This window comes from Thalassophryne amazonica, unplaced genomic scaffold (genome assembly GCF_902500255.1).
Source record: "Thalassophryne amazonica unplaced genomic scaffold, fThaAma1.1, whole genome shotgun sequence".
Taxonomy (NCBI): Eukaryota; Metazoa; Chordata; class Actinopteri; order Batrachoidiformes; family Batrachoididae; genus Thalassophryne; species Thalassophryne amazonica.
In genome coordinates, this window is record NW_022986351.1 from 3408 (window position 1) to 75496 (window position 72089).

General features: G+C 41.5%; 2 non-coding genes across 2 annotated transcripts; one reads left to right on the top strand and one right to left on the bottom strand.

Moving 5' to 3' along the window:
* Positions 1-34328: 34328 nt before the first annotated feature.
* Positions 34329-34545, bottom strand: LOC117506108. Its single transcript, XR_004559379.1, has one exon. It is a non-coding gene; the product is annotated as a small nucleolar RNA U3 (small nucleolar RNA).
* A 28660-nt stretch (positions 34546-63205) lies between these two features.
* On the top strand, positions 63206-63422 carry LOC117506107. Its single transcript, XR_004559378.1, has one exon. It is a non-coding gene; the product is annotated as a small nucleolar RNA U3 (small nucleolar RNA).
* The last annotated feature ends 8667 nt before the right edge of the window (positions 63423-72089 follow it).

Below are 72089 nucleotides of genomic sequence, written 5' to 3' on the forward strand. Positions count from 1 at the left end.
TGTAATTTAGTTAGCAATATTTCATGATTGACAGTGTCAAACGCTTTCTGTAAATAAAAAAAAATACCTACTGTATATTGCTTGTTATCGACTGCAGTCGCTATATTTTCCACGAAATCCATCAATGCATGTGAAGTAGTCCTAGATTTTCTAAATCCATATTGTTCTTCACAGAGTATCTCATGCTTTAGTAAGTAATTATCCAGTCTTTTTACAAAAAATTTTTCTAGTATTTTAGAAAATTGGGGTAAAAGTGAGATAGGTCTGTAATTTGAAAAAGTGTGTTTGTCACCAGTTTTAAACAAAGGTATTACTTTGGCTATCTTCATCTGTGAAGGAAATTTACCAAAACTTAATGATATATTACAAATATAAGTGAAAGGTTTTACTATACAATCAATGATTTTTTTCAACAAAGCCATATCCAAATTATTGAAGTCCTTTGATTTCTTACTTTTAGAATTCTGCACCAGATCAATTATTTCTTTTTCATTTGTTCCACCAACAAACATTGACACAGATTTATTAAATGTTATCTTATTTTCAAAAGATTTAACGCTCAATGAATCAATATTACTGGCAAGATTTTTACCTACATTGACAAAATATTCATTAAAATGGTCAGCAATGGTCTCATTATCTTCTATCACAGTATTATTGGAAAGAAAAAAAGAAGGATAATCTCTACCATTTTTGTTCTTTTTTATTACTTCATTTAAAATATTCCATGTATTTTTTATATTATTCTTATTTTTAATAAGTAAGTCACTATAATATCTTTTCTTACTAAATCTCATAATATGAATTAATTTATTCTTATACATTTTATATTTACTTTCAGCTTCCTTTGATCTCGATTTTATAAATTGTTTATACAGTAAGTTCTTCTTTTTACATGCCCTCTGAAGACCCTTGGTTATCCATGGTTTATTGCTGTATCGGTTAGTATATATCTTGTTAACAAGAGGACAGTGTTTATCGTATAACTTAGAAATGATAGAAATAAAACCATCATAAGATTCATCAACATCATCAACATAAACATCATTCCAATTCTGGCATAATGAATCCACCCTTAAATTATCAACAGTTATTGGTGTGACATTTCTACTCAATCTATTACAATCCTTTTGAAACACTCGATCATGTGATGCAAAAACAGTAAATACTGGCAGGTGATCACTAATATCATTTACCAGCAATCCCGCACTGACATTACCAGATATGACATTAGTTAAAATATTGTCAATAAGGGTTGTTGAATTCACAGTTATTCTACTTGGATGAATGATGGTCGGAAATACTCCCAAACAATATAAAGAATTTATAAATGAAGTGGTTTGTGGATGATTGTGAGGATTTAGAAAATCGATATTAAAATCACCACAGATAAATAAATGTGAATTCTTATTTATTTTGTTGTACATTCCCATAATTACTTCTTCAAAAGTATCAATATTTGCTCCGGGAGCTCTGTATAAACAACTAACAACCGTATTTTTTGAATTTATGGATGTAATTTTAACCGTAACACATTCCATGATATTATCAACTGTGAATGACATATTGTGAACTAATTTACAGTTGTAATCAGACCTTACATATAATGCCACACCCCCGCCTCTTCTCTTCTGTCGATTTACCTGAAACAATTGATAACCTTCCAACTGTACAAGATCTTGATTGACATCAGTTAACCATGTTTCTGATATAGCGATCACTGAAAAACTTTTTCTAGATGTATCTAAACAATCATTTATCCTTGAAAAATTCCGAGAAAGTCTTCTACTATTAAAATGTATTATTGAAAAATCTCCATCTTTAATTTTATAATCATTAAATTGTTCTTCTGTAAAATAATTACATTGTCGCTCGATATTGTCACTAAAAAAAGAATCTGGATCTAATTCAAGTTCAAAATGGCGAGAGGCAGGATGACTATAATTAAATGTTTCCAAACAGAGCTCCTTGGCAGAAATAAACTGATTATTAACCGTGTTCATTATATTATATACAGATTTTCCTCCATCATCACAATCAACCAGTACATTTCTTTATGTATTACTTCACAACTTACATCAGTTAAACTTACTAAGATCATGTTCATCTTTAATCCATAAGGTTTTAGCTTCTTCAGGTGTTCCATTTAATTTAATATAAACTTTACAGTTAAATGTCCATGTAGCCTGTATCTTGTTTTGTTTTCTTAAAAATCGTGCCTGTCTTGCTAAATCTGAATTTTTCTTGGTCAAGTATTCATTTATATATACATTCGTTCCTTTTAAATTCTTTGCTTGTTTTAGAATTGCAATCTTCTGTTTCCTGTTTGTAAGCCTCAATAATATGACTTTAGGTTGATTTTGACCTCTCCGCGGTAAAAGGTGACTACTATCGATATCATTAGGGTTTATTAGAATTCCTTTGTCCTTCAAAAGTGAAATCACCTGTTCCTCTACAGAGAGGTTGTCCATTTCAGAGGGCTCCCTTCCTGAAGCCACCGCTCTTGCATAACTTCGAGGCTTAATGTCCAAACCTGTAATGAGAAGGTCATTTGACCTAGTCTGTTGTTCAAGTTCTGCAATTCGATTTTCCATAAGTTTTAATGATTTGTCTTTCTCTTCATTTGCCTTTTGTAATTCAACAACTTGTTTTGTTAATTCCAATATTTTTTGTTGTTGTTGTGAAATAATTTTCAGTTGATCAGCCACTTCTTTAATGGGCTTCATTTGTGCTGACATCTCATTTAACATTTTTCTAATGTCCTCAAGTTCTTCCTCCATAAACACAGTACCCTTTTTTGGAGCCATAGCTGACGGGTCCTGAAGGCGAACCTATGACGCCGACAGCAGGAGGTCCAACAGGCAGCAGCCGCAGATTTAGTAGGCCTCAAAACAGGCCGACGCGGTATAAGCACCCCTCGAGGCAAGCCGACAAACGACCACTGCAAATCTCCCAGCAGCAGCAGCAGCAGCAGCAGCAGCAGCAGCAGCGGTCTCAATGGATCTGATGGCAGCTGACAAATGCAGACGATGGTATCCAGCAGCAGCAACACGACGGATCCAACCGCCCCTGAGATGGTTGACGCATGCTAACAGCAGCGTCTCAGGCAAGCGTCGACCGCAACCCACCAGCCGTACTGCAGCCGCAGATCTTACAGGCCACAAAGGCGAGCTACTGGACTTCGACAGCGGTGTTCCAATCATTACAATAGCCGCAGGACTTACTTCGAGTTTTTCGCTGGTGGTCACAATACCGTTCTAACAGCAGAGCTAACGTTGAACATGGGCAAGAAGCCCTGTGAGCGTGAGCAGGAAGCCCGTGAATCTATTATTAGACTCAATTGGCTTTGCTCAAAATGTAAATGAGTCCACCCACCACTTTAATCATATCTTAGATCTTGTTCTGACTTATGGTATGGAAATTGAAGACTTAACAGTATTCCCTGAAAACTCCCTTCTGTCTGATCATTTCTTAATAACATTTACATTTACTCTGATGGACTACCCAGCAGTGGGGAATAAGTTTCATTACACTAGAAGTCTTTCAGAAAGCGCTGTAACTAGGTTTAAGGATATGTTTCCTTCTTTATGTTCCCTAATGCCATATACCAACACAGTGCAGCGTAGCTACGTAAACTCTGTAAGTGAGATAGAGTATCTCGTCAATAGTTTTACATCCTCATTGAAGACAACTTTGGATGCTGTAGCTCCTCTGAAAAAGAGAGCTTTAAATCAGAAGTGCCTGACTCCGTGGTATAACTCACAAACTCGCAGCTTAAAGCAGATAACCCGTAAGTTGGAGAGGAAATGGCGTCTCACTAATTTAGAAGATCTTCACTTAGCCTGGAAAAAGAGTCTGTTGCTCTATAAAAAAGCCCTCCGTAAAGCTTGGACATCTTACTACTCATCACTAATTGAAGAAAATAAGAACAACCCCAGGTTTCTTTTCAGCACTGTAGCCAGGCTGACAAAGAGTCAGAGCTCTATTGAGCCGAGTATTCCTTTAACTTTAACTAGTAATGACTTCATGACTTTCTTTGCTAATAAAATTTTAACTATTAGAGAAAAAAATTACTCATAACCATCCCAAAGATGTATCGTTATCTTTGGCTGCTTTCAGTGATGCCAGTATTTGGTTAGACTCTTTCTCTCAGATTGTTCTGTCTGAGTTATTTTCATTAGTTACTTCATCCAAACCATCAACATGTCTATTAGACCCCATTCCTACCAGGCTGCTCAAGGAAGCCCTACCATTATTTAATGCTTCGATCTTAAATATGATCAATCTATCTTTATTAGTTGGCTATGTACCACAGGCTTTTAAGGTGGCAGTAATTAAACTATTACTTAAAAAGCCATCACTTGACCCAGCTATCTTAGCTAATTATAGGCCAATCTCCAACCTTCCTTTTCTCTCAAAAATTCTTGAAAGGGTAGTTGTAAAACAGCTAACTGATCATCTGCAGAGGAATGGTCTATTTGAAGAGCTTCAGTCAGGTTTTAGAATTCATCATAGTACAGAAACAGCATTAGTGAAGGTTACAAATGATCTTTTTGAATTTTTATGCTTCTTCTTCTTACTTATAAGGTTTTGAATAATCAGGTCCCTTCTTATCGTAGGGACCTCGTAGTACCATATCACCCCAATAGAGCGCTTCGCTCTCAGACTGCAGGCTTACTTGTTTTTCCTAGGGTTTGTAAGAGTAGAATGGGAGGCAGAGCCTTCAGCTTTCAGGCTCCTCTCCTGTGGAACGAGCTCCCAATTCGGATCAGGGAGACAGACACCCTCTCTACTTTTAAGATTAGGCTTAAAACTTTCCTTTTTGCTAAAGCTTATAGTTAGGGCTGGATCAGGTGACCCTGAACCATCCCTTAGTTATGCTGCTATAGACCTAGACTGCTGGGGGGTTCCCATGATGCACTGAGTGTTTCTTTCTCTTTTTGCTCTGTATGCACCACTCTGCATTTAATCATTAGTGATTGATCTCTGCTCCCCTCCACAGCATGTCTTTTTCCTGGTTCTCTCCCCTCAGCCCCAACCAGTCCCAGCAGAAGACTGCGCCTCCCTGAGCCTGGTTCTGCTGGAGGTTTCTTCCTGTTAAAAGGAAGTTTTTCCTTCCCACTGTCCCCAAGTGCTTGCTCACAGGGGGTCGTTTTGACCATTGGGGTTTTTACGTAATTATTGTATGGCCTTGCCTTACAATATAAAGCGCCTTGGGGCAACTGTTTGTTGTGATTTGGCGCTATATAAATAAAATTGATTGATTGATTGATTGATTAGCCCTGGACCTGCCCAGAATCTTTTTTTGTCCCCCAGTCTCCGTCTGTTTCCCTCTCTTTGTCCTTCTGTCCGACCCTGAGTGTTTTTCTGTTTCTTACACTTTAGTCTTGGTTTTATGATTTGTTTCACTTCACTCACGTTAAGTTTGGTTTTAGTTTAGTCTCTGTTATTTAGTCATTCTGTGTTATCACATTAGGTTTTGAGGATTATGTCACACGTCAGCCACTTATTGAGTTCTGTTCTAGTTTAGTCTTTGTCTTATTTTCCAGTTATTCAGTCACTCTGTTTTGAGCACATTAGTCCCTTAGGTTTTTCTGTACACTCCTGCCACATGTTGAGTTCTTCTCTAGTTTTGATCCAGCCTTTAATTTTCTGTTGTGTTTCTGCCTTTTCATTTGTTGATTCTGTTTCTCACTTTTGGATTTTAGGAATTGTTTAACATTTGTTCTGTCACTGTCACATTCCTCTCCTTGCTGCTTTTGTCTGACACGCCCACCTGTTACTCCACTCTTGTCTCACTCAGCCACGCCTTCTTTCCTGCACCTGCATTTCATCACGCCCTGATTATCCTCTGCTTTTAAACCCCTTGTCTTCCACCACTCACTGCTAGTTCGTTGTGCGTTTTGCCTCGTTCGAAGCCTCTTGTGGTTTTTCTGCCATAGTCTGTTTTCTTGCCGTGTATGACCTTCGCCTGTCTTGACCTTGCCTTTTGCCTGAGCCAGTTAACCTGCTTCTCTGTGCCTGAACCCTGCTTGTTTTTTTGACTCCGCTTTTGCCTCCTCCGGTACACCTGTTTGCCTGTGCTGGAACTCTGCTTGTTACTGACCACGCCGCCGCCTCAGGACTGTCAGTACCTCCGCCTGCCTGCTTGTCACCCTGTGTATAAATCGGAGCCTGTTTTTGATTAAACCTTTTTCTAAATCCCACCTCTGAGAAATGAGTCTGCATTTGTGTCCACCTGTCTGTCGTTCCAAGTCCTCACTGTTCCTGACACAGATACTTTGGAGACTTTTAAATCACGTTCAGACTCATTTGTTTTCCTTGTTTTATCATTAGTTTTATTGTGTTATGATGTGTTTTTATTGTTTTGTTCTTTTATGGTTTTTTGTTTTTAAATTTTTAATTCAGTTTTCTCTGTTTTTATTATGCTGTGTGAAGCGCCTTGAGGCGATCTCATTGCAAATTGGCGCTATATAAATTAATAAATTTGAAATTTGAGATGAGATGAGATATACTTTATTGATCTCACAGTGGAGAAATTATGTTTACACTCGAGTTACCTCAGACAGCAATTAGTCCACAATTATTACTTGTTTACCATAATAATGGCACACATCAGAATTAAAGACATTGTTTATGTGCACTAAATTTGAAGAAGTCCATTATCTGAATTGAGGCAAGTGAGTGAAGGTCTCACAGCAACCATGAGTTGCACCACCGTCAGCTTGGGGGGAGGAACGGGGACTTGCTGCAGCTAAAACCGCGCCGCCCCTGCAGAAGGGAAGGGATGACGTGAGCAGAAGCCAGAGTGGGGGGTGTGATGGTGGGTGGGGGGGGGGAGGGAGGGAGTGGAGCATGCTTCAGTCCTGTGCAACAGTTTATTGTCTTTGTGAGTTGAGATAGAAAACAGCCAGTGGTGGGCACACTTCCGATAATCCGATAACAGATTATTATCGAAGATAATAGATTATCTTTTTAGGTAACTTTAAAAACCATTATCAAAACAATTATTTTCCGATTAATTTTTATCTGATAACTTTTAAACCAATAAACAAAGCTTAACAGCAACAAGCATTTTTAAGATTAGTTCAGCACCCACCTGTTAAAAGTTCTGTAACAGACATATAGTTATAACTTTTACAAACTGAAGAGAATTACTTGTATAAAAAATTTCAATCCTCTGCAAACAAAGAAAAAACAGCCCCAAAAGGAAAAAGAAAAAAACATTTTCTTTAACACCAGACTGATATGCCCGCAATATGTCCTAAGTCATCCAGACAAGTTATTTAAAATTACTGTCATGTCTGAAGTTTCATAAAGTAAAAATATCAGATATATGTTTTAGTTTTAAAGTAATGTGCTAATTTTTAAGGTTTTGTGAGCACATGCTCTGCCCCGCAGTGCATTTTGGGTAGGATGATGTAATTTCAGTACGTCACATGCATTTCAGACACTCTGTTCAGGCTCCACGGACAACAGCATTAAACTCTAGTGCCTAAAACTCTCTTGAATATATTCTCTGCGTTTATAGACGTTGATTTTTTTTATTGCGTTTGTTAAATTCCACACATTTTAAATGTGAGCAGACAGGGATTATCTAGAATTTGTTTTGAAAGCCTCTACTGCCATCTAGCATCTACTGGCCAGTAGTGTTCATGGCAGTGTCTGGGAACCAGTAGATGGCAGTGTTCTATTTATTTTGACCCCGGTTATGTCAGATGATTGTCAAATCAACTTTTTTGCTTTGCAAATGGCTTTTTTTTTTTTTTTACAAATGAAGTTTAAAAACAAAACAACTGCAAAATAATAATAATAATAATAATAATAATAATAATAATAACATTATTATAAGACAGCTCTGCAGTGTTTGCACAGGCACAGTGCGAACGGTTGGATGCTGCTTGTAGCTTTCAGCAGCAGGATAACCTCATGACAGCCGACCACAATAATATATCAAACAGGTTTGATTCTCATTCGACCATACGATTGGCCACAAAAGCACATTTAAACACCAACACACGACAGACGTCACATTAAGGTGTTAGTTTACATAATGAATGACTGAACCAATCAGTGTTTAGCAGAGGCACGTTTACCCAGAATCCTTTGCGATCTGTCTCTTTGTTACAAAACGTCAAAATTAGTGCATTAGTCAACATTAAAAGATATATGTTATATTTTAACTTTGTACAAATGACAGAATTGACATTAATGGAGTTATTCTCTTGGTATTAATGTTATTTATAAATCAACATCATAACTCAATATGACTTTATTTTTCAAGACCTCCGCATGACCGGAGGTTTGTCATTGATAGACAGCTGGCTTTACAGTTGTTCTCACAGTGCCTCTGTGTTGGGTGGGCTATAATAAACAAGAGCTTCCAGCAGGGGCAGACTGTTGAAAGAAAAAAGTGTGGTCTTACTGTTTGGGTCTGTTGTTATTTTTAATGTTATTAGAAGCTATTAAATTTGTTTTACTAGTAGTTGTAAATGTACCAGAGATAATATTAGAATTTTTATCAGTTATCTGTAACTTTTGATACATTTTTGGGTGGTTTATTGTTTTATTTTTATGGAAGATAACTTTTCAGTTATCTGTTATCAAAGTTAATTTTTTGGTTATCTGTGCCCACCACTGGAAACAGCCAAATGTTCACCAAGGCAGAAGATATTCCTCTGGAGGAAAACAGCAGGGCAATTTGTCCTTCAGGCTGATAAGCCTGCCGTGTTGTAGTTTGAGCAGTGAAAAACACTTTTTACAGCTTCACTTGAACAACCAAATCCCAATTATGAATTAAGAATATTCCCAATTATGAATTAAGAATATTCCCCGGCCTCCGAAATCTTCATCTTCATCTGCATGGTGCGCATCTGCTCCAAGATATCATGCAATCTGTGTCTGAGTTCAAGAGTCATCGCAGTCTTAATCATGACGGACAAGCCAGGGGCCGTGGTTCTTGATGCCGCCATCTTGCCAATTTTCTGGTAGATCAGGGCGGCACATAAGCCAGAAAGTACCAGCCCTGCTATCATAAGTCTAAATATGAATAAATCCTCAACGTCCTGAACAGAGAAAGGCGCAAAGCATGCAACACGCCACGTCTCCCAGGAGTCAAGAACATAGCCCGCAGGATACGTTCCATCTGGGCAGGTAGGATCCCCCGGTCCTGACCTTCTTGTAGAAAAGATGGTGTCAGTAGCGTTCAGAGACCAGCTGATCAATTCTATGGTTAATCCAATAGTAGTCCAATAGATCCGGTATCCAATATAATTTGAGGAATTCACAGTCTGGTGAAGTAGGGACTTGAAGGTTAAAGCAGAGAGCAGAGATAAGGGAGAGTGGAGAGGAGATGCGACCGCTCTTGTCGGAGTCCCAAGTTGAAACTGAATTTGATAGTTAAGCATACAGGAAACGTTTGACCTCTGTAATTGCAAACAAAGGCTACTGTACCAAACATTTACATTGATTTTTCACAGATGTTGAAATACTTATTTGCAGCAGTAACATACAAATAAATTTTTTTTAATTTTTTTTTTTTTTTTTTTAGATTATGTCTCTCACAGTGGATATGCACCTCAGATGAAAATTTCAGACCCCTCCATGATTTCTAAGTGGGAGAACTTGCAAAATCGCAGGGTGTTCAAATATTTATTTTCCTCACTGTATATGAACTTGTAAATGCTAAAGATGTCTCCATACATAAAATTGTATGAGCATCTCTGTTCACATTTCTTTCTGAAGTGAATTACCTGTTTTATCCTTATTCAGAGACAGTCTCCATTTTTACACCATGCATTCAAAATATTCAACATTTTTTGTAACTTCACTTCAGACTCTAGACAAAGACAATATCATCAGAATACAACAAGATACAGTGGGGTAAAAAAGTATTTAGTCAGCCCCTGACTGTGTAGGTTCTCCTACTTAGGAAGATGAGAGAGGTCTGTAATTTTCATCATAGGTACACTTCAACTATGAGGGACAAAATGAGAAAAAAAAAAATCCAGGAAATCACATTCTAGGACTTTTAAAGAATTTATTTGTAAATTATGGTGGAAAATAAGTATTTGGTCAATTACCTTGTAATAACTTTTGTTACCTTGTTACCTTGTAACATAATCTTTGTTGGCAATGACAGAGGTCAAAAGTTTCCTGTAAGTCTTCACCAGGTTTCCACACACTGTAGCTGGTATTTTGGCCCATTCCTCCATGCAGATCTCCTCTAGAGCAGTGATGTTTTGGGGCTGTCACTGGGAAACATGGACTTTCAACTCCCTCAACAAATTTTCTATGGGTTTGAGGTCTGGAGACTGGCTAGGCCACTGCAGGACCTTGAAATGCTTTTTACGGAGCCACTCCTTCATTGCCTTAGCAGTGTGTTTGGGATCACTGTCATGCTGGAAGACCCAGCCACATTGCATCTTCAATGCTCTCACTGATGGAAGGAGGTTTTGGCTTAAAATCTCACGATACATGGCCCCATTCATTCTTCCCTTAACATGGATCAGTCGTCCTGTCCCCTTTGCAGAAAAACAACCCCTAAGCATGATGTTTCCACCCCCATGCTTCACAGTAGATATGGTGATGTTGGTATGCAACTCAGCATTCGTCGTCCTCCAAACACAATGAGTTGAGTTTTTCCAAAAAGCTCCATTTTGGTTTCATCGGACCACATGATATAAAGCAGAGATTGTTGATTGTCTTACTATTACTCTTGTCTGGTAATGTGCAACCAAACCCTGGTCCTGATGTGCAGTGCATCCAGACACCCTCTGATTTTAAATCTTTGTCTGGTCTTAAATTTGTTCATTTTAATGCACGCTGCTTGTTATCTAAAATGGACATGGTCAGAATTTGGATTAAATCGACCGATGCAGATATTGCTGTGATTTCTGAAACTTGGTTGACTAAATCTATTGAAAATGATTACATTAATATATCTGGTTATAATGTTTATCATACTGATAGGCCTAAAAAAGGTGGCAGAACTGCAATTTATGTTAAATCTAAATTTGATTCTTCAGTAGTTCTGTCTGAATCCATCTGCAAACAACTGGAATTGTTGGCACTAAATGTGGACCTATCCAAAAGTCTTTGTATTACTGTTGTAGGGTGTTATAGGCCTCCATCAGCCCCTAGTGAAGCATTACAATCTTTAAAGCATTTGTTGTCCAAATTGAATTATAGTGAACTTCTTCTGGCTGGTGATTTAAACTGGGACTGGCTTAATGTATCCTCGGATCATTTTCCTTCTGTGATACCTTTAATCTTACCCAGTTGGTGAATTTACCCACTCGACCAAATCTTAAAAACCCTGATAAATCAACTTTGATTGACTTGATTTTTACTAATGTTCCACATAAATTCTCGTCACTGGGTGTCTTCTGTAATGACCTAAGTGATCACTGTGTTGTTGCCACTATTAGAAACACCAAGGTGCCTAAATCTAAATCTCGTATTATTTGTAAACATTTTAATGAGAAAGCTTATCATCATGATTTGACTGTATTGATTGGAAAAAAATAGGGCTGATACCAGATGTGGAGTCAGCTTGGACATTTTTTAGGGACTCTTTTATGTAAATTGTAAATAAACATGCCCCATTAAGGAGGTACAGGGTTAAGGGGCGGGAAAACCCATGGTTCTCCCACAGATTGGTCTATTTTTAGACAATTAAGGAACAAATGTTCTTCCTTCATTAAAAAAGCCAAATCAGAATACTTTTTGTCTATCACGACTGAAAAATAATCCACATAAATTTTGGAAAGTTATAAAGTCACTTTCAGTGACTAAAAGCACTTTTCTACCTACCAATATTTTAGACGGCTCTTCGCCTGTGTATAATAAACTTGAAATTTTAAATTGTTTTAATAAGCATTTTATAAAATCTGTCTCTTTGTTTGATTCTCTTGGCACTGTCCCAGTGAAACCCTGCACAAATTCTCCAACTTACACTGGAGACCCTTTTAATTTAGTACCTTTTTCTGTGCAGGAAGTTCATAAAGCCCTCAAAACATTAGATCATAGAAAACCCTCTGGCCCAGATTTGATAGATCCTTATTTTTTGAAATTGGCTGCTGACTTTGTGGCAGAGCCTCTTACAATCCTTTTTAACCTCACAGTGGAAAGAAATGACATACCATCTCTATGGAAAACGGCTTATATCTTCCCATTATTAAAAGGGGGTGACCCTGCAATTCTGACAAATTATAGACCAATATCCAATCTTTCAATTTTGGCCAAAATTCTTGAAGCTCTTGTTAGTGAGCAAGTGAAGGAGTTTTTGTGTGCAAATGACATCCTATCAAAACATCAATCTGGCTTCAGAAAAAAAACACAGTACTATTACAGCAGCAATGAAGGTGGTAAATGACATTACTGTGTTATGTGTCGACGCGGGTTGAGGAGCGGACCTGCGTCAGACAGGACCCAGCGCTAAAAATAACCAGAAAGCGGTTCCAAACAGAAACTATTTATTATTCACCTGTGCTTAAAAGTGTAAAAACATAAAAACAACATCCCTCTGGTGGAGTGATTCGTGGCTCGCTCTCCAGCGCCTGCAAGGATTAAAGCCGGCGCTCCTGGACTTCCTACCACCGCCAAACACCCCCCAGGTGGACACGACAAACTGATTCTCTGTGAAGCAAAGAGAAGGTGAGGTAAGGCAACAGATACAACTATATCTTCCAATAAACACATGCTATCAGCAACACACTCAGGTCAGTGTCCTTTTTTTTTCACTTTATGCAAATGAGCAGCTTCTCACAACAAGTGGAGGATCGCTTATCCTTCACGCCACAGCAGTGAGAAGCAAACTGCACAATTCTCTCCACAATTCCAGTACACCGCGCAACAAAACACCAAGTTACTATCAACAATTACTTAAACACTTAATTACCTTTCGTGTGTGCTGACAGCATGTGTCCTCACCCCTCCCTGCTTCACGGGCTCGATGTGTCAAGACCCAGGCGCGGTCCTCAGCGTCTCACAAACGAACGTCACAAGGTCGAGTTCCCGGCAGTTCTGCTTGAATCACGCATGACTTAAATGCAGAACGCCATCCAATTATCTGCTTCAGCTGCAAGTCGTCCAGGTTGCACATGAGCACCACTCACAGGTGCTTTCCATGATGTTAATGAGGGTGAAGACCCTTCAGCCAGCACCTTCTTCACAGACAAATCAGCCCTCATGCCACCTGGAGAGCAAAGAAAAGAAAAGAACACCAAAACATCCAGCCACGCCCCCCCCCCAACACACAACATACTGTTGCACTTGACAAACAACAACACTGTGCATCTCTTTTTATTGATTTGTCAAAAGCGTTTGACACTGTTGATCATGACATTTTAAAACTTAGATTGCGTTATTCAGGATTTTCAGAGCACACAGTTGCTTGGTTCTCAAATTATCTCAGTAACAGGTCTCAGTGCATTAAATATGATGATCTGTGTTCTGAATTTGTTACTGTTCATAAGGGGGTGCCACAGGGTTCTGTACTGGGCCCCCTCTTATTTATTATTTATATCAATCACTTGGGTCTAAATATGTCCGATGCAAATGTGCATTTCTATGCTGACGACACAGTTATTTACAGTTTTGGACCAACTCTTGTTCAGGCTGTAGAATCTTTGCAGAAACCTTTTGTAGCTGTTCAGCACTCTCTAATACACTTGAAACTTGTTCTTAATGCTGAAAAAACAAAGCTTATGTTATTCTCTAACTGCAAAAAGCCTCAAATGGTACCCACTGTGTCCACTCTTGAGGGCAGTGAAATACAGGTGGTTCATATGTATAAGTATTTAGGTGTCTTGATTGATGATTCACTCACTTTCAAGCCACATATAGAAAATCTTGTTAAGAGGCTGAAGCTAAAAATTGGTTTTTATTTTCGTAATAAGTTGTGTTTTTCTTTTAATGTGAAAAAGCGTCTTGCCGCTGCAACATTTGTATCTGTGTTGGATTATGGAGATCTTCTGTACATGAATGCTGGTGCTCAATGTTTACAAACAATTAATGCTGTTTATCATGCTGCCTTGAGGTTCATTACGAACTGTAAAATGTCTACTCACCACTGTGAATTATACACTCGAGTAGGATGGTCTGCTCTGGCCACTCGCAGGGCTAGTCATCTCTACACTTTCATTTATAAGGCAATTTTGGGATTGCTGCCTTCATACATTTGCTCGTTATTTACTCTGAGAAATGTTGAATCCTATTCTCTTCGTTCGAAAGATTATTTGTTGCTTTCTGTCCCCTTTGCTCGGACGGAATTGGGCAAAAGAGCCTTTGTTTATTCTGCACCTTATGCGTGGAACATGCAACAGAAAGACTGGAAACTAACTGAATTAATTTCTTTGAGCACCTTTAAATGTAAAACTAAGAGTTACTGAGGCCAATTGTACTATATGCACTTGTTTCTCATAATGTGTTTATAACTTCTGTGTTTTTACTGTATAAATATGTAACTGTATTTTGTGTTTGCTGCTGCCATTTTGGCCAGGACTCCCTTGAAAAAGAGGTTTTTAATCTCAATGGGATATTTTCTGGTTAAATAAAGGTTAAGTAAGTAAGTAAGTAAGTAAGTAAGGTCAGTCATCAGGTCCCTCCGTGGAGTTCTGGGATTTTTGTTCACCGCTCTCATCATCATTTTGACCCCATGGGATGAGATCTTGCGTGGAGCCCCAGATCAAGGGACAATATCAATGGTCTTGTATGTCTTAAATTTTCTTACAATTGCTCCCACATTTGATTTATTCACACCAACCTGCTTGACTATTGTAGATTCACTCTTTCCAGCCTGGTGCAGGTCTACAATGTTCTTCCTGGTGTCCTTCGACAGCTCTTTGGTCTTGGCCATGGTTGAGTTTGGAGTCTTACTGTTTGAGGCTGTGGATCTTTTATACACGACCTTGAAATGATTTTTACAGAGCCACTCCTTTATTGACCGAGTGGTGTGTTTGGGATCATTGTCATGCTGGAAGACCCAGCCACATTGCATCTTCAGTGCTCTCACTTATGGAAGGAGGTTTTGGCTTAAAATCTCACAATACATGGCCATGTTCATTCTTCCCTTAACTCGGATCAGTCGTCCTGTCCCCTTTGCAGAAAAACAGCCCCAAAGCATGATGTTTCCACCCCCATGCTTCACAGTAGATATGGTGTTCTTGGAATGCAACTCAGCATTCTTCATCCACCAAACACGAAGACTTGAGTTTTTACCAAAATGTTCTATTTTGGTTTCATCTGACCACATGATATTCTCCCAATCCTTCTCTGGATCATCCATATGCTCTCTGACAGAATTCTGCCAGAAATCTTTCTACTGATGTCATTACTGTGGACATCAGTAATCTTTGTTTTGTTTTGTTTGAAAGTGCTTTCTGCATTTACTGTGTGCACACAAAATTACATTATTCGCTCAACTCAGTTAGGTTTATTTTACTTAAGATGATAATTAAAGCTTGAATATGAGTTCAGGATTATTCTCTCAAAATAACTGAGTTGATTAAACTGATCAGGTTTTGTCCAGTATAAGAATGAAATAAGTGACCTGTTGGTTCATTGAAAAATGCACAAAACACTGAATGCAGTCAAACATTTTATGTTATAAAGACAATTTATTAAAAAAATATATTTACAGATAGTAAAAAAATAGAATAGATCTGGAGATGTCTCTGCAGGCTACTGAGGGTCAGTGCTGAGGCGTCTTGACCTTTTTAACCTGCACAATAAACAAATAAACACATTCAGACTTTCAATATGATGCCAGCTGCTAAAAACAAGAGTCACATGTTCGATCTGACTGTTTCCTCACCTTCCTGTTGGGCTTCCACGTCGGGTGGACCTCGTAATGTCGTCGGCTCTCAATTCTGGCCAGTTCGAAATATTCTTCTTTCTCTGTTGCAGAGAGAGAATGCCACTGCAAACACAAGACAACACACTGTCAGTTCACGCACTCACTGATACAATGATAAGATTGTGCACATGAGGAATGTGCACACTCACCATCTGTCCCAGAATCTTATTCACGATGGCACAGTTTTTCACCTTCTGCTGTGCCACCACAAGTGGGCGCTGTGTCTGTCTAAACACCATGAAAGCATTTGGAGGCTTTTTTACGTAGGGTTTGGGATCAGCAGAAGTGCTGGGAGGGGCGCTGGGGTTTGGAGGATCAGGAACACAGGCAGGATGAGCAGAAGTGCTGGGAGGGGCGCAGGGTTTTGGAGGCTCAGGAACAAAGGCGGGATGAGCAGGAGTGGAGGAAGCCAGATGAAATGTGGGAGGGACAAAAGTCAAAATGTTTTCAGCAGCAGGAGTGTTGAGTGCCTGGTACTGAGGGCCTCCAAGGTCCATGATCAGGAGATCATCCTGATACAGAAAACACAAACAAACACAGCCAGCAGTTACAAAATATGATCTGCCCATATTTATCATAAATCCACCTCTCCATTCAGTAAATCTCTTAAAGTGCATCTGGCAAATGAAATGTCAAATGAGCTGACTATTCTAAATAAATAAAGTATTATGAAACTATTGGTGTATTGTTTCTGTGAAGGCTCTCATTTGTCCAGGTGGTTTCCATGGTAGAGAAGCTTGAATCTTCGACTGGACTGAGTTGCTTGACGTGAGGACGTTTCGCTTCAAATCATAGAAGCTTCCTCAGCTAAAATTCTTGCTCTGGTAGTCTGACTTCTGTCTTGACCCTTGTCGAGAAGAACAAACAGAAGCCACAAAAGCTGGTGTTTTTAAACCTAACCAGACGCCTCCTACCGAGAGGCAGACACTTCGCATTTATCAATGTGGTCGTTGGAGTACGCTGCGCTGAAAATATACACCAGGTCGAGAGGTGGTGTAAATTATACGCCAAAATGAACCAGCACTGGAATCCACATAAAAATGAATATGATCGGCCTGATAAACAGTGCCATCATACAAATCAATGCAATTGTTACATAAATAACACTTTCCTGATTATACTACGTAATAATCAATACAAATCCCACTTTTGCGGGACTGCTGGTCTATCGAGCACGATCCGTGGCCACAGCGCTGACCGCAAAGAAAGCCCTACTCGCCTTTTTCTCCAGACTTCGAGCCTGGAGCCAGAGCAGCGCTGAGCATGTCATGTTGCGCCATGCTAAGTTAAGCTGCTACGTGTGGGACGCCAGCGAGTCTCGCTGAGGAAACCACTTCTGGGATCACGGAGTTGGACAGAACGCGAAGAGTGATCGCTGTTAACAGGAGAGCCATGACGCGGACCAGCTTCAGCGTTTGTGTTATTGACCAAGCTGAGCTAAACCGATAGCTCGCTTCTCTGAACAAATAACAGCACCACACAGTGGAACAATAATTCTACATGGCTCTGTGTGTGAACACAGCAGGAGTGAATCAGAGACACCACTTTCACGGGATGATTATTCAGTCTTATTGAGACATATGCAATCTCTTTTTTTTTCTTCTGAATAGACTGTGGGTTACAAAGAGGAGGAGACGGACACATGCTGATGACAATATATAAAAATATTACAACCACATTAAAGCCATATTACATTTGGAGACAAAAAGCAACAGAGATTGTGTGTCCCAGTTTAAGTCAAGAAGTGGACTGTAAGTGGACACAGGTGGAGTGACCTTCAGCCACCAAATACTCAGCACCTGAGGTTAATTCACTGTTATGACTAAAAACAGCTGTGAATCTGTGTGCAGATGCTGTTTGGCTAATTTAATTTTTATCAGCTACATCAGGGCTTACACAAGTTAAAGAGTTGGAAGTAATGACTCATAATCTGGTGTACAGTTTTAGTAAAGATAGTGTTGATTAGAGTGAGATATGCACTTTAAACATAACAGCTCCTTTCATGAACAAAATAATGTATCATTAGCAGTGATCAAAAGTATTAGTACTCACATTTTTTCTGCTGTGTGAGTGGCTGATCTTTTGTCAAATCTACATTCATGTTATTGAACACACACAGTATTTAATGTTTTTATTTGTTGCTTCAGGCAGAACTGAAGACAAGCGTCCTGCTTTTATGAAACTTGAAAGTATTTTGTGTTTCTTTATTTTGAACTTTATAATTTTATTCATGACGTAATGACATAATACTCCTGCTGACTGTGTGTTCTATCCAACTCTACCTGTTCCTCCATAGGAGGTGTAGGAGGAGGAGCTTTGTGCTCCGGGACTCGGGGATCACGGAAACACTCCATCATGAAGTCGGCCATCTTCACCAATCGATCAATTTCATCATCATGATCAAGCAGGTCCAAGTACAGTGACGTGTGAGTGGAATCCATGATGTCCACTGGAGGTTGAACATGACATTAATCATAATTACTTTATTTGTAGAAAATCACAAACATAATAAAACACCAAACAAAACAGTATAAAATATGAAAGGCCATAAAAATGATTAGAAATCAAAAAGTGAACTGCACAAAAATCAGCAAAATATTATTCAAATTAGTTTTAAAATATTTAAAATTAATTTGTTTAAAGGTTGGCTTGAAATAATTCAGCAGAACTGGACTTTAAAAAAACCATCATCAGATAATTCCACATCGAAGGAGCAAGAAACTACAGCCTCGTAGAATTTTAGACCGACTAGACTCAGTATTGGTAAATGATAAATGGACTGCATTTATATAGTGCTGTTCCATCTGCATCAGATGCTCAAAGCACTTTACAATAATGTCTCACATTCACCCAGATGTCATTGTGCTGCCATACAAGGTGCTCACTACACAGCAGGAGCAACTAGGGGATTAAGGACCTTGCCCAAGGGCCCTTAGTGATGTTCCAGTCAGGCTGGGATTTGAACCAAGGATCCTCTGGTCTCAAGCCCAACACTAAACCACTAGACCATCACCTCCCATATTAATGAAGTATAAATGGAGCTTATTTTTTGTAATTAGAAATTAGTTCATGTGCCTTCAATTCAGGGTCAGTCTTGATCAAATCCTAGTGTTGTGCTCATAAATGCCAAGCAGGAAATGAATGTCATCCTGCAGTCTATAGCAAAGTGGGAGACTTTGATCCTGCATGTCAGCATGAGGCTGTTTGTTTTTTTTTTTTTTTTTTTGCCCTTGATGTTTGAATGTACTTCCTGCATCAATTACATATTAAAATTGCATTAATACACTTAAAAAAAGCTGAGCTAAAATATTGTAAATAATGACGGAATTTGAAGAGCAAGCTTATTTAATATTGATAACATTGTCTGTTCATGTATCAAAATCACTTAAAATAAGTTGTTCCCAGACTTACTGTCGCCACAGGAAAAATTCTTGGGACACAGACGTTGGACAAGTTCAAAGATGGTTAACCTTGATGTATTTTAAGAGGTATTTTAAGAGGCTAAAAAGTCACATTCTTTTTCAATCTAATCCGTTTTGTGTTTGAGTGACGCGGGTGACAGCCAATCAGAGTAGAGCTGCCTCGTGAAATCAGTCGCTGGTCTCTTCAAAAATGCTTGTTTTGTGTGTTTATATTCATGTTACTCATATATTATGGAAATGTTAGCAAGAAATAAACACTTCTAAAACTGAAAACGCTGTTTTTGTAACCTGATATCACCTCTGGAAGGATTTACAAACTATTTTGCAGACATTAGTGTGATGACATCACAGTCTGCTTGCTATGTGTAAACTCAGTTTCGATTGTGTGTAAATATAACCTCTTTGTCATATATTATGTAAACACTAGCCAGAATTAAACACTTCTAAAACTAAAAATGCTGTTTTTGGAACATAATAACACCCCAGGAGTGATTTATAAGACATTTACCGGACATTAGCATGTGCGCTAACGTTCTCTCAATCAAAACTAACTTGCTATGAGTTAAATCTGTCTTATTAATATCTGCAAATACACAGAGGGTGAGTTACAAATATTTTTTGATTTTAGCATTGAGTTATTTTTTATAATTTACACACAATACTTTGGTGTGTATTTATTTCAGTTAAATCATTTCTAGTTTACCTGTTTGATTTGTAATCTGTTGACAGACACTGAAGGAGTTAAAAGTTGCTTTCTGCTTCAAAACGTGTCGTCAAGCTGCTGGTTTGTGTGTTTATGAAGTAAAATTCAGTCTGTGCTCTCAGAAAGTCAGTGAGTTGCTCAAACGTTAGGAGAGGAGTTGTTGTCTGGTTACCAAGGAGACATTATGCTGCATTCAAAACTGTCAGGATTTTGGTGATTCCATTCTCTGGCTCCGGGAAAATGCCTTGAATGCTCCATCAGACCAGAATTTTCACTTGTGACACACAGCAGTGATAGATGGATTTTTGATTAGTGTTGAAAATACATCTTTAAATGCATTTTTAACAAAACATTACTGCTGTATGACATATTTTTACATTCTATGTATATTTACTCAAGTTACCAGCACCACACATCAGCAAAAAGTCATTGAAGGTAACATTTAGCCATAATACATAGCATTAGCCTAGCTCTACTATGATAGGCTCAGTACTTGGCCCATATTTGTCTACAAGGGGATCCTATGAATGCACTTTTTCATGTCAGCTATATCAGAGCTTCCAAGGGTTTTGAATGCAGCATTAAAGCTATATGCTGCATCATATTTCATCAACCATATTTCTGAACCATTTTAGAAAAAATGCAGTATTTGAGGTTTTTTTTATTTATTTATTTATTTTTAAATAAAAGAATTTTAAATGAAATTTACGACTGATTTCGTCTTTTTAAAATCCATATTACCTCCGCCAGTGAAGTTGGAGGAAGTTATGTTTTTGCCCCTGTTTGTTTGTTTGTAAACAGCATGGAGTCCACAATTTTTCAAATGCTATTATGATTATTATTATTTTTTTTTTTACTTCAGATTCATATTCTGATAGGCAAGAACTGATTCAATTTTTAAGGTAATAGGTCAAATGTTAAAGTCAGGAAAAATCTTGGAAAACTGGAAAAATGAAAAATCTCTACCTTTAATGCTGCACATATTTTCAAAAATTCATAATTGTGTCAAAAAAAGACCAAATTTCTTGAATATTTGAGAGCTTTATGTGGGTTTGTATCCTTTATTGACTGACAAAATCTGATCTGGATCTGATCCATAGTATATTTTGGGGGCATTTAAATTTAATTGTAAACACCATTTAATGTATACAGTATTTTACATTATATCTTAATATGGACCAATCTCTCTCATATTTGAAAATCAGGTGCAGACTGGCACTCACTATCACCTGGCAAATTCTGATCCGGCTCTGATCTGGACTGTGAATTTTGTTGACATTTGAATTTAACATTTTACATTATGAATTTGGGGTGATTCTGGAGGCAGAGGACTGGTCTGTGCTTAAGTCCCTGACCATATCTTGGCTAAGTTGAGGAAGTGGAAGGCCAACAGTGATCTTCTTGAAACTTGGGTTGATGGGAAGCTCGGTGGCACTGTCCAGCAGTTGTCCAAGTGGTTCAGACCACGTGTTATGACTGAGTGTTTTGCCATCAAGAGCTTGAACTAAGTGTCTCAGGCCAAGCTCACCAGTGTGCAAGTCACACATGATCCATGCCAGCTTCCTGCCAGGTTTCACCTCCACATGGTGTATCACACCACATTCCCAGCCAGTGTTGGTGTTGGTTCTTCTCCTCCGGTGTCCATCTGCTTCAATGTTGAATGAGTTACTTTTACAGCAGTTTATCATACTTCTGTACCACAAGTGTTCTCCAGATGTGTAGCTTTACACTTGTCAACACAGATGCCAATAAACACATTGCCATATCAGGTTAGAGGCTACATTTAAATAATAACACATTAAATATTAATTCTTATTGCCAAAATATTATAAAATATACAAATCTTAGAACCAAGCTTTGTGAATGATGCTTATATAACACCAAGGTTGGATAGGATTACTTTGAAAGAATACATGTGGATTACATGTATGTATGTACATACATTTGGATTACTTATAATCTGATTACTTTTGGATTACATTTCAAAGTAATCCTACCCAACCCTGTATAACACCATAAATTAGGTTCCATTTTATGACTATATTAGCTCATACTTTTTTGACTTTTTCCCAAGCAATATCTGGTCGTAGGCTTATCCCCACACAGTTTTTGAGAATTTAGATTCCAACATCCTAAAATTCACTTTAATGTCATCAATTTATACTTGCATTGTGAGTTTTCAGAATCATACCTTAATGTGTCACAATGTCAAATTAGTGGAAAAACGTCACATTTTATTCCATCTTTGACCTAAAATCTCTGTAGCTAGGCCGACTTTGATTTAATTTTTGATGCCATATTTGAATTCAGTTCCCCAAAGTAACTTTTTTTTTCTCTAGAACCGTTGGGGAGTGAGAAAGTTTTGAAAATCTCAACACACTGACACGCCGGAACGCCCACCGAGGCAGTGAGAGACGCACATGCAAACAGGTGAGAAGTGAGAAATAAATCCAGCCATTTTGTTGCACAGAAGTTGATTGTCACCCTTAAAATACATTCAGAAGTGATACCGTAGTGACTGAAATGACATGAAGCCTATTGATGTGGGTTTACTATGTTTGAACCGTCTTGGTGAGTTTCAGTGAAGCTAATTCAGCTAATAGTGGTCGTCTATAAAATCTGTGATCTTAATTTTTCAGAGACTTCAAAGTGAAATGTATCTCAACTCGTATTTTACAAACAAGTGAGAACTCGATGGTCACTGTGTTCTTCTGTGGAAAGCGGACAACCTTCCAGAAGGACGACCATCTCTGTAGCAATCCACCAATCAGGCCTGTATGGTAGAGTGGTCAGACGGAAGCCACTTCTTCATAATAAGTACATGGCAGCCTGCCTGGGGTTTGCCAAAAGGCACCTGAAGGACTCTCAGACCACGACAAACAAAATTCTCTGGTCTGATGAGACAAAAATTGAACTCACTGGCGTGAATGCCAGGCATCAAGTTTGGCGGAAACAAGGTACCATCTTTACAGTGAAGCGTGGTGGTGGGAGCATCATGCTGTGGGGATGTTTTTCAGCAACAGGAACTGGGAGACTAGTCAGGATTGAGGGAAAGATGAATCAGAGACTCTCATCCACTTCATGTCATGGATTCTGGGGGACAACCACTGACACCAATAGATTTCAGGTCCTATTTCGGTTAGCGTTAGGTTTCCTTATGTACTCGACCATGGCAGAATAATCACAAAATGTCTGCACATGGAATGACCTGGAGCTGTGCTGGAAGACTGTGTCATGTAAGTGGAAGATGAAAGGTGACAGCACAGTCCACCGTGGAGCTCCTGTAATCTTCACACCTGTTTCAGATAGAGTGCTGCCCACTTATCCAAACTGTGGTCGTCCTGTCAGGTAATGAGTAGTCCAGGAGATGGTAGATGGTGTGTCTATAACCGTCACCCTGCAGCTTCTCCATCAGCAGCAGTGGCTGGATGGTGTTGAATTCACTGGAGAAATTAAAGAACATCATTCTCACAGTGCCACCTGTTTCATCCAGGTGCAGGTGACCTCACTGCAACGGGCAGATGATGGTGGTGTCCAGTCACAGGCGGTCCAGCAGTCTGAAGTGGGCCAAAGGGAGTCTGTCCACTATTTTCATCATGTGTGATGTGAGGGTAGATGATTGATCAGGCAACTGGAAAACTTTCCATAAAATTTTCAATTTTGTCCAGTTTGAAGTTGTTATGGCAAGTTTGCCTCCTGAGCCTGACCTATGATGCTCTATTCTGTCTGTCACTTGTGTCATGAGGGAAGCTGAGCAGTGACATTTTAGCCAAATGGTGCATTTCTCTGGTCATGATCCAGGATGCAGGTGCCTCAGTGTTGAGGACCCAGCGGCTGGAGAACAGCAAAGACACACCCACTTGCATGTTTATTTGCCATCCAGAACCCAAAAAGGTTCCAGTGATGTGTGGCACTCGTGCACGCTGCCAGAACTACACTTACTTCAAACGTATGTGTTGCCATTTGTAGCATTTTGTCTTTTTGTAAATGTTGAGCAGGTTATCTGAAGAAAAAAGCACATGATGAAAACACAGTTCAAAAGTTCATGGAAAAGGAAAGAAATAAGGAGGCGACAAACTGAAGAGAAAATGAAAAAGGAGACATCACAGAGAGAGCAGGATGAGATGAGAAGACAAAGACTGCAGGAAGTCTACAGGAAGCAGCGAGAAGCAATAAAATCTTCTGCTGCAAGGTCACGTGTGGTCCCTTTAAAAAATGAACAAGACGAGACTGACAGCAGACTGTGAGACGAGCAAGTCCCACAGACACCATCACCTTCTCCTGTTGAAGAGATATAACTCAATAAGTACATGAAACATCATCACACCAAATCCATATAATGTCTGAAATGGTTCAAATGAGTCCAAATAAATAACAAAGGTGTCATTTTATTATGTCCAAAAAGGAACAGCAGCAACTCTCAGGAGAATCAGACAAACAGTCTGGAGTCTCTGCAGAGTCCTTCAAGCAGTAACTTGTCTGTGACTGATCGTCCTGCTTCTCCATCGCCCAGGTTCACTTGTTATGTTCACATAAACACCTGTCTGTTGTTCTCCACACACTCATAAAAACCTTCTTCATTTACGTATTAACAGCTGTAGAAATCTGTCTCACTGTGTGTCCTCAGGGGGTTTTCTAAACTGGATTTGTGTCCTACATTTTAGAAAATGTGTCATAAATCCTCAAATTAGAGCTCAAAAAGTTACATGTTTGCAGGATGACCACTAGGTGTCAGTCATGTCACAAAATTAGAAAGCAAAAGTTGACTAATGCAGTGAATATTTGCTATCATTAGATGTATTTTAAGTACACATTTACCTTTTTTATGTTCTTCACCAGTCCAAAAGAGGGGATTGGGGACACACCAATTTACTTTTGTTTTAAAGGACATGTAACCACCTGCTGTTCAGAGGTCTGATGTGTAATATGACTACTTTAAAGAGAAAACTCTTCTTTTAACAAAATAACAGCAGAAAATTGGAAGTATGTTGCTGTTTTCACTGACATGTCTGTGGACTAGATAACTCAAAAACATCTGGACAGATTTCCTTCATAATTGGTGGAATTATTACTTGGAAAGATTTCAAGAAGAGATTAGATTTTAGAGTAATCTGGCCAAAGGTCAAGGTCAATGAAAACATGGTCCAGGAAACACTCTTTCTGCATATGTAAACCACCAAAAAGCCCAGACGGATGATCGAAAGTAGTGTTTCCCAAAGAGTGGTCCGTGGACAACTTGTGATCTGTGAGCGACCCCTGGTGGTCTGTGAATATATTAATATCATGTCACATTTAAAAATAATATATTTTAATTCAAATTTGTTTCTCAAACAGTTTACAAATGACTCCAAAAGTTTATAGATAATAATATACTGTTTAATATATTGTTGGATTGGTAATCACACCTCTTGTTTTGGGATATTTGAGAGTTTAGGTGGTCTGAGGACATGCAGCGAATGCATCGTCCCTCTGATACCTTTCAGTTTAACTTTAAATTATACCTCAAATTTGTAAATGAGGACTTTTGTCTCGTCTTTCTTGTTTAGTTTGGACAGTGAGAATTCTGTGTCAGATGGTCCAAAGTGGGATCTCCTGGTTGTCGTCTGGAGGAAGATGCTGACAGTGAGTCTGAGGACATCTGCTCACCTGAGGTGGAAAGTGATCTGGATGCAGATGACACACCTCAAAGTGACAGAGAAGAGCTGGAAAACTTCAGCTGTGGGTGTTTTTACTTCTTCCTTTTTGTTTCTCTCTTTTCCATCTGTCCTTTCTTCCAGATGAGGAACAGGACTCACCTGATGCTCGACATCAGGGGTGGGCAACTTGTTCCAGAAAGGGCCAAGAAGGTGCAGGTTTTCTTTGCAGTCAAGACTAGACCAGGTGATTTCACTGATTAATATCACTTTGAGCAGATGGAATCAGTTCATCAGTGAAATCACCTGGTGGAGTCTTTGACTGCAAAGAAAACCTACACTCTCTTGGCCCTTTCTGGAAGAAGTTGTCCACTGCTCTACATCGTCATCAGGCAGCAGAGCTCATCTTTAACACTGCCCATGCTATATGCGAGTGACTGCTCGATGATGAGGGTCCAATCAGCAGATCCACGGCTCAACAAGAGCTCTCCAGAGTTCATCTCCACAGTTCACATGAACATTTCTCACATAAATCTCAAAGAATAGTTTGAATTTGACTTTGCTGTGACACTACGGAGCCAAAGATGACGGCTCTTACATTTAACTAGCGTGTTGCCGCGGTGATCCACGGGCTCTAGATTGGGTCGTGTTTATAAAATAGGTAGCTGACATTTTTCAAGGGTGGTAATAAATTATGCAAAGTTTCTATAATGAGTTGGGATGTTGTGTGAGTCCAGAATGTTTTTAGAACCTTAGACCTCAACAGTTTTTAGAAGAAGAACTCAACCCTTTTATTTCCTGTTTAATTGCGTCATTTTTTTAAAAGTTTATTTAAATCAAATCAAATCAATTTTATTTATATAGCGCCAAATCACAACAGTCGCCCCAAGGCGCTTTATATTGTAAGGCAAAAGCAATACCATAATTACAGAAAAACCCCAGCGGTCAACACGACCTCCTATGAGCAAGCACTTGGCGACAGTGGGAAGGAAAACTCCCTTTTAACAGGAAGAAACCTCCAGCAGAACCAGGCTCAGGGAGGGGCAGTCTTCTGCTGGGACTGGTTGGGGCTGAGGGGAGAGAATCAGGAAAAAGACATGCTGTGGAAGAGAGCAGAGATCAATCACTAATGATTAAATGCAGAGTGGTGCATACAGAGCAAAAAGAGACAGAAACACTCAGTGCATCATGGGAACCCCCCAGCAGTCTAAGTCTATAGCAGCATAACTAAGGGATGGTTCAGGGTCACCTGATCCAGCCCTATCTATAAGCTTTAGCAAAAAGGAAACTTTTAAGCCTAATCTTAAAAGTAGAGTAGAGTAGCGCTCTATTGGGGTGATATGGTAATATGAGGACCCTAAGATAAGATGCGACCTGATTATTGAAAACCTTATAAGTAAGAAGAAGAATTTTAAATTCTATTCTAGAATTAACAGGAAGCCAATGAAGAGAAGCCAATATGGATGAAATATGCTCTCTCCTTCTAGTCCCTGTCAGTACTCTAGCTGCAGCATTTATAATTAACTGAAGGCTTTTCAGGGAACTTTTAGGACAACCTGATAATAATGAATTACAATAGTCCAGCTAGAGGAAATAAATGCATGAATTAGTTTTTCAGCATCACTCTGAGACAAGACCTTTCTAATTTTAGAGATATTGTGCAAATGCAAAAAAGCAGTCCTACATATCTGTTTAATATGCGCATTGAATGACATATCCTAATCAAAAATGACTCCAAGATTTCTCACAGTATTACTAGAGGTCAGGGTAATGCCATCCAGAGTAAGGATCTGGTTAGACACCATGTTTCTAAGATTTGTGGGGCCAAGTACAATAACTTCAGTTTTATCTGAGTTTAAAAGCAGGAAATTAGAGGTCTTGATGTCTGTAAGACAATCCTGCAGTTTAGCTAATTGGTGTGTGTCCTCTGGCTTCATGGATAGATAAAGCTGGGTATCATCTGCGTAACAATGAAAATTTAAGCAATGCTTTCTAATAATACTGCCTAAGGGAAGCATGTATAAAGTGAATAAAATTGGTCCTAGCACAGAACCTTGTGGAACTCCATAATTAACCTTAGTCTGTGAAGAAGATTCCCCATTTACATGAACAAATTGTAATCTATTAGATAAATATGATTCAAACCACCGCAGCGCAGTGCCTTTAATACCTATGGCATGCTCTAATCTCTGTAATACAATTTTATGGTCAACAGTATCAAAAGCAGCACTGAGGTCTAACAGAACAAGCACAGAGATGAGTCCACTGTCTGAGGCCATAAGAAGATCATTTGTAACCTTCACTAATGCTGTTTCTGTACTATGATGAATTCTAAACCCTGACTGAAACTCTTCAAATAGACCATTCCTCTGCAGATGATCAGTTAGCTGTTTTACAACTACCCTTTCAAGAATTTTTGAGAGAAAAGGAAGGTTGAAGATTGGCCTATAATTAGCTAAGATAGCTGGGTCAAGTGATGGCTTTTTAAGTAATGGTTTAATTACTGCCACCTTAAAAGCCTGTGGTACATAGCCAACTAATAAAGATAGATTGATCATATTTAAGATCGAAGCATTAATTAATGGTAGGGCTTCCTTGAGCAGCCTGGTAGGAATGGGGTCTAATAGACATGTTGATGGTTTGGAGGAAGTAACTAATGAAAATAACTCAGACAGAACAATCGGAGAGAAAGAGTCTAACCAAATACCGGCATCACTGAAAGCAGCCCAAGAGAATGATATGTCTTTGGGATGGTTATGAGTAATTTTTTCTCTAATAGTTAAAATTTTATTAGCAAAGAAAGTCATGAAGTCATTACTAGTTAAAGTTAAAGGAATACTTGGCTCAATAGAGCTCTGACTCTTTGTCAGCCTGGCTACAGTGCTGAAAAGAAACCTGAGGTTGTTCTTATTTTCTTCAATTAGTGATGAGTAGTAAGATGTCCTAGCTTTACGGAGGGCTTTTTTATAGAGCAACAGACTCTTTTTCCAGGCTAAGTGAAGATCTTCTAAATTAGTGAGATGCCATTTCCTCTCCAACTTTAAACTGCGAGTTTGTGAGTTATACCACGGAGTCAGGCACTTCTGATTTAAGGCTCTCTTTTTCAGAGGAGCTACAGCATCCAAAGTTGTCCTCAATGCGGATGTAAAACTATTGATGAGATAATCTATCTCACTCACAGAGTTTAGGTAGCTACTCTGCCCTGTGTTGGTATATGGCATTGGAGAACATAAAGAAGGAATCATAGCCTTAAACCTAGTTACAGCGCTTTCAGAAAGACTTCTACTGTAATGAAACTTATTCCCCACTGCTGGGTAGTCCATCAGAGTAAATGTAAATGTTATTAAGAAATGATCAGACAGAAGGGGGTTTTCAGGGAATACTGTTAAGTCTTCTATTTCCATACCATAAGTCAGAACAAGATCTAAGATATGATTAAAGTGGTGGGTGGACTCATTTACATTTTGAGCAATGCCAGTCGAGTCTAACAATAGATTAAATGCAGTGTTGAGACTGTCATTCTCAGCATCTGTGTGGATGTTAAAATCGCCCACTATAATTATCTTATCTGAGCTAAGCACTAAGTCAGACAAAAGGTCTGAAAATTCACAGAGAAACTCACAGTAACGACCAGGTGGACGATAGATAATAACAAATAAAACTGGTTTTTGGGACTTCCAATTTGGATGGACAAGACTAAGAGTCAAGCTTTCAAATGAATTAAAGCTCTGTCTGGGTCTTTGATTAATAAGCTGGAATGGAAGATTGTTGCTAATCCGCCGCCTCGGCCTGTGCTACGAGCGTTCTGACAGTTAGTGTGACTCGGGGGTGTTGACTCATTTAAACTAACATATTCATCCTGCTGTAACCAGGTTTCTGTAAGGCAGAATAAATCAATATGTTGATCAATTATTATATCATTTACTAACAGGGACTTAGACGAGAGAGACCTAATGTTTAATAGACCACATTTAACTGTTTTAGTCTGTGGTGCAGTTGAAGGTGCTATATTATTTTTCCTTTTTGATTTTTTATGCTTAAATAGATTTTTACTGGTTGTTGGTGGTCTGGGAGCAGGCACCGTCTCTATGGGGATGGGGTATTGGGGGGATATCAGGGGGAGAGAAGCTGCAGAGAGGTGTGTAAGACTACAACTCTGCTTCCTGGTCCGAACCATGGATAGTCACGGTTTGGAGGATTTAATAAAATTGGCCAGATTTCTAGAAATGAGAGCTGCTCCATCCAAAGTGGGATGGATGCCGTCTCTCCTAACAAGACCAGGTTTTCCCCAGAAGCTCTCCCAATTATCTATGAAGCCCACCTCATTTTTTGGACACCACTCAGACAGCCAGCAATTCAAGGAGAACATGCGGCTAAACATGTCACTCCCGGTCCGATTGGGGAGGGGCCCAGAGAAAACTACAGAGTCCGACATTGTTTTGGCAAAGTTACACACCGATTCAATGTTAATTTTAGTGACCTCCGATTGGCGTAACCGGGTGTCATTACTGCCGACGTGAATTACAGTCTTACCAAATTTACGCTTAGCCAGCAGTTTCAAGTTTCCTTCAGTGTCGCCTGCTCTGGCCCCCGGAAGACATTTGACTATGGTTGCTGGTGTCTCTAACTTCACATTTCTCAAAACAAAGTCGCCAATAACCAGAGTTTGTTCCTCGGCGGGTGTGTCGCAGAGTGGGGAAAAACAGTTAGAAATGTGAACGGGTTGGTGGTGTACAGGGGGTTTCTGTTTAGAACTATGCTTCTTCCTCACAGTCACCCAGCCGGCCTGCTTTCCCGGCTGATCGGGACCTGCTGGGGGACAGTTAACGGCGGCTATGCTACCTTGGTCCGCACCGACTACAGGGGCTTGGCTAGCTGTAGGATTTTCCAAGGTGCGGAGCCGAGTCTCCAATTCGCCCAGCCTGGCCTCCAAAGCTACGAATAAGCTACACTTATTACAAGTACCATTACTGATAAAGGAGGCCAAGGAATAACTAAAAATTTCACACCCAGAGCAGAAAAGTGCGGGAGAGACAGGAGAAGCTGCCATGCTAAACCGGCTAAGAGCTAGTAGCTGTGCTAAGCTAACGGATTCCTAAAAACACACAAAGTGAATAATGTGTGAATAATTTAGAGGTGATTCAGCAGAGGGAGTGCTTTAGTTAAGGCACGTGAAGATTACACTGTGAAACAAATCGTTATCTAGTTAACTAGATCAATCTAACTGCGCAGATTAAACAGCTAACAGATACAGCAAAACACCGCTGTGCTCCGGAACAGGAAGTGATACAATACCGCAGTGAGAGCCAACTGAACACCACACGGGTTCAGATCGGGGAGGCCGTGCTTCCCGATCACCCCCCTCCAGGTCTCACTGTCACCGCCCACATGGGCGTTGAAATCCCCCAGGAGAACAATAGAGTCCCCAGTCAGAGCACTATCTAGTACCCCTCCCAGGGACTCCAGGAAGGTCGGGTACTCTGCACTGCAGCTCGGCCCATAGGCGAGACAATGGTGAGAGACCTGTTCCTGACCCGAAGGCGTAGGGACACGACCCTCTCGTTCACCGGAGTGAACTCCAACACATGGCGACTGAGCTGGGGAGCAATAAGCAACCCCAGCTCTCCGCCTCTCCCCATGTGCAACGCCAGAAAAATGAAGCGTCCAGCCCGTCTCCAGGAGTTGGGTACCAGAGCCCAAGCTGTGCGTGGAGGTGAGCCCGGCTATCTCTAGTCGGTATCTCTCAACCTCCCGCACAAGCTCAGGCTCCTTCCCCCCTAGCGAGGTGACATTCCACGTCCCAACAGCCAGGGGCTGTGAGCATGGACCGGGCCGCCGGGCCACCCCCCCTCGACCGCCACCCAAACCTCTCAGCACCCGACCCCCATGGCCCCCTCTGCAGGTGGTGAACCCACAGGAGGAAATATTGCAATATCCTGCAAATATTTATATTGATATAATGGGGCTTAATATTTTGTCAGATTCATTTGTCAATTGGAAATTTTTGTATTTTGTTCCATAACAGTTCAAAACATGGCAACAGTAGATGTTACTTATTCACATTTGACAGTCATATTTCTGACTGTGATAAAGTACTGTTGTCCAATAATTTCTCAGCAACATTTATGAAATCTTGAGACATGGTTTTGGATGGCTTCCAGCTGGTTTGGCATTTCCTTCTTGATGGTTTTGCCTGCTTGTTCTGGTCCAGGTATGGCACCATCTTTGGACTCGGCCCCTAAAACAAAAAGAAAAATCTGAAAACATCATACAAATGTAGGAATAACTTCCCTCAAGTGAAACAAATGAGCTTTTTCCCAAAGTTTATAACACATCGGAAAATGTCAACAGCCTCCAATCTCAGAACCTTCGAAATAGTTGATTTGACAAAAAACGAAAGCTGTCTTTTTTAGGTGAGTGTGTTAATTGGATTAGTAATTTCTCATACTTTATTTATATACTAGCTGAGTTAACCGATCTACGCACAGGTAATAGAGAAGAATTTTAGCCATGTCACTGTATATTTCTTGTCACTTTAGTTAAGGTGTAGTAAGTTGCGTTGCAATGTGTGTATGTTGTCATCATTAATTTTCATAGAGCAATTTGTGACATTCATGAGACTCAAGTGAATGATGATAAAAAGGTGACAGCATGTCATATCACTGCCACACTCTGGGATATATAATGCTATTAGATTATGTGCAGATGTTTCCCAGCTCTATTACATTTCATTCGTTTAGCACTTGAGGTTTTACGACCTAACGCCCCTCGCTTCTTGGGAGGCATATCGACAGTCTGCATGCTGTACACAGCAGGTACATTTTAAAAAACCCGCGCCTTGACTCGTACGTGGCATTCGCTGGTCCGTTCGGATTATAAATAAAGTGCTTCCTAGCCAGCCGCTACTACGTAGTAAGTAAAGTGTGATTCTTACTACCTGACCTGAGCACCACATGAACTGCAAAAATAAGGGCTCCAGTGAGCGCGTTGTGATCTATAAATATAAAAGGCAATCTATGTATGTATGTATGTATGTATGTATGTATGCAATCGACACCAATCTTGGTATGATGACTGGGGACACCGAGGGGGAGGTCACTGGAGCCCTTAGGTTGAAAGCGTACATGTGCAAACACTAGGGGTGTAACGATAGACAAAAATCACGTTTCGGTACGTACCTCGGTTCTGAGGTCACTGTTCTGTTCATTTTCGGTACAGTATGGGAACAAAATGCAAAACCGAAATTTGCTTGTTGTTTAAACCAACAGTTTATTGTAACATTATACAAACAGAAAAATGAAATAATTGCAAAGTGCTGCCTGGTAATAAGTTAAATAAAATGTTCTCAAATAAATGACAAATGTATGAAATATTATAAAAAATACATTCCAAGTAAACAGTTTTTAACAAAACCTTTCCACAAGAAAAGAGCAGCACAACTGTTCCAGCATGAAGCCCTGTTCAATTTTATTCAACCTTCATATTTTTTGCCAGAAAAATGAACTTGAACAAAACTGTCACACTCTATTAGGAGTTTGTTTAAGAGAATTGATGTTAAAGATGCCATTTACTTTTGTACAATTTATTTTATTTTCTTTCTATTAACTGTTTGTTTAATGTTTGTTAATATATCTTTTTAAATAAAGTTTTGAAAACAAAAACATTGTGGGAGAGGAAAAAAGTGAGTAAAACCACCTTTAAAATATTTAGAACAACAAATAAACTTGAATCTTGGTTTGTTTATTTATTTTGCCATTCTAATTGGCCATCACTTATTAAAATAAAATAACTTCTCAAGGCCAGGGCTTGCTGCCGCTCAGTGACAACAGAGACTTTCACTTTCAGTCACCAAACATCAGAAAAGTCTCTGGTAACGCCAGGAAAAGTAGCTAGATTTGGTGCTAGTTGCTTTGAGAAAATAAGTCGTCAAGAAGGTTTGGAAAGTCGCCAGATTTAGCGAGAAAGTCGCTAAGTTGGCAACACTGAATGTAAACACACAACGCAAACTAATCTGTGCACAACCCTGTACCGAACTGAATGTCCCGTACTGAAATGGTTCAATACAAATACATGTTACACCCTTTAGTGGACACACACACACACACACACACACACACACACACACACACACACACACACACACACACACACACACACACACACACACACACACACACACACACACACACACACACACACACACACACACGGTCAACCTCATATGTTAGATCATGACCTGCTCCACTATGTACAGCCACAGTAATTATGCAGTCAACACCTAACTTGGTGTGATGACTGGGAGCATCAATGGGGAGGTCACTGGGGCCCTTAGGTTGAAAATGTACGTGTGCGAGCTAACACTAACACTAAGACTAACACACACACACTCTTTTATTATATGGATGGTGTTTACAAGATGATATTATTAACGATTGATTATGAACTAATTGAAAAATTGTCCTAAATTTAGTGTCATTTTCTGTGGATTCACTAAGTGAATCCACACTTTCCAGATAATGGATTTTCCAACTTTACTGCCAACATAAATGTATCATTAAATGCCATGCAAACAACAAATGTAACCTCAAAAACACATTTTTTTGTTGGTTTTTAAGTATCCGTCACTGTTTTTAATAACACACTACACCTACTGATAATGGAAACATATTTTGGTTGATTTCTACACACCAAATCCCATACGCAGTGTTAGAACCACTCTGACCATACTCCTTCTCTCATCGGCCCCGAGACAAGACTATGAACAATCACCAAAGACAAAAAAACAAATGAAACATATCATTTTTTCTGTCCATTTCATGCACAGGAGGAAGTATAAGGACTCTACATTGTGGTTGGTGAAACCAAACACTTTCAAAACACATTTCTCAAATCAGTAACTATAGAAATGATCCCTGAAAGTATCGTCTTAATCTGACAATGTTCCTGCCACGGGACTAGAACCACCGACACACCACGCTCTGTTATGGTACTGAATACCCCCCTCCCCACCCGACATATTTAACCAAGTTTAAGAAACAAATTGAACCATCACCAAGACAGAAATATTATTATTTATATACACGTCACACAGTCAAACACAGCTCTGATTTATTTCTACAGGTCTGACTTGGACTTCTTTCCTCTTCCCTTCCATATTTGCACCATGATCATCAGACTGCCCCCTACAGTCTCCAAAGGAGATGTTGAGCTCTCCGAGTCTCAAAGAACCCCATAAAATGCTCTTTTTTTCTGGGGCATCCTCAACTGCAACAAGTTGAATTCTGACTGATAGTTGTTCTTCGTGGCTCAGATCAGGAGTGCAGTCTAAAAGTATTTGTGATTACTTCATCTCACCACCCACAGACTCCACAATTTTTCCACTAATGTCATCTATTTAGAGGAAGCCCATGAGGTCGAACACAGATCAACTGGATTCACAATGACAAAATGTAAAGAGTGAGCAGCAATGTTCACTGCCTGAGAGCAGCACTTATAATGGAGGAATTTAAACATCTAATAAGGAAAAGAGGGAACACGGCAGCAATAAATAAACTCAGAGAGAAAAGCTGGCAGGAAACCGTGGATTGACTAAATGCATATGATTAACATACCAGTGCATTCTGGGTAAAATGTACTGATAAATAAATGTGTCCTTATTCTGCAGATTGAAGTGCTTTATGCTCCTGCTGTGGTGAACATGATGAAATTTCTTAGAGCTTCTTAAAATTATGTCCGTAGGTGTTTCTGAATGTCTGAATGTCTGAATTATGAAACAACATGACACCATAAGTGAGTGGTTGGGTTGTATTATGGGCTTCAAAATGCCGAGCTTCATGACATTAGTGTGATCCCTGAAATTTCTCCTGCACGTTCACAAAAAGCAGATAATGTCAAATTTATTTTATTTATTTTTTTCTGGAGTCTGAGTTTTGAATTTCAACCTTCAAACTAACATATCATTCCATATGAAATTTAAACTTTTTATTATCCTTTTTTATTTTAGTTTAAATAACTTAGTGTTTTCAGAGTGTTTGTTATGGAGTGATACCTTAGTTTAAAGTTATTTAAACTAAGGTATCACTTCATAAAACAAATTAAAACTTTTTTAGGAAGTGATATAAGTTGAAGATTGAAATGCACAACAAGTCAGACTCCAGAAAAATTTCAATTATTAAGTTGTCAACTTTTTGTGAACAAGCAGAAAAAAATTTTGGACTTATTTCAACATCACTGTTCACTAGTTTTATGAAAACCTTCGAAGCACTTTACAGTAACAGTAATATAAGACGAATAGTTAGGGCTTGCATTGACCCAACCTTTTCATCTTATATTTAACCGGAGCACCAGGAGGAAACCCACGCAAACACAGGGAGAACATGCAAACTCCACACAGAAAGACCACAGGCGGGAATTTAACCCATGACCTTCTCGCTGTGAGGCAACAGTGCTAACCACTAAACCTCCATGCTGCCCAACAAGAAGTGTCAAATGCTGAACACTTCCTGAATCTACACTGCTTGGATTGACAATAGACGAGATCTCATGGAATTTCATGGGAATTCAGTGGCAAGTTCACACTGAAACAGCCAATGCCAAATTTTGAGCCCACAGTGAAACAGGAAGTGTAAAATATAGAACACTTCCTAGATTGACAATAGAGGAGATCTTGTTGGATCTTGCGGGAATTCAGTAGCAAGTTGACACGGAAACAGGAAGTGCCAAATTTTGAGCCCACAGTGAAACAGGACCAGTACAAATCTTGAACAATTCCTGGAGCTACAGCAGAGGACATTAACCTCTTTTTCATTATGTTGTTTTTGCACTGCTGTGTTTATCCTCTGTAAGGTTTTTGTGTAACTTTTTGTTTGTCTCAATTTAAAAAAAGAAAAGAAAATTTTAAAAAGAGAAAGAGTAGATCTCATGAGAATTCAGTGTAGAGTCGACACTGAAACAGGAAATGCTAAATGTTGAGTCGACACTGAATCCGGGAACACTAAAGTGAGAGGCACATGAGGTGATTCAGTGACTATTAGGCCAGGAGCCCAAAAAATGTATTCAAGTGAAAAGGGTCGGAACATTTGACCTCATGGGCTGAAGGGTCACCCCCCCCCCCCCCCCACACACACACACACACATCACAAAAATGCATTGCTACCATGTCTGAGCTGTGGCTTTTCCGCCCAAAACACCTAAATAGTGACACCATTACCGAAAAACCTGTTTTCATCAATATCTAGAAAACTATCCATGATAACATCACAAAAGAGTTGTCTACACCTCTGTTTTCATGGTCAATGAATACCATGGCAACAGTTTTAGGACCAGAAAATGTCTAGATCCTGCCAAAATCACTATATAGTGACACAGTGTTAAAGCACATATTGTTGCAGTCCATATATTGTTGCCACAACGATATATGGCGACGTTCAAAGGCACCTGCACAAAATGTCTCCAGCACATATCATCCCAAGCAACAGTATATACTGACAATCAAGGCACATATCATCACTGATCCTCAGAGCAACAAGTAAAACATGGTGTTTAACTATCAAATTAAAATTTCAAATGTATTCATTTATATAGCGCCAGTTCACAATGAGATCGCCTCAAGGTGCTTCACACAGCATAATAAAAACAGAGAAAAATAAATTAAAAAATTAAAAGACAAAACCATAAAAGAACACAAGAATAAAAACACATTATAACACAATAAAACTAATAATAAAACAAGGAAAACAAATGAGTCGTTAAGCATGATTTAAAAGTCTCCACAGTATCTGACTGTCGTATGTGTGCCGGGAGATCGTTCCACAGAACTGGGGCACGGTAGGAGAAAGCTCTGTGACCGGCAGACTTTTTATTCACTCTGGGAATGCAGGGCCAGAGCTGGTACATAGGGGCTTATCAGGTCAGCCAGATAGGGAGGTGCAAGTCCATGAACAATTTTATAAACTAAAACAGAACCTTAACATCCGATCTTGCAGTGACTGGAAGCCAGTGAAGGGATGCCAAAATGGGCATAATGTGGTCAAACTTTCTGCTTTGTGTCAAAAGTCTGGCAGCAGCATTTTGAACCAGCTGAAAACCCCTAACACTGGACTGTGGTAAACCAGAAAATAGAACATTGCAGTAGTCCAGTCTAGAAATGGAAATGTGAGATCATTTGGAGCTGGAGGTGGGGATAATGAGCACAAGAATGGAGACAATGGAGGCGCAACTTGCCAATAAATGTCTAAAACCAGGATTTGATCCTAATGTGTCGCTCATCATAATGGGCCTGTCGCAGGAGGACAATGAGGATCTAATGTCTACAGTATTGGATTTGCTATGAGATGGCCTTGATTGCAACCCGGTGCCCACCCTAGCTGCGGGTGAGCGGATTTGCGTGTGAGGCACTAAACCTGGTCTGGTGAAGGTGGAGCTGCCGTTGATGGAGGCAAAGGTGGCTGTGCTATGATGCAAAGGTAACCTTAATGATAAAGAGCGATATCGGAGGGTTTTTGTGTCCTCGGCTAAATCTCATGCGGAAAGACTCGTGGAGTTAAACTTTAGGACCTTTTTAAAAGAGACTGGAGCTGGGAAAGACTTTTATGTGACTGCAAATGGACTTTTGTGAGTCAACCCTGGAGGAACATGATGTGAGGGATATGCACCCAGCTCGTGAATACTGACTTTCCTTTAGTCCAGTAGAATATTACAGTAATTAATGGACATAATCAAACTGTGACTTGCGAAAGGTTTTACTATATTATGTTGATCCCGATTTTGTTTTGCTAAACAAGATGCATTTGTCTTGTCAGAACATTGAACTGAGTGGATATACGTGGTTTGGACATAACCGTGTTGGGCACAGGAGAGCAGTCAAGGCTTCGGGTGGTGTGGGGATTTTTGTAAGGAATTCTGTTCTTGACCAGTTCTGTGTTACTATTGTGGTTAAGGTGTTTGATGGATTATTGTGTTTATGTTTTGAAAACCAAACTTTACAGTGTTCCTTTGTCATCATTTCCTGTTACCTGCCCCCTGAAATTTCAACCTGGGGAAGGAATGCTGAATTATTTTTTGGGGCATTTGTTCTTATTGTTGTACACATTTGAGGATGTTTTTTATATATTTGTGGTGACTTCAATGCCCGTATTGCTGACTTGAAAGATTATATTGATACGGACGATATCCACTACACTGAAAAAAGTGAAACACGGTGCACTTCATTCAAAGTACTTATTTACATTGGTCTAATGGGAAATTGTGGTTTCCAGTTTAAATCTGCTGGAATCACTTTAGAAAATCCTAAATATACATTGTGAGAAACTAAAAAAATTAGCTGTAACAAATTACATCAATTTTTTTAAGTTGATCCAAAGTAGCATTTTTTTCAGTGTATAGAGTGGCACTAGATTTAAGTTTAAATAAACATGGTGAAGCATTTATTGATTTTTTTTTAAGATTCTAAATGCTGTGTGATAAATGGAAGGTTAAACCCCCAAGCAGATAATTTTACCTCCATATCTGTGACGGGAAGAGTTGTTGTTGATTATATAATAACACCTCATGCTGGTTTACAATCGTGTCTTGATTTTAATGTACGAGGTCTGTTAGAAAAGTATCGGACCTTTTTATTTTTTTCAAAAACCTGATCGTTATCTTTGGCTGCTTTCAGTGATGCCGGTTATTTGGTTAGACTCTTCTCTCCGATTGTTCTGTCTGAGTTATTTTCATTAGTTACTTCATCCAAACCAATCAACATGTTTATTAGACCCCATTCCTACCAGGCTGCTCAAGGAAGCCCTACCATTATTTAATGCTTCGATCTTAAATATGATCAATCTATCTTTGTTAGTTGGCTATGTACCAACAGGCTTTTAAGGTGGCAGTAATTAAACAATTACTTAAAAAGCCATCACTTGACCCAGCTATCTTAGCTAATTATAGGCCAATCTCCACCTTCCTTTTCTCTCAAAATTCTTGAAAGGGTAGTTGTAAAACAGCTAACTGATCATCTGCAGAGGAATGGTCTATTTGAAGAGTTTCAGTCAGGTTTTAGAATTCATCATAGTACAGAAACAGCATTAGTGAAGGTTACAAATGATCTTCTTATGGCCTCGGACAGTGGACTCATCTCTGTGCTTGTTCTGTTAGACCTCAGTGCTGCTTTTGATACTGTTGACCATAAAATTTTATTACAGAGATTAGAGCATGCCATAGGTATTAAAGGCACTGCGCTGGCGGTGGTTTGAATCATATTTGTCTAATAGATTACAATTTGTTCATGTAAATGGGGAATATTCTTCACAGACTAAAGTTAATTATGGAGTTCCACAAGGTTCGTGCTAGGACCAATTTATTCACTTTATACATGCTTCCCTTAGGCAGTATTATTAGACGGTATTGCTTAAATTTCATTGTTACGCAGATGATACCCAGCTTTATCTATCCATGAAGCCAGAGGACACACACCAATTAGCTAAACTGCAGGATTGTCTTACAGACATAAAGACATGGATGACCTCTAATTTCCTGCTTTTAAACTCAGATAAAACTGAAGTTATTGTACTTGGCCCCACAAATCTTAGAAACATGGTGTCTAACCAGATCCTTACTGTGGATGGCATTACCCTGACCTCTAGTAATACTGTGAGAAATCTTGGAGTCATTTTTGATCAGGATATGTCATTCAAAGCGCATATTAACAAATATGTAGGACTGCTTTTTTGCATTTACGCAATATCTGTTGGGAAGGTGTCGTAGCACGGACCCACAACAGGGGGCGCAAATGAACGGACAATGAATAAACCTAAATGTAACAATTTAATGTTGTGACACTACACAATGAAAAGATACAGAAAATATGCACAGTCAATTAGCACCAGGTGACGTGTGGCAGGCTCGAAGATAGGAGACCCCCCCGACGAGAGAGAAGCCATACTCCACACGGCTTCCACCACCAACGGCCTGAAGAACACCGGAGCTGCCAAGTCCCGAATCCCCAGGTGGCCTCTGTCCCCGGCTGTCGACCCTGGTACTGCTGGCAGAGAGCAAAAAACAGGATGTGTGAGTGTGAGTCCGCACACTCAGTAATACACAGTCCAACACTGATGGGAGGGAGCACCTCCACCTCCAATCATACACTTAAGCAGCTCCTGTCAGTCACTTATCTGGAGGGAGTGGGAGGCGAAGACGTCGCGGTTCCCACAACACGCCGCTCCAACAAAACTGTCCCACAGGAATAAACGGCTGCAAACAGAGATCAAAACGTTGATTAATCCAAATACTGCAGAGAAGGATTACCTCAGGAATGGTAGTCGTTTTCTCGGCGAGGAGGTGGAGTTGCAGTCCGGCTTTTATGGTGGTGATGATGATGAACGAGTGACAGCTGGTGCAGGGGATGAATGACAGCTGTCACTTCTTCTAGGTCTGGTGCCCTTTCGTGCTTGGAGCCCGCACTCCAAGCAGGGCGCCCTCTGGTGGTGGTGGGCCAGCAGTACCTCCTCTTCAGCGGCCCACACAACAGGACCCCCCCCTCAACGGGCGCCTCCTGGCGTCCGCCCAGGCTTGTCCGGATGCCGTGCGTAGAATTCGGCCAGGAGGGCCGGGTCCAGGATGAAGCTCCTCTTCACCCAGGAGCGTTCCTCAGGTCCATACCCCTCCCAGTCCACCAGATATTGGAAACCCCGGCCCTTACGACGGACGTCCAGGAGCCTGCGGACTGTCCAGGCAGGCTCCCCGTCGATGAGCCGGGCAGGAGGCGGCGTTGGTCCCGGAGTACAGAGGGGCGAGGTGTGGTGTGGCTTGAGACGGGAAACATGAAAGACGGGGTGAATCCGCAGTGAAGCCGGGAGTCGGAGCTTCACTGCGGCCGGGTTGATGATCTTGAGGATCTTAAATGGTCCGATGAATCTGTCTTTCAATTTAGGGGAGTCGACACACAGAGGGATGTCCTTGGTCGAAAGCCACACCTCCTGCCCAGGCTGGTATGTGGGGGCCGGGGAACGCCGGCGGTCCGCATGGGCCTTAGCCCTCGTCCGGGCCTTTACCAATGCAGAGCGGGCGGCCCGCCACACCCGGCGGCACCTGCTGAGGTGGGCCTGGACCGAGGGCACACCGACCTCTCCCTCCACCAACGGGAACAATGGGGGCTGGTACCCCAAACATGCCTCAAAAGGGGAGAGGCCAGTAGCAGACGAAACTTGGCTGTTGTGGGCATACTCGATCCAGGCCAGATGGTGACTCCAGGCCGCCGGATGCGCGGAGGTGACACATCGGAGGGCTTGCTCTAACTCCTGGTTAGCCCGTTCTGCCTGGCCGTTGGTCTGGGGGTGGTACCCGGACGAGAGACTTACGGTGGCCCCCAGCTCCTTACAGAAACTCTTCCACACCTGTGAAGAGAACTGGGGGGCCCCGAGAACCGGCGTTTCAACTCCTGGAACGCGGCTTCGCACCGATCCGACCAGGTGAAGGGGACTTTGGTGGAGGTCAGGGCAGTCAGGGGGCTAACTACCTGACTGTAACCATTGATGAACCTCCTATAGAAATTTGCAAAGCCGAGGAACTGCTGCTTATCGGTTGGGGCCAATCTCTCACCGCCGCAACCTTGGCCGGATCAGGGGCGACGGAGTTGGAGGAGATTATGAACCCCAGGAAGGACAAAGAAGTGCGGTGGAACTCGCACTTCTCGCCCTTCACAAACAGCCGATTCTCCAACAACCGCTGTAGGACCTGACGTACATGCTGGACATGGGTCTCAGGGTCCGGGGAGAAGATGAGTATATCGTCCAGATATACGAAGACGAACCGATGCAGGAAGTCCCGCAAGACGTCGTTTACCAAAGCTTGGAACGTCGTGGGGGCGTTGGTGAGGCCGAACGGCATGACCAGGTACTCAAAGTGACCTAACGGGGTGTTAAATGCCGTCTTCCATTCGTCTCCCTCCCGGATCCGAACCAGGTGGTACGCGTTTCTAAGATCCAATTTAGTGAAAATTTGGGCTCCATGCAGGGGCGTAAACACAGAATCCAACAGGGGCAACGGGTATCGGTTGCGAACCGTGATCTCGTTCAGCCCTCTGTAATCAATGCATGGACGGAGTCCGCCGTCTTTCTTGCCCACAAAAAAGAAACCAGCACCCATCGGGGAGGTGGAGTTTCGGATCAGCCCGGCAGCTAAGGAGTCCCGGATGTAGGTCTCCATTGATTCGCGTTCCGGACATGAGAGGTTGTACAGTCTACTGGACGGGTACTCAGCGCCCGGGACCAAATCGATGGCACAATCATACGGTCGGTGCGGGGGAAGAGTGAGCGCCAGATCTTTGCTGAAAACGTCAGCAAGATCGTGGTACTCCTTTGGCACCGCCGATAGATTGGGGGGGACTTTGACCTCCTCATTAGCCGTAGTGCCGGGAGGAACCGAGGATCCTAAGCACTCCCGGTGGCAGGTTTCGCTCCACTGCGTCACAACCCCAGACGGCCAATCAATCCGGGGATTGTGCTTCACCATCCATGGAAAGCCCAAAATCACTCGGGAGGTAGATGGTGTGACATGGAACACTATCTCCTCCCTGTGATTCCCAGACACAACCAGTCACTGGTTGTGTCTGATGTGTGATTAATGGAAGCAGGGTGCCATCTAGTGCTCGCACCTGCAATGGTGCTGGCAGAGCCACCAGAGGGAGCCCTACTTCCTTTACCCATCTGCTGTCCAGCAGATTCCCTTCAGACCCCGTGTCTACCAGTGCTGGGGCGTGAAGGGTTAAATCCCCACAAAGGATTGTTACTGGGATTCGTGCAGATTTGCGGGGTTTTCCCGCGTGCGTGTTATGGCCCACCCTTAGCCCAGTTTCTAAGGACGGGCGTTGTAGTTTGACCGTTTTAGGGCAGTCCTTCTGCATGTGCTCACAAGAGCCGCAGACAAAACACTCCCAGCGGGCAAGCCTCCTTTGTCTGATATTTGATTTTAATTTGGCCCTGCTCGTGTCCATAGCCTCCTCAGCAGGGGGAGCTGTAGCCACACGGAGCTCTCTGGCAGTGAAGCGTGGGGACGACGTCACCTTGTCGGAACCGGAAGGGGGAGGGACGGCTCGTGCCCGGTCACGCCCCCCGGCCTGCTCCCGACGATGCACGTTTAAACGGTTGTCTAAGCGTATAACTAAATCGACAAGCCCGTCAAAATCCCGCGGTTCCTCCTTGGCCAGTAGGTGCTTCTTAAGGACCGGGGACAGTCCATTTACAAAGGCGGCGCGGAGCGCAACGTTATTCCAGCCGGACCTCGCTGCCGCGATGCGGAAGTCGACTGCATACTCGGCTGCGCTACGGCGCCCCTGTCTCATCGACAGCAGCACGTTCGAAGCGGTCTCGCCTCTGTTGGGATGATCAAACACTTGTTTGAGCTCCCGTACAAACCCAGTATAAGACGTTAGGAGCCGTGAATTCTGCTCCCAAAGCGCCGTAGCGCATGCGCGTGCCTCTCCTCGAAGCAAATTAATAACATAAGCCACCCGGCTAGCGTCTGATGCGTACATGACAGGGCGCTGTGAAAAGACGAGCGAACACTGCATGAGGAAGTCCGCGCACGTCTCGACACAGCCCCCGTACGGTTCCGGAGGGCTTATGTATGCTTCAAGGGACGGTGGGGGGGTTCGTTGAACGACCAGTGGAACGTCTGATACAGGCCCAGGACCAGCCAGAGGAGTGGCTGCAGCAGCGCCCTGATCGCGCGCTTCCACCCTGGCGGTGAGAGCCTCCACCCTCCGATCAAGGAGGACACTCTGCTCGGTCACAGAATCTAGTCGTTTTGACCGTTGGGGTTTTACATAATTAATGTATGGCCTTGCCTTACAATATAAAGCGCCTTGGGGCAACTGTTTGTTGTGATTTGGCGCTATATAAAAAAATTGATTGATTGATTAATTGATTGATTGATTGATTCTATCTGAAACAGGTGTGAAGATTACAGGAGCTCCATGGTGGACTGTGCTGTCACCTTTCATCTTCCACTTACATGACACAGTCTTCCAGCACAGCTCCAGGTCATCCCATATGCAGACATTTTGTGATTATTCTGCTGTGGACGGTGCATAAGGAAACCTAACGCTAACCGAAATAGGCCCTAAAATCTACTGGTGTCAGTGGTTGTCCCCCAGAATCCATGACATGAAGTGGATGAGAGTCTCCGATTCATCTTTCCCTCAATCCTGACTAGTCTCCCAGTTCCTGCTGCTGAAAAACATCCCCACAGCATGATGCTCCCACCACCATGCTTCACTGTAAAGATAGTACCTTGTTTCCGCCAAACTTGATGCCTGGCATTCACACCAATGAGTTCAATTTTTGTCTCATCAGACCAGAGAATTTTGTTTGTCATGGTCTGAGAGTCCTTCAGGTGCCTTTTGGCAAACCCCAGGCAGGCTGCCATGTACTTTTTATGAAGAAGTGGCTTCCGTCTGACCACTCTACCATACAGGCCTGATTGGTGAATTGCTACAGAGATGGTCGTCCTTCTGGAAGGTTGTCCGCTTTCCACAGAAGAACACAGTGACCATCGGGTTTTCACTTGTTTGTAAAATACGAGTTGAGATACATTTCACTTTGAAGTCTCTGAAAAATTAAGATCACAGATTTTATAGACGACCACTATTAGTTGAATTAGCTTCACTGAAACTCACCAAGACGGTTCAAACATAGTAAACCCACATCAATAGGCTTCATGTCATTTCAGTCACTACGGTATCACTTCTGAATGTATTTTAAGGGTGACAATCAACTTCTGTGCAACAAAATGGCTGGATTTATTGCTCGCTTCTCACCTGTTTGCATGTGCGTCTCTCACTGCCTCGGTGGGCGTTCCGGCGTGTCAGTGTGTTTGTTGTGTGGGCCGCCAGAAGAGGAGGTACTGCTGGCCCACCACCAGAGGGCGCCCTGCCTGAAGTGCGGGCTTCAGGCACGAGAGGGCGCTGCCGCCTCAGGAACAAGCTGTGGTGACAGCTGTCACCCATCATCCATGACAGCTGTCACTAATCATCCAATCCACATCTGGAATAAAAGCAGGAAGACACCTCCACCACACTGCCGAGATATCATCTTCTACCAGAGGTAATATCCTCAGCCTTTTTGTGGTATTTTGTAAATCAGTTTATTGTGAGTGTTTGCAGGAGTACCGGTGCTTTTTGTGGAGGCTGTACAAGAGGGCACTCTTTTTCCTCTGAGGGATCGCTGCAACGTATTGAGTGTGAGGTGGAGGTGGAATTCCCACCAGGATTGTTACTGGGTGTTCACACACCCACCCTTGACTGTCTTTGCTTTCTGCCAGCAGTACCAGATCCGACCCGCCGTGAAGGTGGCCACCTGGGGACTTCGGGACTTGGCGGCTCCAGTATTCCTCGGGTTCGGTGGCAAGTGGAAATCGTGTGGTTCCGGTTCGTTTCCAGACGGGCGTCTCCTATCGTCGAGCCTGCCCACACGACACCTTTATTGATTGACTTTTGCACATTCTGTAATCTGCTGTGTTTGGTTGTGTCATTCACAACAGTAAAGTGTTATAATTTGACTCCTTCCATTGTCCGTTCATTTACGCCCCCTGTTGTGGGTCCGTGTCACTACACTTTCCCAACAGTGTTGAGATTTTCAAAACTTTCTCACTCCCCAACGGTTCTAGAGAAAAAAAAAGTTACTTTGGGGAACTGAATTCAAATATGGCATCAAAAATTAAATCAAAGTCGGCCTAGCTACAGAGATTTTAGGTCACAGATGGGATAAAATGTGGCATTTTTCCACTAATTTGACATTGTGGCACATTAAGGTATGATGCAAGTATAAATTGATGACATTAAAGCGGATTTTCGGCTGGAATCTATATCCTCAAAAATTGTGTGGGGATAAGCCTCAACCCATGTTTCAAGAAGATCACTGTTGGCCTTCCACTTGCTCAACTTAGCCAAGATATGGTCAGGGACTTAAGCACAGACCAGTCCTCTGCCTACAGAATCACCACAACTTCATTATGTAAAATGTACACCAAATAGGCTTTTCAATGCTAAATTCAAATGTCAACAAAATTCACAATCCAGATCAGATCTGGATCAAAATTTAACAGGTGATAGTGAGTGCCAGTCTGCAGCTCATTTTCAAATATGAGAGAGATTGGTCCATGTTACGATATAATGTAAAATACTGTATACATTAAATGGGGTTTACAATGTTAAATTTAAATGGCCCCAAAATATACTATGGATCAGATCCAGATCAAATTTCGTCAGTCAATAAAGGATATAAAGCCACATAAAGCACTCAAATATTCAATAAATTTGGTCTTTTTTGACAGTTATAAATTTTTGACAATCTGTTCAGTGTTAAAGGTAGAGATTTTTCATTTTTCCAATTTCCCAAGATTTTTCCTGACTTTAACATTTGACCTATTACCTTGAAAATTGAACCAGTTCTTGCCATTCAGAATATGAATCTGCAATAATAATAATAATAATAATAATAATAATAATAATAATAATAATAATAACATTTGAAAAATTGTGGACTCCATGCTGTTTACAAACAAATAAACAGGAGCAAAAACATAACTTCCTCCAACTTCACTGGCAGAGGTAATATCATGGATTTAAAAAAGAAGAAATCAGTAGTAAATTTCATTTAAAGTTCTTTTATTTAAAAAAAAAAACCCTCAAATAAAGCAGTTTTTCTAAAATGGTTCAGATATATGGTTGATGAAATATGATGCAGCGTATAACTTTAATGCTGCATTCAAAACCCTTGGAAGCTCTGAAATAGCTGACATGAAAAATCACCACTTCAAAGAAAAAGTGCATTCAAAGGATCACCTTGTAGACAAATATGGACCAAGTACTGAGCCTATCATAGTAGAGCTAGGCTAATGTTATGTATATCAATCAATCATCAATCAATCAATTTTTTTTATATAGCGCCAAATCACAACAAACAGTTGCCCCAAGGCGCTTTATATTGTAAGGCAAGGCCATACAATAATTATGTAAAACCCCAACGGTCAAAACGACCCCCTGTGAGCAAGCACTTGGCTACAGTGGGAAGGAAAAACTCCCTTTTAACAGGAAGAAACCTCCAGCAGAACCAGGCTCAGGGAGGGGCAGTCTTCTGCTGGGACTGGTTGGGGCTGAGGGAGAGAACCAGGAAAAAGACATGCTGTGGAGGGGAGCAGAGATCGATCACTAATGATTAAATGCAGAGTGGTGCATACAGAGCAAAAAGAGAAAGAAACAGTGCATCATGGGAACCCCCCAGCAGTCTACGTCTATAGCAGCATAACTAAGGGATGGTTATATGATGTCATCAAAGCCCAGTTTTCTGAGAGGTTCATGTTTCTGAATGTTTATTAGCAGCAGGTGAAATCAGGCTAAATTCCCATGTTTATGGCTTAATTTCTCAGGGGATATGGCACCAAATATAAAACACATTACATCAACATTTTCATAATTCTTTATTTACTTAAAATAGTCAGCTCATTTGACATTTTATTTACTGGTGATAAGCACTTTAACTTGTGTGGGCCCTGATAGAGCTGATGGAGTGCATCTCAAAAAGGCAAAACAGATTCACATCCATTTTGATCCAGAGATATTACGTAACCTTAGGAGCCAACTTTTACCTGCCGTAGGGTCACTTCACTTACGGCCAGTTCGTCCACCTCATGTTTACTTCATGATTTATGCAGTACACACACTCAATAAGGCCACTTTTTGTCTTCAAAATGTAATATGGCTTTAATTTGGTTTTCAAGTCAAATGCTTGTAAATTGAAGATCAACATATGTCCTTCTCTACCTCTTTGTAACTTGCGGTGTATTCAGTAAAAAATGTAATAAATACTGTAAAAAATACATAATAAATAGTAATAAAAACATAACCTGAAAGGTGCATTGCTGATTTTACTGCTGCTGTGTTCACACAGAGCCATGTAGCATTATTGTTCAGCTGTCTGTCATTTGTCCATCCACAGTAAACAGTCCATGGTAAACATCCACGTCTCTTCACACATTCGGCTGGGAGGTGGTCCACATCACAACTCTCCCACTAAGATCACAACAGCAGGAACAGCTGACACCCATTGTCATGTTCTCCAACTCTCCATGATCACAGTTTATAAACAAATGTGCAGCATTCCTCTGTGGCTCACCGGCTCCCCACGTAGTTTAGCTTCACATGATACAATGTGGCATAAACCACAAACACGGCCAGTTCTACACTTTTGAGAGTGGCAACATGCTTTGTTAGAGTTCACCTGCCTGCACAAATGGAATGGATAGAATCCTTAGCTCCACCAACAAAATTGGTAACTCGTGTCTGCAGAGGTTTGCCCTCTATGAGCGCAGTGATCTTGTTTAGATCAGTTTTTGAAGCTGTGGCAGCTTAATTTCTGCAGTCTTTCCAGCAGGCGCTAGAAAAAGCTGCCACTTTCCCCCTCACAATCTTATCCATGAGAAAACTGCAACTAATAAACAGCATGACTGCTTTGGATGGACGCTCCCAGAACACACGTGTTCACCATTTTCACATATTCATCTTGCAAACCCATGAAAAACACCTAATTCTAACAGTAAAAAAATTAAGGTGATGTCACAGAAACCAACGATTCCTGCAGGCTGACATGAGCGTTTAAAAACAGCAGGTGAAATCAGCCTAAATTCTCCATGTTTATGACTTAATATCTCAGGACATGTGGCACCAAAAATAAAACACAATACACCAATAGTTTCATAATACTTTATTTATTTAGAATAGTCAGCTCATTTGACATTTCATTTGTCAGAGATATGCGCTTTAAGAGTTTTAATGAATGGAGAGATGGATTTATGATAGATATGGGCAGATCATATTTTGTAACTGCTGGATGTGTTTGCTTGTGTTTTCAGGATCAGGATGATCTCCTGATCATGGACCTTGGAAGCCCTCAGTACCAGGCGCTCAACACTCCTGCTGCTGAAAACATTTTATTGACTTTTGTCCATCCCACATTTTATCTGACTTCCTCCACTCCTGCTCATCCCGCCTTTGTTACTGATCCTCCAAAACCCAGCACCCCTCCTAGCACTCCTGCTCATCCCGCCTGTGTTCCTGTTCCTCCAGAACCCAGCGCCCCTCCCAGTACTTCTGCTGATCCCAAACCCTATGTAAAAAAGCCCCCAAATGCCTTCATGGTGTTTAGACAGAAGCAGCACCCACTTGTGGTGGCACAGCAGAAGGTGAAAGACTGTGCCATCGTGAATAAGATTCTGGGACAGATGGTGAGTGTGCACACTCCTCACGTGCACAATCTTATCATTGTGTCAGTGAGTGCGTGAACTGACAGTGTGTTGTCTTGTGTTTGCAGTGGCATTCTCTCTCTGCAACAGAGAAAGAAGAATATTTCCAACTGGCCAGAATCGAGAGCCGACGACATTACGAGCTCCACCCGACGTGGAAGCCCAACAGGAAGGTGAGGAAACAATCAGATCGAACACGTGACTCTTGTTTTTAGCAGCTGGCATCATACAGAAAGTCTGAATGTGTTTATTTATTTATTGTGCAGGTTAAAAAGGTCAAGACACCTCAGCACTGACCCTCAGCAGCCTGCAGAGTCATCTCCAAATCTATTTTATTTTTTTACTATCTGGAAATATATTTTTGAATAAATTTTCTTTATAACATAAAATGTTTGACTACATTCACTGTTTTGTGCATTTTTCAAGGAACCAACAGGTCACTTATTTCATTCTTACTTTAGACAAAACCTGATCAGTTTAATCAACTCAATTATTTTGAGGGAATTATTTCATTTCCCTGGACTCATATTATAATATCATCTTAAGTAAAATAAACCTAACTGAGTAGAGAGAATAATGTAATTTTGTGTGTGTGTGTGTGTGTGTGTGTGTGTGTGTGTGTGTGTGCGTGTGTGTACACGCGTGTGGGTGATTCTTAGACTACGGGCACTTATTATGTCCTTTGATCATATTGTATGAAAAACAGAAAAAAGGGGAAATTTCACACTTTTATAGTTATCTTTACAATGAAAGTGTGTTAAGAAATTTGTTCTAGTAGTCTATGATGACTTTTTCACCTTTTTTCAGCATCATTGGCAAATATTGCCGATGATGCTGATGATTGTTTTGTGCTTGTCCCACACCCAGACTTTTGATTTTCAATGATAAAAATGAATGGTAAAGAAATGTTTTTTCTAATGTTTTAAAATATCTCTGAATAAAATATCAGTAAAATAATCAAAACATAATTGGGGTATTCAATGTCATACAACTGTTGTAATTTTTTTAAACAAAATGTAGTTGTCCCACACTATTGCCGTAATTTCCACCACAACACTGTAATGTCCCTTTAAACAGTTTGTATGAAAGATTGTTTGGGTAGTTTCTATGGAGATAAACAGTGACATCAGAGCACATGTATAAAGTGCCAAATCACAACAAACAGTTGCCCCAAGGCGCTTTATATTGTAAGGCAATGGTGTGGTGGAAATTACATTTACAAGCCCAATAGTGCCCGTAGTTAAAGAATCACCCGTGTGCGTGTTGTGGATTCATTCTAAATGTTTTCCACAACACATAAATTAAGGCAACACAGTAAATGCAAAAAGCACTTACAAACAAGTGCAAACAGAGATTTCTGATGTCCGCTATCTCTCTTGCACCATCCACAAGACACGCGTTTCAGGCAGGACATGCGCGCACAGCCAGCTGGACATGCCGCCACCAGATATGGACATGATAACAGCACCCTGCTTCTCATTCATGTCATTTCATGACTGTACGTCTGTGACCATGGATCATCTACAGAGGAACAGACGGATCATATTTGTATTGTCCGCTTGATAAGAGGGATTCAATAAAATGTGGTGTTTTTACATGGTGTGTGGTTTTATTTTTTCTTAAATACATCCATGTCATTCTTGATATCAAGCATTTTCCATCACATTTTACTGCACAGTGATGGTAGCTCAGTGGTAAACTTTCTGGTTGACAATCAGGGCTTTTGGAAAGTGCAGGTTCAAATCCCATAGGTGGCATGTATTTTTTTTATTTTCGATGTGTAACCATATGTGTAACCACATCGCGCAGCTGCTCGCACTGTGTACCCATGTGCAAGAAGCAGTGTTTGTGTTCTAAATAAACAAATGACTCATCGGGTTTTTAAATGTTTTATTGTAGAGTACGTTCACATCACATATGATCGAAGTAGAATAAACGTCTATTTACTAATGTGACCGTGAACACTTCTGCTGTATGTAACTCCCTGTCAACAAACTGCTTATGTACATTATGAGGTCTGTTAGAAAAGTATCCGACCTTTTTATTTTTTCAAAAACCATATGGATTTGAATCACGTGTGATTGCATCAGCCAAGCTTGAACCTTCGTGCGCATGCGTGAGTTTTTTCACACCTGTCGGTTGCGTCATTCGCCTGTGAGCAGGCTTTGTGTGAGCACTAGTCCACCCCTCTTGTCGTTTTAATAATCACACGACTGAAAAGCAACCGGAAGCCGTCTGAAATCCACCTGAAAGCCGTCCTGTGAGACCAACACGGAGGTGGTTTTGTGCCGCGTAATGAACGGCTCCGTGGTGCATCCCTCCGCTTTTCTTTCCATGAAAAAACTCCTGTAACAGTGGAATGTGCCAAAAAAGTGCTGATATCCACGCCTTCTGCCTTTTTGTGAAAGTCAGACGACGTCCCGGATCAACAAAGCCTTCACGTTGGAAATGATCTGGTTGTTTGAGCCTGTCGATCGGCGCTCGGAGCGTGGTGCGCTCTCAGCAGTTGTGGGCAGTCTTTAAACCATCTGGATCACTCCTTAATCTGTGTAATCCCCATAAAATCGTCCCTGAAAGCCATATTAAATTTCTGAACGGTGTCCACCTGGAGGTCTCTCATAGTTTCTGGGAAAAAACTAACGCAGCAAAGCTCCAAATCGTTCAGACATTTATTTGCAATAAAAAAACGACGAGAGGGGTGGACCAGTGCTCACACAAAGCCTGCTCACAGGCGAATGACGCAACCGACAGGCATGAAAAAACTCACGCATGCGCACGAAGGTTCAAGCTTGGCTGATGCAATCACACGTGATTCAAATCCATATGGTTTTTGAAAAAAATAAAAAGGTTGGATACTTTTCTAACAGACCTTGTATGTTGGATCACTCGACTCCAACAGCCACATTTACTTTGTGGGTCAAGATCACCAGAAGTTTCTTTTTTTTTAACCACAGTTTGTGAGCGTGATAAAATGTGCATATAGACTAATGTCAGCAAATATGTATATTTTTGGGCCTGACTACAATAACTCTGTTGATTTTCAGGTCAGATGATAATGATAATTGCATTTAAAATTGCTTTGCAAGTTGCCAATATTTAGCACTGACTGATTTGTATCAGCTCATTTTCTTTTGTTGAGGATGGTTTTCATTGTGAGCAGCTGTCACTCTGAACTAAAAACATAAACAAAAAAAACAATAGTTATCATCCGATATTGTTTTTCAACTCATAGTTAACTTAGTATGTATTCTAATCTATGTAAATACTGTTTTATGTTTATTTTTTGGCCCCAAACACTTTTCTTCCCATTCATTGTGAATTTTCTGTGTACTAAAAGTAGGCATTACAGGTTTTCTGTCAACAACATTTTATTGAGTCTTAAAGTAAATAAATACAAAATCGGTCACTGGATCCTTGATTTCTGGACATAAATAAAAATGAATAAAATCTGTAGTTTTTGTCAAAAGCATTTCCTTTCAGACATTTTGGCATGAATGTCTCTCCATATCTCTGGGAGGAAAAAAACATTTTGATCGATTGTAGTTTGTTTGTATTACATTTTGAAAGGGGTGTCAAATGATTTCAGTGGGGTTTTGAATTTATTAATTCCGAGTGGACTCTATTGTTCTAATTTGACTCAGCAGAGAGCCTAGCAGATTTTGGAGCTGTGTGAACAGAACGGAGGACAATTCTCATTTAATTCTTGCAACAAGACAGGAGTCCCAGTTAGTGACTTTAATCTGCACAAAAGTGACTCACGATTGACATATTCAGGGACGAAAGTGGTGAAAACCAAAAAATCTGTAACTATATACATATATATATATATATATATATATATATATATATATATATATATATATATATATATATATATATACCAGGTCTGTTAGAAAAGTATCCCACCTTTTTATTTTTTTCAAAAACCTGATGGATTTGAAACACGTGTGCTTGCATGAGCCAACCTTGAACCTTCGTGCGCATGCATGAATTTTTTCACGCCTGTCTGTTGCGTCATTTGCTGGTAAGCAGCCTTTGTGTTAGGATGGGTGGAGTCTCTTGTTGTTTTTTCTTTGCAAGGAAATGGCGGAATGACTGGAGCAGCGTGACTGCATCAAATTTTGTCAGAAACTGGGCGACAGCCAGGTGGAAACCATTCGGATTTTTAGACGGCTTTTGGTGACGATCCTATGGGCATCACACAGATTAAGGAGCGGTACAACCGGTTTAAAGACGGCCGCACAACGGTGGAGAGCGAGCCGCTCTCGGGTCGGCCATCAACATGCAGAAATGACCAGATCATTTCCAAAGTGAACTCTGTGGTGATGTGGGACCGTCGTGTGACTTGTGACTTTTGGTGTACTTATTAATTTTTTCAAGATGATTCATGTCTTGAAAACAGCAAGGTGATTGGACCAATATTTTTGAACAAATTAGTAAGTTTTGACAAGAAGCCTGTTTTTGTGTTTATTGTGTGCAAGTGTGGCTCAAGTCCCCAGACTTTGAGAAAGTTATTGAAGCTTATAAAGTATTAAACTGCCACGAAAATGCTGATGAGAATCAATTTTTCCAGTTTACAGATTACACTGCTCTGAGAGGCCACTTGACTCTGTTAAAGGTTATTAGGTCAAGATTGAACATCAGAAAGATTTTTTTTAGCAACAGAATTGTCACCTTGTGGAACAGTTTACTGAACCATGTCATTAACTCGTCCAGTGTCAATGTTTTTAAAGATTGGTACGTTTGGTATTATTATGGATTTTAGGTATTATTATGGTTTTTATTGTCATTGTATATTTCATGTCACTCTTGTTAATGTTGTATGGCTGGGGGGCCTGGCTGCCTTTTTGTTTCTGTCTTTTGTTTTTCCTTCCAGGTGGCTTGCATTTGGGACTGAGTGGCTGTGTTGCTGAGGTTATCAGGACCTCACCCTGATCACCTGCGGCTCGTCAGGACTCACAGCTGAGGTGCATCTATATGGATTGGAACATGGTGGCATTTAAGACTGGAGTATACAGTGTGTATTTGCCCAGACGGGTGAGATCGTCGTCTCGGGAGCCATCTCATCATCAGTGGATGCAGAGAACGTCCAGGGTTTGATGCACGGTCTGTGAAAGAGGAGGGGGTGAGGTCTCACGCTCGTCAGCACACTTCCTGAGGTACGTTAGATTTTGTGACTAACATTTATACAGTCAGTAAATGTGGTGTCCCTCACACCTTTTTATATTGAGCTGTATGTTAGTCATGTATTGGCTTCCACTGCAGTGGAGTTTTGTGAACTGGATGTTCCATGCCTGCAGGTTGGGAAGCTGATTAGTAATCAAGCCAGGAAGTGTTTGCTGTTTGTACACCTTTAGTGGTCTCTCTGTGTGTAGAGTGTGGACTCACATAATGGTTCCTTCTTTCACAGACTCGGTTTGTTGCGGCCACCTGGGGGGTGTCGGCGGGGTCCTTGGGTCCGAACAGCTTCTGGCTCCGGACCGTTAGCGCTGCTGGGAGCGCACCACGCCAGACCGCACTTTCTTTTGTTATTTTTTGTATCACTGTTATGTATTAAATTCAGTTAGCCTTTGTACTGTGCTCTGCTTATTTCATACTGGGTCCTTCAAACGCTGGTCAGTTCTCCGAGCTGCGTCCGACACATAACAGTAGTCTCTGGCCAAACATCACGGACCCAGCGGTAGCAGAGACGGTAACGCGCCGGGAAGGCGGCAGCAGACGTTCAGAAGTTATCCGGATCAGTTGCGGGTGCTCTCCGCCCGGATGGTGCGTGTTTGAGACCCATTACTGAATACTGATTCGTGCTCTCTTGCAGCCGTGTTCCTGTGTTGTGCCTTATCCGTGGGTCGTGGTGGAGTGTGACTGGCGACGGTATTTGGGTTGTTGTTTTTTCTTTCTTTTTTTTTGTTTTGTTTTTTGTTATGCCCTCTCTTCTCCTCTGACTCCAGCCGTGTGAGCCGTAGTGTCGGCGTTGCTGGAGTGGTGCAGTTAGGTTGTGCTCGGCGTTTCCCAGGTAACCTCTGCACCCGGGAGGGGAGGGGGGGTTTGGGGTATTTTCTTTTTGTTCCCTCTCTTCTCCTCTGGCTCCAGCCGTGTGAGCCGTAGTGTCGGCGTTGCTGGAGTGGTGCAGTGTGGTTATGCTGGGCGTTTCCCAGGTAACCTCTGCACCTGGGGGGGGGGGGTGTTTTCCCCCCAGTTTCCGCCCTCAGGGTTTGACTGTGGTGTCCTCTGGGGGGGAAAGGGCTGTGGGTCCATCTAGCCATAGACGGCCGGGGCTGGGTCCGTTGGTCGTGAGGGGAGGCGTCTCCTGGGGTTGACGAGTGGTCCTCTGGGAGGCGCTGGGAGTCCCCGTGGGTGACGTTGGATCCCAGAGGGACCTCGGCTGTGGTTATTACTCCTGGAGCTGGCGGGAAGTCCTCTGGGGGGTGTTGGTCCCTACATGTCGTTTGGGGGGGGGGGGGTGTTTTAGCGCTTTTATTTGTAAGCTTAAGTTTGGGGTTTTTCTTTTCTCCTCATCCCGGGGTTTGATAGGACGGTCCCCTGGGGAGGGGGGGGGGGTGGTTTGGTTGTTTGTGTTTGTCTTTTTTGTTTTATGACTAATGACCGCACATGGTTGGATAAAGGCTGACCGCACAGGTTTAAGAACTCCTGGCCACACCTGTGCTAAGTGACTGACTGAAACAAAGGCAAGGATGCAGCCAGAGGAGAGGACATCAACCATTCTGTTGGAAGACGAATGCAGATGCGGTTTCCAGCCATGGTCCCTGGAGGGGGGTGTTTCTCCTGGGTCAGGTTTGTGTGGTCGCCGGGAGGCTTCCCGTGAGGGTGGGGTACTGTTGTATGGCTGGGGGGCCTGGCTGCCTTTTTGTTTCTGTCTTTTGTTTTTCCTTCCAGGTGGCTTGCATTTGGGACTGAGTGGCTGTGTTGCTGAGGTTATCAGGACCTCACCCTGATCACCTGCGGCTCGTCAGGACTCACAGCTGAGGTGCATCTATATGGATTGGAACATGGTGGCATTTAAGACTGGAGTATACAGTGTGTATTTGCCAGAGACTCGACCTTGTGACCAGACGGGTGAGATCGTCGTCTCGGGAGCCATCTCATCATCAGTGGATGCAGAGAACGTCCAGGGTTTGATGCACGGTCTGTGAAAGAGGAGGGGGTGAGGTCTCACGCTCGTCAGCACACTTCCTGAGGTACGTTAGATTTTGTGACTAACATTTATACAGTCAGTAAATGTGGTGTCCCTCACACCTTTTTATATTGAGCTGTATGTTAGTCATGTATCGGCTTCCACTGCAGTGGAGTTTTGTGAACTGGATGTTCCATGCCTGCAGGTTGGGAAGCTGATTAGTAATCAAGCCAGGAAGTGTTTGCTGTTTGTACACCTTTAAGTGTTCTCTCTGTGTGTAGAGTGTGGACTCACATAATGGTTCCTTCTTTCACAGACTCGGTTTGTTGCGGCCACCTGGGGGGTGTCGGCGGGGTCCTTGGGTCCGAACAGCTTCTGGCTCCGGACCGTTAGCGCTGCTGGGAGCGCACCACGCCAGACCGCACTTTCTTTGTTATTTTTTGTATCACTGTTATGTATTAAATTCAGTTAGCCTTTGTACCGTGCTCTGCTTATTTCATTTCATTTCATTTGATCCGGGACGTCATCTAACTTTCACAAAAAAGGCAGAAGGCGTGGACATCAGCACTTTTTCGGCACATTCTACTGTTACAGGAGGTATTTTCATGGAAAGAGAAGCGGAGGATTGCGCCACCATGCCGCTCATGGCGCAGGACAAAACCACCTCCGTGTTGGACTCACAGGACAGCTTTCAGATGGTTCAGACAGCTTCTGGTTGCTTTTCAGTCATGTGAGTATCCGAGAAATTGTGCATGAGCTGGACATGCCCCAACATGTCCTGTGAGGCTTCATCATGGCGTTGCTTTGCGCCATGCGGCTCCGCCGCGACGCGCGGAGTTCCTCCGCTCCTCTTTCCATGACAAAAACTCCTGTAACAGTGGAATGTGCCATTCATTTCTCAACTGGACGTTGTCTTGATCCGGTATGTCGTCTGACTAGCACAGGAATTGCGGAATCAAATCAAATCAAATCAATTTTATTTATATAGCGCCAAATCACAACAAACAGTTGCCCCAAGGCGCCTTATATTGTAAGGCAAAGCCATACAATAATTACGGAAAAACCCCAACGGTCAAAATGACCCCCTGTGAGCAAGCACTTGGCAACAGTGGGAAGGAAAAACTCCCTTTTAACAGGAAGAAACCTCCAGCAGAACCAGGCTCAGGGAGGGGCAGTCTTCTGCTGGGGCTGGTTGGGGCTGAGGGAGAGAACCAGGAAAAAGACATGCTGTGGAGGGGAGCAGAGATCAATCACTAATGATTAAATGCAGAGTGGTGCATACAGAGTAAAAAGAGAAAGAAACACTCAGTGCATCATGGGAACCCCCCAGCAGTCTAAGTCTATAGCAGCATAACTAAGGGATGGTTCAGGGTCACCTGATCCAGCCCTAACTATAAGCTTTAGCAAAAAGGAAAGTTTTAAGCCTAATCTTAAAAGTAGAGAGGGTGTCTGTCTCCCTGATCTGAATTGGGAGCTGGTTCCACAGGAGAGGAGCCTGAAAGCTGAAGGCTCTGCCTCCCATTCTACTCTTACAAACCCTAGGAACTACAAGTAAGCCTGCAGTCTGAGAGCGAAGCGCTCTATTGGGGTGATATGGTACTATGAGGTCCCTAAGATAAGATGGGACCTGAAATATTCAAAACCTTATAAGTAAGAAGAAGAATTTTAAATTCTATTCTAGAATTAACAGGAAGCCAATGAAGAGAGGCCAATATGGGTGAGATATGCTCTCTCCTTCTAGTCCCTGTAACACTATAGCTGCAGCATTTTGAATTAACTGAAGGCTTTTCAGGGAACTTTTAGGACAACCTGATAATAATGAATTACAATAGTCCAGCCTAGAGGAAATAAATGCATGAATTAGTTTTTCAGCATCACTCTGAGACAAGACCTTTCTAATTTTAGAGATATTGCGCAAATGCAAAAAAGCAGTCCTACATATTTGTTTAATATGCGCATTGAATGACATATCCTGATCAAAAATGACTCCAAGATTTCTCACAGTATTACTAGAGGTCAGGGTAATGCCATCCAGAGTAAGGATTTGGTTAGACACCATGTTTCTAAGATTTGTGGGGCCAAGTACAATAACTTCAGTTTTATCTGAGTTTAAAAGCAGGAAATTAGAGGTCATCCATGTCTTTATGTCTGTAAGACAATCCTGCAGTTTAGCTAATTGGTGTGTGTCCTCTGGCTTCATGGATAGATTAACCTGGGTATCATCTGCGTAACAATGAAAATTTAAGCAATGCCGTCTAATAATACTGCCTAAGGGAAACATGTATAAAGTGAATAAAATTGGTCCTAGCACAGAACCTTGTGGAACTCCATAATTAACCTTATTCTGTGACGAAGATTCCCCATTTACATGAACAAATTGTAATCTATTAGATAAATATGATTCAAACCACCGCAGCACAGTGCCTTTAATACCTATGGCATGCTCTAATCTCTGTAATCAAATTTTATGGTCAACAGTATCAAAAGCAGCACTGAGGTCTAACAGAACAAGCACAGAGATGAGTCCACTGTCTGAGGCCATAAGAAGATCATTTGTAACCTTCATTAATGCTGTTTCTGTACTATAATGAATTCTAAAACCTGACTGAAACTCTTCAAATAGACCATTCCTCTGCAGATGATCAGTTAGCTGTTTTACAACTACTTTTTCAAGAATTTTTGAGAGAAAAGGAAGGTTGGAGATTGGCCTATAATTAGCTAAGATAGCTGGGTCAAGTGATGGCTTTTTAAGTAATGGTTTAATTACTGCCACCTTAAAAGCCTGTGGTACATAGCCAACTAATAAAGATAGATTGATCATATTTAAGATCGAAGCGTTAATTAATGGTAGGGCTTCCTTGAGCAGCCTGGTAGGAATGGGGTCTGATAGACATGTTGATGGTTTGGAGGAAGTAACTAATGAAAATAACTCAGACAGAACAATCGGAGAGAAAGAGTCTAACCAAATACCGGCATCACTGAAAGCAGCCAAAGATAACGATACATCTTTGAGATGGTTATGAGTAATTTTTTTCTCTATTAGTTAAAATTTTATTAGCAAAGAAAGTAATGAAATCATTACTAGTTAAAGTTAAAGGAATACTCGGCTCAATAGAGCTCTGACTCTTTGTCAGCCTGGCTACAGTGCTGAAAAGAAACCTGGGGTTGTTCTTCAATGAGTAGTAAGATGTCCAAGCTTTACGGAGGGCTTTTTTTATAGAGCAACAGACTCTTTTTCCAGGCTAAGTGAAGATCTTCTAAATTAGTGAGACGCCATTTCCTCTCCAACTTACGGGTTATCTGCTTTAAGCTGCGAGTTTGTGAGTTATACAACGGAGTCAGGCACTTCTGATTTAAAGCTCTCTTTTTCAGAGGAGCTACAGCATCCAAAGTTGTCTTCAATGAGGATGTAAAACTATTGACGAGATACTCTATCTCACTTACAGAGTTTAGGTAGCTACTCTGCACTGTGTTGGTATATGGCATTAGAGAACATAAAGAAGGAATCATATCCTTAAACCTAGTTACAGCGCTTTCTGAAAGACTTCTGAAAGACTTCGGAAGACGTGGATATCAGCACTGTTTCGGCACATTGAGACAGACGTGCGGAGTAACTCCGCGCGTCGCGGCGGAGACGCATGACGCAAAGCAACGCTGTGATGAAGCCTCACAGGACATGTTGGGGCATGTCCAGCTCATGCACAATTTCTCGCATACTCACACGACTGAAAAGCAACCGGAAGCCGTCTGAAAGCCACCTGAAAGCCGTCCTGTGAGACCAACGCGGAGGTGGTTTTGTCCCGCGCCATGAGCGGCATGGTGGCGCAATCCTCCACTTCTCTTTCCATGAAAAAAACTCCTGTGACAGTAAAATGTGCCGAAAAAGTGCTGATGACCACGCCTTCTGCCTTTTTTTGAAAGTTAGACGACGTCCCGGATCATCAAAGCCTTCATGTTGGAAATGATCTGGTTGTTTCAGCGGGGTTTGAGCCTGTCGATCAGCGCTCGGAGTGCGCCATGCTCTCAGACGCTCTGGGCGGTCTTTAAACCGGCTAGAGCACTCCTTAATCTGTGTAATCCCCACAAAATCGTCGCTGAAAGCCATCTAAATTTTCCGAATGGTGTCCAGCTGGAGGTCTCTTACAGTTTCTGGAAAAATTTGATGCAGCAAAGCTCCAAATCGTTCAGACATTTATTCGCAATAAAAATCCGATGAGAGGGGTGGATCACTGCTCACACAAAGCCTGCTCATAGGCGAATGACGCAACCGACAGGTGTGAAAAAACTCACGTATGCGCACGAAGGTTCAAGCTTGGCTGATGCAATCACACGTGATTCAAATCCATATGGTTTTTGCAAAAAATAAAAAGGTCCAATACTTTTTGGACAGACCTCGTACATACATACATTCATACATACGAGGTCTGTTAGAAAAGTATCCAACCTTTGGCCAGGGAAAAAAAACTGGCTTACCTGGATGGTTGGAAACCTAATCACCCTCGAAGTAGTCTCCTTGGGACTCCACACACTTCTCCCAGCGGTGTCGCCACTGTTGGAAGCATTCCAAAAAAGCCTCTTTTGGGATGGAGTGCAGCTCCACCGTCGTTGCAGCCATGATGTCCTCCCTCGTCTCAAAACGCGTTCCTTTTAATGGTGTTTTAATTTTTGGGAACAGCCAGAAGTCGCAAGGGGCCATGTCAGGAGAGTATGGAGCCTGTGGAACCACAGGAGTTTGGTTTTAACACAAAAAAGTCCAAATTAAGTTCAACGAATGTGCTGGAGCATTGTTGTGGTGGAGGCGCCAATTTCCTGTGGCTCACAACTCCCGGTCTCTTGCGCTGTACAGCATTACGGGGGCAACGGAGGACATCCCTGTAATACTCCTTCTTTATTGTTTGACCCTGTGGTGCGTACTCATGGTGTACCACACCGCAGGAGTAAAAAAAAACAGTCAGCATTACCTTCACATTTCTGCGCACTTGGCGCACCTTCTTCGGTCGTGGCGACGTGGAATGCTTCCACTGTGACGACTGGAATTTGGTTTCCGGGTCGTACCTGTACACCCAGGACTCATCACCGGTGATAATAGTGTCCATAAAGCTGGGATCAGTGTGAATGGAGTCCAGCATATCCTATGAGACTTCAACACGGAGGTGCTTTTGGTCCGCCGTCAGCAACCTCGGCACGAACTTCGCAGCCACTCGCTTCATGCCCAAATCTTCTGTAACAATGGAATGTGCCGAAAAAGTACTAATGTCCACTTCCTCCGCAATTTCTTGGATGGTCACTCGATGGTTCCGCATCACCACAGCATTCACATTGGAAATGATCTCGTCATTTCGGCACGTCGATGGTCGGCCGGAGCACGGCTCGCTCTGCACGTTACACGTCCGTCTTTAAACCGGTTGTACCACTCCTTAATTTGTGTGGCGCCCATAGCTTCATCCCCGAAAGCCGTCTTTATTTTTCAAATGGTTTCCACTTGGCTGTCGCCAAGTTTATGGCAAAATTTGTTGCAATGGCGTTGCTCCAATCGTTCCGCCATTTTCCTTGCAATAAAAATCCACCGAGCACACAGCACCACTCCTCACACAAAGGCTGCTCACAGGCGAATGACGCAACCGACAGGTGGGACAAAACTCACGCATGCGCACTAAGGTTCAAGGTTGGCTGATGCAATCACACGTGATTCAAATCCCTAAAGTTTCTGAAAAAAATAAAAAGGTCGGAATGTTTTCTCACAGACCTTGTACATACATACATAGATTGCCTTTTATAGTTATAGATCACAACGCGCTCACTGGAGCCACGAAGAGCAACTATCAATCATAATTCAAGTTGTTGCAGTTGAGGATGTCCCAGAAAAAAATAAGCATTTTATGGGGTTCCTTGAGACTCGGAGAGCTCAACATCTCCTTTGGAGACTGTAGGGGGCAGTCTGATGATCATGGTGCAAATATGGAAGGGAAGAGGAAGGAAGTCCAAGTCAGACCTGTAGAAATAAATCAGAGCTGTGTTTGACTGTGTGACGTGTATATAAATAATAATATTTCTGTCTTGTTGATGGTTCAATTTGTTTCTTAAACTCAGTTAAATATGTCTGGGGGAGGGGGATTCGGTACCATAACAAAGCAGGGTTCGTCGGTGGTTCAAGTCCTGCAGCAGGAGCATCATCAGGTTAAGACTATAATTTCAGGGATCATTTCTATAGTCTCTGACTTGAGAAATCTGTTTCTAAAGTGTTCTGTCTCGCCAACCACGATGAAGAGTCCTGATACTTCTTCCTGAGCATGAAGTGGACAGAAAGAAATGATACATTTCATCTGCTTTCTGTCTTTGATGATTGTTTATTGTCTCCACTCAGGGGTGATGAGAGGAGGAGTATGGTCAGAGTGTTTCTAACACTGTGTACATGGAATTTAGTGTGTGGAAATCAACCAAAATATGTTTCCATTATCAGTCATTGTAGTGTGTTACTAAACACAGTGATGGATACTTAAAAAAAACTGCACAAAAAATGTGTTTTTGAGGTTACACATTTGTTGTTTACATAGCATTTAATGATGTATTCATGTTACAGTAAAGTTGGAAAATCCATTATTTGATAAGTGTGGATTCACTTAGTGAGCTCAGAAAACTAAATTAAATTTAGGACAATTTTTCAAATAGTTCATAATCAACCATTAATAATATCATCTTGTAAACACCATCCATATAATAAAAGTGTGTGTGTGTGTGTGTGTGTGTGTGTGTTCGCTAAGGGTGTAACGGTACATGTATTTATATTGAACCATTTCAGTACTGGACGTTTGGTTCAGTACAGGGCTGTGCACAGGTTAGTTCGTGTTGCATGTGTTTACATTCAATGTTCCAAACTTCTCACTAAATCTCTAAATCTGGCGACTTTCCAAACCTTCTTGACAACTTATTTTCTCTAAGCAACTAGCGACAAATCTAGCTACTTTTTCTGGCATAACCGGAGACTTTTCTGATGTTTGGCGAATGTAAGTGAAAGTCTCTGCTGTCACCAAGCGGCAGCGGGTCTCCCCCCCTCTTGCAGTGCTGCCTGCAGCAGCCTGAAAGCGCTGAGCGGAGGGATATCTACAATCCCCCTCAGTCACTCACTTGTTCAGTCCACTGACCTCATTTGCTGCACTGTGATTAAATAGTCCCCAGACTTTGAGAAGCCCTGGCCTTGAGAAATTATTTTATTTTAATAAATGATGGCCAATTTTAATGGCAAAATAAATAAACAAACCAAGAATCAAGTTTATTTGTGGTTCTAAATATTTTAAAGGTGGTTTTACTCACTTTTTTGCCTCTCCCACAATGTTTTTGTTTTCAAAACGTTATTTAAAAAGATATATTAACAAACATTAAAAAAACAGTTTATAGAAAGAGATAGAAAATAAAATAAATTGTACAAAAGGGCGTCTGTAACATCAGTTCTCTTAAAAAAAAAACTCCTTATAGAGAGTGACAGTTTTGTTCAAATTAATTTTTCTGGCAAAAAATATGAAGGTTGAATAAAATTGAACAGGGCTTCATGCTGGAACAGTGGTGCTGCTGTTTACTTGTGGAAAGGTTTTGTTAAAAGCTGTTTAATGTTACAATAAATTGTTGGTTTAAACAACAAGCAAATGTAGGTTTTGCATTTTGTTCCCATACTGTACCGAAAATGAACCGAACCTGACCTCAGAACCGAGGTACGTACCAAAACCTGATTTTTGTCTATCGTTACACCTCTAGTTTTTGCGTATGTACGCTTTCAACCTAAGGGCCCCAGTGACCTCCCCCTTGGTGCCCCCAGTCACCATACCAAGATTGGTGTTGATTGCTTAATTACTGCGGCTGTGCATAGTGAACACAAACCGTGCCGCATACATACATACATACATACATACATACATAGATTGCCTTTTATGTTTATAGATCACAACGCGCTCACTGGAGCCCTTATTTTCGCAGTTCATGTGGTGCTCATGTCAGGTAGTAAGCATCACATTTTACTTACTACGTAGTAGCGGCTGGCTAGGAAGTACTTTATTTATAATCCGAACGGACCAGCGAATGCCATGTGTGAGTCAAGGCGAGGGTTTTTTCAATTAAAATGTACCTGCTGTGTACAGCATGCAGACTGTCGATATGCCTCCCAAGATGTGAGGGGCGTTAGGTCATAAAACCTCAAGTGCTAAATGGATGAAATGTAATAGAGTTGGGAAACATCTGCAGAGACGCTAATAGCATTATATATCCCAGAGCGTTGCAGTGATATGACATGCTGTCAGCTTTTTATCAATCAATCAATTTTTTTATATAGCGCCAAATCACAACAAACAGTTGCCCCAAGGCGCTTTATATTGTAAGGCAAGGCCATACAATAATTATGTAAAACCCCAACGGTCAAAACGACCCCCTGTGAGCAAGCACTTGGCTACAGTGGGAAGGAAAAACTCCCTTTTAACAGGAAGAAACCTCCAGCAGAACCAGGCTCAGGGAGGGGCAGTCTTCTGCTGGGACTGGTTGGGGCTGAGGGAGACAACCAGGAAAAAGACATGCTGTGGAGGGGAGCAGAGATCGATCACTAATGATTAAATGCAGAGTGGTGCATACAGAGCAAAAAGAGAAAGAAACAGTGCATCATGGGAACCCCCCAGCAGTCTACGTCTATAGCAGCATAACTAAGGGATGGTTCAGGGTCACCTGATCCAGCCATAACTATAAGCTTTAGCAAAAAGGAAAGTTTTAAGCCTAATCTTAAAAGTAGAGAGGGTGTCTGTCTCCCTGATCTGAATTGGGAGCTGGTTCCACAGGAGAGGAGCCTGAAAGCCGAAGGCTCTGCCTCCCATTCTACTCCTACAAACCCCAGGAACTACAAGTAAGCCTGCAGTCTGAGAGCGAAGCGCTCTATTGGGGTGATATGGTACTATGAGGTCCCTAAGATAAGATGGGACCTGATTATTCAAAACCTTATAAGTAAGAAGAAGAATTTTAAATTCTATTCTAGAATTAACAGGAAGCCAATGAAGAGAGGCCAATATGGATGAGATATGCTCTCTCCTTCTAGTCCCCGTCAGTACTCTAGCTGCAGCATTTTGAATTAACTGAAGGCTTTTTAGGGAACTTTTAGGACAACCTGATAATAATGAATTACAATAGTCCAGCCTAGAGGAAATAAATGCATGAATTAGTTTTTCAGCATCACTCTGAGACAAGACCTTTCTGATTTTAGAGATATTGCGTAAATGCAAAAAAAGCAGTCCTACATATTTGTTTAATATGCGCTTTGAATGACATATCCTAATCAAAAATGACTCCAAGATTTCCCACAGTATTACTAGAGGTCAGGGTAATGCCATCCAGAGTAAGGATCTGGTTAGACACCATGTTTCTAAGATTTGTGGGGCCAAGTACAATAACTTCAGTTTTATCTGAGTTTAAAAGCAGGAAATTAGAGGTCATCCATGTCTTGTTATCATCATTCACTTGAATCTCATGAATGTCCCAAATTGCTCTATGAAATTTAATGATGACAACATATAAACAATGCAACGCAACTTCCTACACCTTAATTAAAGTGACAAGAAATATACAGTGACATGGCTAAAATTCTTCTCTATTACCTGTGCGTAGAACGGGTAACTCAGCTAGTATATAAAAAAGTATGGGAAATTACTAATCCAATTATAGTTTTTTCAACTGCTTACACACTTTTCCAAAGCTCTGTGCCATTTTCTCAAAACTTTACACACAAATCAAACTATAGCTCACACGAAATGCAAAAAGCGCCCTATCTCCTGCAAAATGAAACACAGTATTCAAAATATTCTAAACACACCTCAAAAGCAAGCATTTGTCTCACATCATAAACACATTTACCATAGTATCACATACTTCTGTATATCATTTACACACTATAGCTCTAAATCTAAAGCTCTTTTGTTTTTGGGATTTTTAATATATATTGCTATACAAGAATGAAAATACAGTATTATGCAAATAAAAGTCAACACAAGCAATATTGGAACCAAAATATTTTATTTTCTGAATAAACTGGATGCTGTTGTGAATGCAGTATTGTACAGCATACAAGAAAAAAACAAAGCAAAGTACACCAACCACCACATATGGTGATACAGCAACCAAAAAACTGACATGTATGAAAAACTGTGTGATTGTTGATGGGGGAGAGATAGTTGGGTGTTTATTTAGGGTCAATCTCTCCTCCGCGCTGGGTCTGGCCACAGTATTTCATCAACATCGCATGCTATATTTTCTCTTGCCAAACATCGAGGAAAGACACTTTTTGTGTGGCGAATCCAACCTTGGATAGAAGCAGCATCAATGTCAACACATGCTTTCTCGATTGCCTGGAGTAGTGTAAGGCGGGCATAGAGACGACGATCATACACTTTCCAACGCCATGTTGAGAAGAATTCTTCGATCGGGTTAAGAAATGGTGAATATGGAGGCAAGTTGACAACAGAAAAACTCTCTCATGGTCATCCCATGATTGATCACATGATCAATCAAAGTAGCCCTAATCTCATCAGAGACTATTCTTCTTGGTTCTTCATCCCTTCCTCCTTCAACTTGTCCTCTTCCTGCTCCCCTTCCAAAGCGTCCTCCACAAACCCAAACTCCTCGTCCTCCTCTGTGTCTTCCTCTGACTCCCCTGGCTCTCTCTGCATTGTTGTCACCCATTGTTCAAGACTGATAACTTGACCTTTACCTGAGTTGTGAAGACTGAGTGACAGAGTTTAGGAATAGTGTGATATATAAAGGTTTTGTGTGTAAGCAATTGAAAAAAACTGTAATACACTCACCTAAAAAAGACCTGTTTTTATTGTTTTGTCAAAACAACTATTTAGAAAGTTCTGAACCGGGTTTGGACGCTGTTGAGATTTTCCAATGTTCTATAACCTTTGGGAAAAATATCAAATTTTTCACTTGAGGGAAGTTATTGCTATATTTGTATGATGTTTTCAGATTTTTCTTTTTGGTTTAGGAGACGGTTGATTCCAAAGATGGTGCCATACCTGTACCAGAACAAGCAGGCAAAACCATCAGCAAGAAGGACAAGTCAAACGAGCTGGAAGCCATCCAAATCCATGTCTCAAGGTTCCATAAATGTTGCAGAGAAATTATTGGACAACAGTACTTTATCACGTCAGAAATATGACTGTCACATGTGAATAAGTAACATCTACTGTTGTCATGTTTTGAACTGTAATGGAAAAAATGCAAAGATTTCCAATTGACAAATGAATGTGAGACAATATTAAGCCCCATTATATCAAAATAAAGTTTGTTTATCTGCCAAAAATGTGAGTTGTCCATTGAACAACTGCAGATGGAAAATTTTGAAAAACAAAAACTGATTAATAACATTCTGTTTACCAAAATAGTAAAAGTAAGTCCCTTTGGTTGCTCCCTTGTTTGCACTTGGGGTCGCCACAGCAAATCCAAGGTGGATCTGCATGTTGAATTGGCATAAGTTTTATGCCGGATGCCCTTCCTGACGCAACTCCACATTACATGGAGAAATGTGGCAGGGGTGGGATTTGAACCCGGAGCCTTCTGAACTGAAACCAAGTGCATTAACCACTTGGCCACCACCCCTGCATTCTGTTTACCAAAATAAGAGACTCAAATAAATGTTTATCAACAAATAAGCAATTATTCTTTTTGACTTTCAATTAAGCAGCCACATGGGATGTGCAGCCAGTACATTCTGAGTGCCGGTCCCAAGCCTGGATAAATGAGGAGGGTTGCGTCAGGAAGGTCATCCGGTATAAAACAAGCTAACCCAACTATGCAGACTAAGAATCAAATTTCCATACCGGATCGGTCGCGGCCCAGGATACCAACGTCCACCACGGGTGCTGTTGCCCAACAGGGTGCCGGTGGAAATCGGGCTACTGCTGGGCGAAGACGATGAAGAAGAGGAGGAGAACGTTTCCACAAACAGTGGGAGAAGAAAACTAGAGGGTGGAAATGAGAGTGGGGACTTTGAATGTTGGTAGTATGACTGGTAAAGGGAGAGAGCTGGCTGATATGATGGAGAGGAGAAAGGTAGACATAATGTGTGTGCAAGAGACCAAGTGGAAGGGAAGTAAGAGCAGGAGCATTGGTGGTGGGTACAAGTTGTTGTACCATGGTGAGGACAGGAAGAGAAATGGTGTTGGGGTCATTTTAAAGGAAGAGTATGTTAAAAGTGTGTTGGAGGTTAAGCGAGTATCTGACAGGGTGATGAGTGTGAAGTTGGAAATTGAAGGGTTGATGATGAATGTCATCAGTGCATATGACCCACAGGTAGGTTGTGAGATGAAGGAGAAAGAAGATTTCTGGAGTGTGTTAGATGAGGTGGTGGAGAGTGTGCCCAAGCATGAAAGAGTGGTGATAGGAGCGGACTTCAATGGGCATGTTGGTGAAGGGAACAGAGGTTATGAGGAAGTAATGGGTAGATATGGTATCAAGGATAGGAATGGGGAAGGACAGATGGTAGTTGATTTTGCAAAAAGGATGGAAATGTCTGTGGTGAATACCTACTTTAAGAAAAGGGTGACATATAAGAGTGGAGGAAGGAGCACTCAGGTGCATGACATTCTTTATAGGAGATGCAATCTAAAAGAAATCAGAGACTGTAAGGTGGTGGCAGGAGAGAGTGTCGTTAGACAGCATAGGATGGTTGTTTGTAGGATGACTTTAGAGGTAAAGAAGAAGAAGAAGAGAGTGAGAGCTCAACAAAAGATCAGATGGTGGAAGATGATGGAGGAAGACTGTTGTGTGAAATTTAGCGAGCAGGTGAGAGAAGCAATGGTTGGAGAGGAAGCAATTTTGGACAACTGGAAAAGTACTGCAGATGTGGTGAGGGAGACAGCTAGGACAGTACTGGGTGTGACATCTGGACAGTGGAAGGAAGACAAGGAGACTTGGTGGTGGAATGAAGAGGTCCAGGAAAGCATAAGGAGAAAGAGATTGGTGAAAACGCTTTGGGATAGTCGGAGAGATGAAGAAAGTAGACAGAAGTACAAGGAGATGCGGTGTAAGGCAAAAAGAGAAGTGGCAAAAGCGAAGGAAAAGGCATATTGCGAGCTGTACAAGAAGTTGAATAGTAAGGAAGGAGAAAAGGCCTTGTATCAGTTGGCCAGACAAAGGGACAGAGCTGGAAAGGATGTGCAGCAGGTTAGGGTGGTAAAAGATGCACATGGTAATGTGCTGACAAGTGAGGAGTGTGTGCTGAGAAGGTGGAGGGAATATTTTGAAGAGCTGATGAATAAAGAAAATGAGCGAGAGAAAAGGCTGGATGATGTGGTGAGAGTAAATCAGAAAGTACAAGAGATTAGTAAGGAAGAAGTGAGGGCTGCTATGAAGAAGATGAAGAAAAGAAAGGTAGTTGGTCCAGATGACATTCCAGTGGAGGCATGGAAATGTCTAGGAGAGATAGCAATAGAGTTTCTAACCAGATTGTTTAATAAAATCTTGGAAAGTGAGAGGATGCCTGAGGAGTGGAGATGAAGTGTGCTGGTTCCTATTTTCAAGAACAAGAGTGATGTGCAGAGCTGCAGTAACTACAGAGGCATAAAGTTGATCAGCCACAGCATTAAGTTATGAGAAAGAGTAGTAGAAGCTAGGCTTAGAAAACAAGTGAAGATCTATGAGCATCAGTATGGTTTCATGCTGAGAAAGAGCACTACGGATGCAATGTTTGCTCTGAGAATACTGTTGGAGAAGTACATAGGCCAGAAAGAGTTACATTGTGTGTTTGTGGACTTAGAAAAAGCTTATGATAGGATGCCAAGAGAAGAGCTGTGGTATTATATGAGGAAGTCTGGAGTGTCAGAGAAGTATGTTAGGGTAGTGCAGGACATGTACAGGAATAGTGTGACAGTGGCAGGGGCGTGCTGGGAACATTTTTCAGCCCGGGAGTTTCATATCCAACCGGCCCAAAACCGTCAGCGCACAGAGATAATAAGAGTTCTGCTGTGGCATTTCAATCCAGCATTTATCAATCAATCAATCAATCAATCAATTTTTTTTTTATATAGCGCCAAATCACAACAAACAGTTGCCCCAAGGCGCTTTATATTGTAAGGCAAGGCCATACAATAATGATGTAAAACCCCAACGGTCAAAACGACCCCCTGTGAGCAAGCACTTGGCTACAGTGGGAAGGAAAAACTCCCTTTTAACAGGAAGAAACCTCCAGCAGAACCAGGCTCAGGGAGGGGCAGTCTTCTGCTGGGACTGGTTGGGGCTGAGGGAGAGAACCAGGAAAAAGACATGCTGTGGAGGGGAGCAGAGATCGATCACTAATGATTAAATGCAGAGTGGTGCATACAGAGCAAAAAGAGAAAGAAACAGTGCATCATGGGAACCCCCCAGCAGTCTACGTCTATAGCAGCATAACTAAGGGATGGTTCAGGGTCACCTGATCCAGCCCTAACTATAAGCTTTAGGCAAAAAGGAAAGTTTTAAGCCTAATCTTAAAAGTAGAGAGGGTGTCTGTCTCCCTGATCTGAATTGGGAGCTGGTTCCACAGGAGAGGAGCCTGAAAGCTGAAGGCTCTGCCTCCCATTCTACTCTTACAAACCCTAGGAACTACAAGTAAGCCTGCAGTCTGAGAGCGAAGCGCTCTATTGGGGTGATATGGTACTACGAGGTCCCTAAGATAAGATGGGACCTGATTATTCAAAACCTTATAAGTAAGAAGAAGAATTTTAAATTCTATTCTAGAATTAACAGGAAGCCAATGAAGAGAGGCCAATATGGGTGAGATATGCTCTCTCCTTCTAGTCCCCGTCAGTACTCTAGCTGCAGCATTTTGAATTAACTGAAGGCTTTTTAGGGAACTTTTCTTTTCTTCTAAATTAGTGAGACGCCATTTCCTCTCCAACTTACGGGTTATCTGCTTTAAGCTGCGAGTTTGTGAGTTATACCACGGAGTCAGGCACTTCTGATTTAAAGCTCTCTTTTTCAGAGGAGCTACAGCATCCAAAGTTGTCTTCAATGAGGTTAGGTAGCTACTCTGCACTGTGTTGGTATATGGCATTAGAGAACA